This window comes from Meles meles, chromosome 13, assembly GCF_922984935.1.
Source record: "Meles meles chromosome 13, mMelMel3.1 paternal haplotype, whole genome shotgun sequence".
Taxonomy (NCBI): domain Eukaryota; kingdom Metazoa; phylum Chordata; class Mammalia; order Carnivora; family Mustelidae; genus Meles; species Meles meles.
In genome coordinates this window covers 49341698-49413786 of record NC_060078.1, presented here as the reverse complement: position 1 = coordinate 49413786, position 72089 = coordinate 49341698, and positions in this window count along the sequence as shown.

Here is a 72089-nt window from a genome sequence, read left to right as displayed (position 1 = left end):
AGAGCAATTAACCTAGATTCAGACACCTGAGTCCATGGAAGAAGACAGGCTCCAGTCCTGTCTGAAGTTGATTGAATTTCTCCTTCCACAGGATCCTTCCACGAAGAAGATCCTGCTCCCAATTCCTTAAAAGACTATTTCAGACCCTTTCCAGATCCTTAGCTTTAATCCTCCCACCTCACTCCTCTCTGAAGACCAAGGAGATAAAGCCAGGGCTTAGATGCCAGTGTTCCCCAGTACCCATTCTTAATCACCTTCAACCTAGGGACCCCACCATCCCTAAGCTGATGACTCTCAGAAGGATATCCTTAACTCGGACCCTCTCCTGAACTCTTAATCTGTGCCCTCACATATTCCAAAGGTACTTCAAGCTCACCTTGTCTCAGACCCAATATTTACCACGTCTGTAGCCTCTCATATCAAAGAAACATGCTCATCTTTCTGAATTCCGTAACTGTGTTGGTGGTGGGGATGCTTACTCAGCTCCTGATCCAGAATTCTAGGGATTGCCTTTGAATTCCCCCATATGCTTCTTTGGATGTAGAAGTGTCTGAATATTGCTCCATTCTCTCTCCTCCACACATTCAGTGTTTCTGCCACATCATCCCTCTCCTGAACTATTGCCATGACTTGGCTGTGGTTTCTTACTTATAATCTGCCCTTTGCTAGTCCACCTACCACATGGTCCCAAGAGTGAGTTTTCTACAAATGCAGAACTTATAAAATCCACTATGACATTCCATACTTACAAAGCAGACAAGATCTTTCAAAATTTGTTCACCACCTATCTCTCCTTCCATGTTCATCAACTCTCCCCATCTCCTCTCTCTCTATTTTAAGCCATAGCCACCCCTAATCATCCTTGCCACGAACCCTGTTGAGTGCCCACCTCAAACCCATTCCTATTCCCCCTCTTCCCTCCTAGAACCACATTGGATTACTGTTCTCCCCAGTTCCTTCAAGTTGCTTCCTTTTAACCCCTTTTATTTTTATTTATTTTTAAAAAAGATTATTTATTTTTATTTATTTGACAGAGAGAGAGAGAGAGTGAGAGAGCAAGTGCACAAATGGGGAGGAACAGGCAGAAGGAGAGGGAGAAGCAGGCTTCCTGCTGGGCAGGGAACCCAATGCAGGGATCATGACCTGAGCAGAAGGCAGATGCTTAACTGACTGAGCCACCTGAGCACCCTTCTTTAACCCTTTTTACTCATGATGTTCTCCTGTTCCATATTTGGTCCAGAGTGGACAGAGAGGCTAAATGGGAGGTGACTCTGGGGAGGGGTTTCACTCCCATTCTGTCTTATTGGATGTGAATAGTGAAGCCTGTGGCTCCATTGTCTCTGGTCACTATCTTGACACTAGACTGAGAAGCAGCCCTGGGGCGAAACTGACAAAACACAGAAAAGGCACATGGGTCCCTTATTGGAGGCATGAAGTCAGTGAATGACACCTCATTTGCAGGTTCCCTGAGGCTCTCTAATCACGTGAATATAGCAAGGGTTTCAAATAAATACTTGCAGTGCAAATCTGAAAGATGCTAATTTAAGCTTCCAAGCCTGTGTATACTCTGCCTAGATATATGATGAGCCTCTGACCCAGATGGCCTGGGACAGCCCAGGTTTATGTCTGTCAGTGAAGCAGTTAACAGCATCCGCTTTCACTCTCCAAGGTTCTGAGGTCTGAGCAACAGAGCGTATGTATGTTCTCCTGGAATGATTCTGCCTGGACATTCTCTGCCTGGAGAACTCGTACTCAGTCACCCACAGTTTCTGTTTATGCATTGCCCAGATGGGGAGCCTTATCCAACCTCCCTCTTTACTTCCCAGTTTGCCTGAAGCAGATCTCTCTACCTCTTTGTAACAATCCCTCCCACATGGACATGTCTGGTACTGCATACAATAATTTTCAGTAAATTTCCTGAATATAAAAATAATCTTTCCTGAAAATAAAAATAAGCAATTTCAGTGGTGAAAATTTATTTACCAGAATTATTTTTATTTCTAGTAGATTATGAGCTCAAGGTCTGATACCATGTGTGCTCAATGAATGATTGCTTAAAGACACAAATGTGTTTCTTGAGGTGTGTTATTTTTTTAAAGATTTTTTATTTATTTGACAGAGAGAGATCACAAGCAGGCAGAGAGGCAGGCAGAGAGAGAGGGAAGCAGGCTCCCGCTGAGCGGAGAGCCCGATGCGGGGCTCGATCCCAGGACCCTGGGATCATGACCTGAGCCGAAGGCAGCGGCTTAACCCACTGAGCCACCCAGGCGCCCGAGGTGTGTTATTTTAATGCTAGATAGGAACATCGGTAGACAGGCCACAAAGTGGCCTCATAATTATTTATGAGTGACATATCTTGACAGAGCCTTGGGCTCCTCATCCCAGGGTACAGACACACAGTGACCAACATAGAGCAGTCATTGTAAGGTGTCCCCTGACCACACTCTTAGCCTGCTGAGAAGCCTGCAGGGTCTGCCTAAAGGACTCAGCTCAGTGCTCTGGGTTTCCATCCAGCCCTGGGGAGCCAGGGAAGGATGACACTGACAATGTTCCTAAGGTCTCTCAACTGCTCAGCTGAGCTGGGTGGGGAGCACTCCCTGCTTCTGGAAATTGAGGGTCATTGCAATGGACAGGACCCATGGATCCTCACTTCCCATCTCAAAAGCCCTTTGTTGTTAGGCAGACTTCAGGTATCTTAGAAATGAACCATGTTTGTATTTTTTTCTGGTGGTCTTTGTCCTGTGCAGAGGAGGCAGCCTGGCTGCCACAGATAACTTCTCCATTGAAAAGGCTAGAGTATAAAGATGCAAAGTATTGTCTTCATTCAGCTTCTCTGGACAGTCTGCTAGGTCTGTGGTGTTCTGAGGAAGGTGCTGCGTAGCCATGTCCTTGGCTATCCTAAAAACCTTAACTTGTTAGGAATTCCTAGCATCCTGGAACTTCAAGGGGGTCAGGGAACCTGGGGAAAGAGTTTACTCCTTAACAAAGATCACTGGACCCATCGACAAGGGGAGTCATGCCTGCCTGATTAGCAGGGGTCTTAGGAAACACTTTGCAGTCAGGAATGAGTTTAAAATCAAGGAGACTGAGAAGGAGCCATCAAAGATACCCCACATTCTCAAGCCAGCCCTACCAGTGTGGGTAACGTTCCCACAGCCACCAAGAAGCATGTGTATGGCCCATGGCCAGGCTGCTCTGTGTCCAGGAGAGATGTTGTGCCCTCTCTGCTCCGTGCATGGCTCCCTATACCATTCTGAAGCCCAGACATGCAGATACAGGAGGTTTTACAGAAAACTATCATAACTGATACACATTGCCAGAATAAAGTGAACTCTGTAACAGGGGATTCAGGACACATTTCGGAACAATCTCCGCACCCCAGCCTGCTATCTCTGGGACACACGCTCACAGCAACTCAACATCACTGAGCATCACCAGGCACTCTCACAATTTCTGGTCTCTGTGTCTTTGCACATCCATTTACTTGGCCTACAATGTTTCTTAGTCTTTGTTATCCAGTAAATCTGTAAAAAATAACCTTGAAATCCCAGTCAAAACCACCTTTCCCTAAGAAACCTGTCTTTTGTGATCTTAGGATCTTTCTTTTTTTCTTTTTTCCCTTCTCCAAAAACTTTGGATATACCTTGACTTCAGATGTTAGGGTACTAGAGTAACTATTTGAGTGTGTGACTTTGTGTGTGTCCACTTGCCATCTGAGATCCCTTAGGGAGGAGGCACTGTCTTGTCCATGCTTCCAGAATGCTCTCCATTTCACAGTTGATGCTCTGAAACATTGAATGATTGCCTGACTGTGGGGACTATGAGGAGATAGCCATTTTTGGGACGATAAACTTTAGAACTATGAGAAATTGTCTTTTCTCCTGGTTTGGCAAATAACTTTCATTTCTCTAATGGAGAGCTTTAATTGGAAACTTGACTCTGTATTTGGAGGTAACAGGCCTTACTAAAAATGGATTAGAGCAGTTCATAAACTTTCCCCCTAAATGTTAACATATTGCAGGGCCTGCAAAGGTTACTTAGCTTGGCAAGAAAACTCACATTAAAGATCAAAATAACAATTTCCTGGATTCCTGTGCAGGCTTCTAACTTGTCCCAGTATTCTTGGGCCATGAGTAAACAGCTGTGACATAATCAGTAACTGCTGTAAATGGACAGAAATCCCAAGCTCTTTGCAGTTCTCTCGGAGAACTGAAGGAAGAAATAGGACAGAGTGGACATGAAGGAGTAATTACTGATAACAGCCAATTTTTAGAGTGCTCATTGTGAGCCAGCTTCTCTTCTAAGTGCTCTGCCTAAGTGATCTTTAGAACCCCTATGGGCTAGGTTCTGCCATGATTCCCACCTGGAAGTTGACTCACCTGAGACACAGAGTGCTTGGATGCCTTTTTCCAGGTCATATACCCGAGACCCTAACTGCATTTGATTTTAGAGTCAGTTCTTAGCCACTCCGTTAACACTCTACTTAATTAGAAACAAAAACCTGTTGAAATACTGTTATGCTGAAAAAAAAATAAATAAAATCAGGATAATTAGTAAAAACAAAAACAAAAAAAAAAAAACACAAAAAAAAAAACCTGTTGAGTTTCAGGTTCAGAGAGGTTGGTTGAGACAGACACAGAGTCATGTTCTGAAGGATCTCAGGTCCTTACTCCAGAACAGGGACTTGTGTGCCTAGGGGGCAGCAAAGCTGGGGTCTGGAAAAGGGCTGGACTAGGCTCTGACTGTCTTTGAGGGGCAAGCTGCCTTTGAGCATGTTGTTGCAGTCTTCAATATGTTGGTTTCCTCATCTGTAAAATGGGATTGTTTTGAAGTTTAATTGAGATATTTCATTACTGAGCTCAACTTGGAGTCTGGGCTCATGAAGAGATGGAAAAAAAGTGGGAGGAGGAGGAGGGAACGCAGCAGTGGTGGTAAGCATTTGCTAGGGCAGAAGATAAGTTTGTCCTCTAGAAATTATTCCCCTTTCTGTGGTCATAAGAATATTTAAAAAAAAAAAAAAGACTTCCAGAAAGGCCCTCAGCCATCTGTCTGTTCCTTTTTGCCTTTCTCTTCTTGGACCTGGTACCCAGTTGCCATTTCTCTTTTATCTCTTTTCCTCCTACTCGGCCTTGTCCATTCCCTGGATTGTGGGCTGGCCATTCAGCGGCAAGCATTGGCCTTTAGGTCTGTGTGTGGTTCCCAGCTTGGACTCAGGCACTCACCATTGCACAGCTGTCACTTGGGGCCTGGTTGAACAATTCCCTGCCAGCCTTGTCTGTTGGGCGGGGGGCAGAGAAGGACCAACTGGAGACCCTCACCTGAGAATGTCCTGCTTGTATGGCATATTGGGGCCAACATGTGAGGGTTTTCACTCATCAAGGTGGGGCCAGTGAAGCTAGGCTCCCCTTCTAAAAAAGTCATGAGGGTGTTTCCTCTTTGTGAGAAGGGACTGGTGACGATTTCAGACACATCACATTGACTTTAAAACCACATTGACTTTAAAATTTGTGGAGTTCAGGAAAAAAATCTCAGTGTTAATGGCACTCAAACACCAGTGGCTTGGGGTCTAGTGGTAGGCATGGCCCTGCAGTTTAGCAATCCCTTGCTCAGCCATGTTCACAGCCTGAGCCAAGGTGACTGAATTCCTCTTATAACCATAACACTCATTCATCATGTGTGTTTATAGTAACTGACACACTTCAAGGCCATTGACAAAAAGCAGCCCGCTGATGGCCGAGGGTCTCACTGGTCATGCAGTGGGAAAGGACATTGGCTGAGCCTTGAGATCTGGGTAATATGTGACTTATCTCAGGAATGCCTGACTTTGAAAAATATACACAGAGCGACCCACAATGGACCCTTAAAACTCTATTTGCTGGCCTTACGCATTCTCTGCCTCATTAAAAATGTTGGTTGTTTAAAATTGCTGAGGGATAATTAAACAGGCCTGCAGTTGATTTATGGGAGACAAATAGAGCAGTGAATGCACAGGAATATTGTGTTGTGAGAGAGGTAATTTATGAAGATGAATCTAAAACTGATGGGAGAAGCCCAACTCAAGGTTGGGGCAAGAAGTCATATATCCTGAGAGTCCTTTCAGTCCATGGAGGCCAAAACATCCAGGTGAGCATCACATCTTGATATCCTGGCCTACATTTTTAATGACAGCTTTTTAATCCTATCTCCAGGCCTGAAGAAATAATGAAATGAAAGACGTCACTCACACACACAAACACACGCAACCCCATATATATCACGTAACCGCAGAGGCTGAACTATATTTGGAATTTGATGTGGAATCAAAGGGAATGGTTGTGATAACAGACTCTGATGAGTGATTTTTTCTTTTCTTTTCTTTTTAAAGAAAATCATTGATTTTAGAGAGAGAGAGCGAGAGAGCACGTGCATTGGTGAGAGAGGCAGAGGGGGAGGGAGAGAGGACCTCAAGCAGACTCTGTGCCTAAGGCAGAGCCCGACACCTTGATCTCACATCCCCAAGATCACAGCCTGAGCCCAAACCAAAAGCTGGATGTCTAATCGACTGCACCACCCAGACAACGCCACTCTGTCTTTTCAACATGCTGCGTTTCCCAGCAGTGTGGCTAATACTCCCCATAAGGCTGTTTTTACAAGTTATAAATTGGAAGGTGTGGGTATGGTTCATAGAGTCTGAGCCTTCAGTCTGGGAGTTCTATGGGGTGGGGTGGGGAAGGTTTCCTTTATATCTCTTCTCACTGAAGCTCGTAGCTTGTAGTAAGAGAACAAACAAGATGCACAGAGGCTGATTTCCATCGGGGGAGATTGTCTTGGAAGGCAGAGGATATCTGAGATTTTTTAGGCACCTGAGTTTTTCACTTGAAGAGCTCACTGTTCTTCTAGGAACAGCCTCAGTCAGCAGGTGGGCATCTCGACAGGAGCCCTACCTTCCTGTGGGCTTCTGGCTACCATGGCAGCTTCTAGAAGCTGCCCTGAGGTCAGTGCTTTTGAAGTCATAGGCTTTGTGCTACCCTCTCTGTCTTCACCACTCTGGTTCCTCAGTGCTCAGTCAAGCCTGGGAAGCCCTTAAAAGGGCTGACTCTCTTGCCTCTGAAGACAACCCCCTCCATTCTGAGAGCTGGTCCTAGCCTGGCCAGCACTGCCCTGGATACAACCATGCAGTTCCATGTCACTTACTTCTCAGTGGCTTTTCTCTCACCAGCTCTGCCCTTAGCATGTTTCAGTTCACCCTGGAACCACTTGTAGGATTCAATACCCAACCTAACCTGTCTGAGGTCCAGCTCCACTTTCTCTGCCTATGTCAACCCAGATGGGCACCCCACGCTTCCCATAGCTTCCAAGGGAAAAAGAAAATTGAGCTCTAGGAAAAGCCACAGGTCAAAATAGTGCCCATTAAATAGTTTGTCTACTTGGTTCCTTTCTTGAAGGTCCTCCTAATAAAATCAGGGTGATCATAAAGAAAAGACCTGACCCCAGCTTCCTTTTCATTTTAGCTCTACCTTCCCTTCGTATGCTCACCAAGTCAGAAATGCCATCCTCCTTTGGCTCTGCCCAGCTTTCTGCTTCCATGTTTGTTTGAATATCCCCTTTTTGTTGGGAATGACCTTCCTGTTGTTCCCATGAAAACTCATGGAGCTCCAGCATTAAACTCTGCTGGTTTCCTTCTGTCAGAAACCACCTCAGAATCCGAGTGACTTCTTTCTGCTCAGAATCCAAGAGCCATCCACAAATCACCACTGAAAGCCTCTTTGTTCTAACAAAGGGAACATTTTGCCAACCTGGTTTGAGTTACTGTGTGAACTTGGAAATACAAAATGCTTAAAATACTCTTGGATGCAGAATTAAGTTGATTTAACATGTCCTTGTCCTCAGTTTGCTTGAATTGGTAAATTTATTACATGGAAAAAATCAGTATCAATGACTCTCTTTCCCCTCCCCAATAAACCCAAACCTGAATCTTAAAAAAATTGCAAATGTTTACCTTATTCCATTTTAATGTCTCTAGGACTTAACAGAGGCAATCACATTCTTGAGCCTTTAATGTTTCTGTCATATTTATCAGTAATTTAAACCTAAGCCCATTAACCAAGTAGAACTTGTTGTTTAGATTGGAAATGAGAGTGCCTCTGTTCTGTGAAATGCCAAGAAAACTCCCCATCCCCAACGGTGGTGTCTTGAATTTTTACAACCAGGTCTAGGAAAAGTTGGTTTCCTTTGTACGTAAATAAGAAAGCTGTCCTGCTGTACATGTGACTCAGAGACTGGCCTCGGCATTGCACTCTGGTCTGGGCATCGACCAGAATGTCATTGAGAAAATGACATTCTTTTCCATATAGGAGTCAAAGTCTTTGGAGGATTTGTGACAATACTACTAGAAGGCAGAACGTGAAGCTGAGTCAGCAGTATTAGTAAATAGAATCGAGTTGTCAATTCAGGGCAAACTGACCCTGTGAAGATTTCAGGGGCAGCAGAGCCATCAGACCTGAAGCCTCACACTGAGATAGGTTACTGATGTGCCATCTTGCTGAGTCTGGAGATGGACGAGTGTTGGGGGTGTGTGTGGGGGAAAGGATGCAGTGGGGGTGGGGGTATCTGTGGCTATGAAGATTTCAAGAAAAAAAAAAAAACCCACATTGTCATCTGAAAGAAGATAAATGAAAATTGTTGGAGTAATAGGCCTCCAGGGACTAATTACTTGTCTGCTATAATTCAGGGACTGCTCCAGTGACTTCCATTGACTCAACATGTCAAGTGTCAGTTCTGTGTTATGAAATAAAATACATGTTCTTTTAATGTAAACAGTACAGAAATGTTCTCGAATGTCCCAAGTCATTAGTCACATCGGACACATTCAGTGCCCTATGACTTGTCCCCACGGCTCTGTGCCTGGAGGTCACTTGGTGTGTAAAAAGAAAGCATAGAGGAATTAAGTGGTGCAACCACGTAATTAAACCCCACGTAGGCGCTTTGGTCACCTGGAGGCTGAGGAACATTCAAACAGCCGCTTGGGGAATCTCAGGCTTTAATAGCATGTGGGGTTGCACATTCAGAATCCCAGAGTGACCCCAAACAAAAGTCTCCCAAATGTCCCTATCTGCATTCTGCTTTGGTTTTTCGGTATCTTGTTGCAGGAGATCAGAGGGAGGAGACTGGCCAGTTGGTGCCCTGGTAGGGTTTGACTCAGCAGTGTGGGGTGGGGAGAGGAAAGGGTAAAATGCATGGGCTTCCCATCACACCCTCAGCTTCCTAGCCCTGAAGTATGCTGTGTGAGCTGCCTCAGTTTCTCAGGTGTCTTGTGCAGATCAAATACAAAATTTACTTAAAGCAGCCAAGAAGTTGCACCCAGAGAGCAAGCAGTAAATGCCAACATTGGTTAAATAGTCTTTTAGAGACAAATACATGCTGACATTTACTCTGTGCCAGGCTCTGCACCGAGGTGAAGTCCTCTTCACCTGCATTCAGGAGCACAGTCCCCTGTTCTGGCTGCTTCTTTTCTGTCTCCTGGTTCAAGATCTGACAAATAACAGAAACCTAGTGCCTGTTGGTTAAAATGAAGACAGGGTCTCTGTCTTCACACTTCATTCTTTTCATAGCTTGGAGACAAAATCTTATTAATCAGGGATCAACCAGGGAAAGAGAGACCACTCTAAGTATTTGTAACGGAGGGATCTGGTTACCCGGGTGACAAGATGGCTGTGAGGCAGAGCATGGACACATCGGAGGGACCTATGATCCTCTGATTTAGAGGAACCAAAGGGGCAGGTCCAAGCTCAAGGGGCATCTTAGGGAAACTGGGAGCTTGGCTAGCCTGGAAAGAGCTGGAGACCCAAGGAAGATTGCCAGGGACATCACCTAGGTGTGAGGAAATGGTGAAGGAGAAATACCCAGGCCTCTCCCTTCCTTGTACTCTCTCTACCAGTATCTCTCTGAGGGTGCATCCTGCCACACACCAACTGGCACAAGAGTCCAGGCCACACAGCCTAACAGGGTCAATGCCCCCTGAAGCTCCATCCCCATAAAGCAGAGAAGGAAAAGGTTTGGAATGGCTCTGAGGGTAGACAGGACCAGGGTCAGCTTGTCTTGCATTTGCACTCGACAGCCTAGGAATTAATTTCCTTAATGAACTTAGAAATCCCCACAAAATCTTTATGGATGGTGCATTCTCACCTCATTTACTGTGTGAGGAAGCTAAGGCTCAGAGGCTTCTAGTACATGGCACTAGGCCACCCAGTTTGTGCACGGCCTAGCGGGACTCAAAGTTAACTCTCCTAACCCACATCTCGCGACTCTCCTTCCTCCATGCCACCCTGAGAAGTTTACTTTTCTTCTTTTAAGCTCTAAGAAGTTCCTTTCACTCAGGAAAGTTTTGCATGTTATAGTGTTGTTCAAGTTCTCTGTTTCCTTGTTGATCTGCCTAGTTGTTCTATCCATTACTGAAAGCGGGATACAGAGTCCAACTCGGATGTTGAACTGTCTGTTTCTCCCTCCACTCCTATCAGCTTTGCTCCATGCAGTTTCGGTCTCTGTTGTTAGCTGCATACATGCTGATAATTGGTATGTCGTTCTGAGAGATTAATCTTTTTGTAATGATAAAATGTCTCTCCTTTTTTTTAAGGTAACATTTTGTGTCTTAAAATCTATTTTGTCTGATATCAATATAGTCACTCCAGCTTTCCTGTAGTTGCTATTTGTACAGTATATATTTTCTATCTTTTTACCTTCTGCCCATTCTTATCTTTGAATCTAAAGTATGTTTCTTCTAGACAGCATATAACTGTTTCATTTTTATCTAACTTGACAACCTGCCTTTTGACTGGTTTATTTAATCTGGTCATATTTAATATTATTGCTATCATTGGATTTATATCTGCCATTTTACTTTTTGATTTCTATATGCCTGTCTTTTTTGTTCCAGTGTTAGCATTTTAAAAGGGCATGTTACAAAGCTGTAGAGTGAGGTTTTAGGTGCAAAATTTAATAACAAAATATTATTTTGCTTTCCTTCCTTTGTGCAAGAATCTCCCTCAAGGTCTTCCTTATGAGGAAGACAAAAACCTCTTTTCCACCTTGCAGGTCCTAGTGAGCTGCTCTGGGGAGAGGTCTGGGGGCCTCTGGGAGAGTCACATGCCTCTAGTAGGGGGGATGACATGTGATTAGGGAAAACACCCACTGGCATCTCAGCCACCGCTCTCCCTGCCCTGCATCCCCTTTGAGACAACTCAAGTTTTCTCTCACTTGAGGTATGTTAAGAGGTTGGTACCTGAATGGCAAAAGAATTCTCCTGGACCTGACCATCATTATGCACAAGGCAGGAGGGAAGCTCTCTGTGGATCATGATCAGGCTAAAAGCACCTTCTCCTATAGCTACCAACACCGAGGCACCATTCCTTGAAAACTGCAGGCTTGTTGCAAATGATAACATGCAAGCCAGTATGGCAAAGTGGAAAACATCTTTATGATATTATCAAGTAAATAAAGCAAAGTACAGAGTTATACCCCTTGCTGAGAGCCCCACGTACAACAGAAAATACATGTGGATGGTTCTTTGGGGGCGGGGCAGGACACAAAGCTCTGAAAACATTTCTTCTTGTCATAGTTGAATGGCAATGTGTCCACTGGTTTACTCTCATTACATGTCCTTTATTGTTATAATATTTTTTGGTTTTTGGCTTAAAAAGCAATAAAAGCATGAAAAATTAATGAAGGACTGATAAAAAGGAGCAAGGGAGGGAAAGAGGTAGAGAGGGAGAGAAGACAAAGGAAAGGAGGTCAACCTTATTTGGGCTGCAGGCAAAAGATAATCTCTTCAAGTTTTAAGGCAGCTACAGTTGATGAGTAATGAAAGGAGATCTGAGCTCCATTTGTGTTTTAATATTTACTTAGTGTAGTAAAAAATTGGGGAAAAATAAAGTAAGGTATCAGGGGGAGTTCAAGACCTGAAATGGACCATCTGAAACATGATCTTAAAAAAAGATACTGTGATTCCAGTCCAAAGGCTTTAATTTCACACCAGGGAGTAGGAAACTTCATGGCCTGTAAAATATTTTTTACGTCTGGTTATTTGCCCTGGGGGAGGAAGCAGAAGGCCCATCTCTGCATCCCTGGCCTCCCTGAGCTGCTTCTGCCCGCTCCCGGCTCCTGTCCTGTGCTGCTGCTCTGACTCGCCCTGAGACTAGTCTACTAGGCCAGCTGCATCTGAGTCCCCACATCCAGGACCCCATTTCCCTCAGATGTCACCTCCAATGAGCCTTCCTGACCCCTGTATCCTATTTTTTAAAAGGCCCTCGAATGCCCCGCAGTTGTGTCCCAGAGCTCCAGGACTCAGTCTTCCTAGAAGAAACCGTGGCTCCCTAGGCTGCATCATGCATTCCTGTCGGGTGGATTTCTATTGTGTAACTTAGCTAAGCTGGGGCAGCATTTGTTAGAATTCTCTGCCTGGAAGTGCTTGGAGTGAGCAGGGGCCGCACTTGGCATGAGCCGTGGGAGGCTTCGATGAGGGAGCAGCCTGCCTGCTTAGAGGTCAGTGCGCTGCCCTCACCGGCCCACTGCCTCCCCCCTCCCCCAGTCTGAGTGGGGCAGCCGCCAGCACTCTCGCTGTCCTCCCGCATCTCCTGCCCCTCCGCTCCGAGTACAGATCAGAAGGGCTCCAGTTGATCCTTCTCGATCTGGTCCCAGTTGCCTTTGCTTCCCGCACTTCGTGTCCCTCATCCTTCTCCAGCTGCTGGTCCTGCACGCTCCAGGCTCCTGCATCAGAGGCAGGAGTGGCACCCTGGCAGGACTGCATCTGGCCAAGTCCCTGCAGTAAACATCCTCCATAGGTCCTGGTGCTTCTGACCAGCAGTGGAACCCTGACTGAGGCCCACCTGCAGGCTCCCCTTTCTCCCTTTTGGGCCGGGCCAGCGACTAGGTTGGATTCTTCTTTTCGAGTTCGGGTACTCCCAGAACACAGGCTAGTCTGGAGGCCTCATTATCTTCAAGCTGTTATCTCATTGCAGGGCCCCTGATGGGGCAAGTCAGGGCTGAACAAGGCCTGGCTAGTATCCCAGAGCTGGAAGAGGCTAGGTTTTTCTGGGGTTCCCTTTGCCAGGAGACTACTTCTCAGAGCAGGTGCTCAGGGATAGGACTCACTCTGATGGCTGTAATTTCTCTGATGCCTTCATCTGATCAGATGGCCTGGAGATGGGGTGCACCCTCAGGGAGAGACGGGGTGCACCCCCAGGTGCATGATGCAGCCTAGGGCTCTCAGGGCAGCTGTGGCTCTGTAGATGTGTGCTGCTTCCCTGCTAGGAAGCCCTCAAAAGGGATGCAGCCTCTTTTCTTCCTGTTGGCACAGGTGTCTTGGCCTCTCTGGTCTTTCTATGCCCCAGGTTCTTCCAGCTGGAGGACACACTGTGGCTGCTGACTTGATCTTTGGGCCCTGATTATTAGGATCCACTCATGCTCTGGGCCCTGTCACCTAACACTGGGGCAATACAGCCACCATGCTTCTGCCTCTGAACCTTTCCCACCTCGATGATTTTCTCTGTATAGGACCAGAATAATCTGTGGGGTGTCCAGTGAAAGACAGAGGCCAAACTCTCCCTCCCATTGGTCTCTTCTGTTAGAAATTTTCAGTTGGTTAAATGGTGGCACCATCTTGTCTTTCTCACAACAGAGTCCTATCCATGAGTAATAACCAAGTCAGTGGAATGTCCCATGGGGTGTCTTAGAGAACTGACCTTCAGGCTTACTTCTCTCTTATTCTTCCATAAAGTTCTCTGATCTGCATGGTGCCATGGTCACAATCACAGACCCATCAGAACATTAGCTCTCCAAATCATTGGAGACATTCTACTGCCCCCACCCCCCAGCATCTTCTTGTCAGTTTCAGAATGGCACTGGATGTCAGAGAAGGGGCACAGGCATATATGAGGAGATCCACCGACTAGTGACACACTCCTGGGTTCAGGAGCTCTCAGGGCTGAATTGTGGACTCACAGAACTCATATGCTGAAGTCCGATTCCCCAGTACCTCAGAATGAGGCTATATTTGGGGACAGGGTTTTTAGAGTGGTGACTAAGGCAAAAGGAAGACATTAGTGTGGGCCCTAAACCACTATGACTGGTGTCTTTATACAAAAAGGAGACAGGACAAAGACACACATACACAGAAGACTCTGAGGACAAAGGAAGAGATGGCCATTGCCGAGCCAAGGAGAAGAAACCTTAGAAGAAATCAACCTTGACAACTCTTGTTACAAGACGTTGAGCCTCCAGAACTGCGAGAAAGTAAATTTCTGTTGCTTAAGCTCCCCAGTTTGAGGAATTTTGTTTTGGCAGCGCTAACCAATGACCACAGGTGGTGACTTGACTTACCCTCTGTTTCCCCTCATGGCCCTCACACCTGACTTGGATGTATTTGGTTCGCACTCGCTCAGTGTTCATTCAGCAGAACAACACTGAAAGCACATGGTTAGCTTCCTTTTTTACGTTTCCTGTGTTTTTCCCGATGTTTCGAGCCTGCCAGGCTTTGGATTTGGAGGCCCTACCGTGGTGCCTGGCCTACGCTGGCTGCCTTGGTTTAGGGGGCACAGGTCAGGGGGCATTTTGACATGGAGGAGTGGGGACACAATTGAGAGGTGCAGGAGCCTGAGACCCAGGCCTGCAGGTCCTGCTCCAGGGGGGCCCATTTCCTGTCCCTCAGTGTCCCTGCATTCTGCTCCTGCGGCCTCTCTTCCGTGGCCTCCTCTTCCCTGGCCTCCACTTTGACTGAGGAATTCCAACGCACAGACACAGAGAGGGCCAAGTCACAGGTCTGAAGGCAACCATGCCTTGAATGTGGATGTCATGGGCTTGGGATCTCCCTTTGTCTTCCTTGTCTTAAGTCCTAGAGACAGTGAATTGTATTTGCCAGTCTTAAATATTATGACTCCGTGATGTGAGAAAACCCTGTGTGTTGGCCTGCTTTCAGTTTCGTCACATATATGGAATAGCAGGACAGTCTGCTTGGGAACCAAAAGTGTCTCTATTCACCACCACTGCCCGTCTGTTAAAGGGTTATTGTAGCAACAGTCATACCTTCGCTTTTGGTGGCTTACAGTTTCCTGACGACTTTTACAAGCTTTTTTGTTTTACTGCATTGTGTTATTGTCTCTGTTTCATACATGTAAAATTAATATGAAAGACCATATTCTCCCAATGATCAAGCAGCTATGCTGATTCCTAGTGCAGGACAAATGTCCCCTCGGCCAACTATTGTCTGTGTCACAGCATATTCTCAGTTGCCTCCTTATCTCTCTCTGTGCTGCTGCCCCAGCCCAAGGGACCCTGGACAAATCAGCCGAGGGCACTACTTGTACGTGAACTAGGGAGAAGATGGCTCCCCCAAATCTGTGAGATCAAAACAGTCCCTTTTCAGGGAAGCTTGTTTCTGATCTCCCCAGCTTTCCCAGTTCCCAGGGTCTGGGTCAATGAGGACCCCCCTGTCCTCCACCATCTGCAGACCTCAGGCAGCAAGAATATCGGCTGCTGTCTTTCCCAACCTGGCTCAGAAATGGTCATTTTTTCCCCAAGTCCAAGTCACACTAACTGGATAGTAGAGAGAAGTAGTCATTTTTTTTTGGAGAATTATGGTACCTTCTCCCACCTGTACCATTGAGAAATCACTGGCCTTCTATTCTGAGAAGGTTTGGTGATAATGTGTTGAATTCTAGCATCACTCAGAATCTACTTCTGTTCTGCTAGCTTCAGGACTCCTAGGTTCCTGAACAGCCCTTAGTGGCCAATACTCAGCTGTCTTAAGACTTCAGGTGTCATGGAGCATCTGAATTTTAGCTTATCTCAGTCCCCTTCTACATTGTAGAATTGTAGAATGTAGAATTAGGCTCCGCCTTCTTTCCCTTTTCTGCCTTCTGCAGGAAAATTTGCCATTTGTGCTGGCCTGGACTCCAGTCAGTGATGGGCCTGATGTTTCAAGCTCTGTTCCTGGGGTTCCACATCTGTAGTGAGCAGAATTCCCAAATTTCCACCCCTGGTATCTACACCCCGAGTAATTTCCTCCTCTTAAGCAATACTGAAAATAATGGATTTAACTGTTCTGATCAGCTTTCAAAGCTGCAAGTCAATTTACAGATGAAATTAAGGTCCCTTATCAGTTGACCTTGATAATCAAAAGAGAGATCACCGAAGCCCTTAAAAGGGACTGGGCCCTATCTGAAGAGAGATTCCAAACATGAGAAAGATTCTAGCACTGGCCTTGGGTAAGTAAGCCCCCATGTTGTAAGAGGGCTTAGTTGGCGGGCAGGAGCTGAGAGGAACCTCTAGTCAACAACTTCCAGCTGACAAGGAGTCTGGGCCCAGGGTCCTACAGTAGTAAAGAGCTGAATTTGGCCAATAACCATATTAGCTTAGAAGTGGATCCTGAGCTCTGGCAGGGAATGCATTTTGGCCAACACTTTGGATGCCAACCTGTGAGGGACACTGCCCAGACATCTGACATATAGAACTGTGAGATAATAAACACAAGTTGTTTTAAGCTGCTAAGTTAGTGGTGGTTTAGTATTCAGCAGTAGAAAACTACTGTAGTGCCCTACTTTTATCTCTACCCAGCATAGGGGGTTGGTTTTTATCATAGCTATTAGAGCTCCCTTGTTCTCTCTGCCACTGTTTGACTTCTTGATTGGCTTGCAACTTGGAATCCCTTTCTTCAGACACAACCTGAGCCCATGGTATACATGGTAAATCCTGGGCTCTGGGCTATAGTTCATCCTCCCCAGGGCCAACCCCTATGGATCCATGCACCTAAGTGAGTAGAAAGGAAGGAGAAGGTTTGGATCCCATGGTTTTCTCCAATGGGCTCCATTCCACATAGCTATGCTCCTAGTTCCCATCAGATCCTTTCCAGGAACTTACAGGAACAAAAAAACCCAGCCACTTGAGATCAGGAACTCTCTCCCAAGGTTTTCTTAAAGAAGGTTAAAAAAAAAGTTGCTATTTCTTCAAACCCAGACCACAGTAACTTGAGACTAGAGAGGAGTGAACATTTTTTTGGAATTATAGTGGCTTCTCCCATTTGCAGGTTTGAGAAATTATTGACCATCATTTCTTGGGAGACTTGGTGATTTATTTGAGAAATTCTTAGGAGGGATTGCAATGAGAGAAATCTCAACAAAGTTTCAAAGCTGCTGACCAGCCTATTTAAAAATATGCTATATATTCAGCAAGCACTTAGGGTAAACCACAGGAAAAATACAGGAGAGAATTAATTCCCCATCAAATACAGTTGGAAATGTAAAACACAAAAATGTATTAGTGAAGATGGAAGATGGAGCAAGACCCCTGCTTGATTTCTGTTTATCAATCAGTAATATTAGTTTTTTTTTTGTGTGTGTGTAATTGCAGACTCATAGGAAGTTGCAAAAAATGGTACACAGGGTGCTATGTCCCTTCACCCAACTTCCCCCAATGGTGACATTTTATATAACTATAGTATAATATTAAATACATAATTGACATGATACATGTTATAGGTTGAATTGTGTCTGCCCACCCCCCGCCCCCACCCCTCAATGTATGTTGGAGTCCTAACTTCCCAGTACCTTAGAATGAAACTTCTTTGGAAATATGGTTGGCTGATGTTATTAGTCAAGATGAAATCATACTCAAGTAGGATGAGCTCCTAATCTACTATGACTGGTGTCCTTACAAAAAGATGGTAATAATATAAAGACAAAGACATCAGGGGCTGTTTTATGTGATGATAGGTAGAGATTTGAGCTATGCCGCTGCAAACGAAGGAATACCAAGGATTGCCAGTCAACCACCAAAAGCTAAGATTCTGCCTTTTGTCTCCATGAATTTGACTACTGTATGTACTTCATATAAGTGGTATCATAGATTGTCTTTTTGTGACTGACTTATTTCATTTGGCATAATGTTTTAAGGTTCATCCATGTTTTAATATGTATCAGAATTTCCTTTCTTTTTAAAGCTGAATAATAGTCCATTGTATGCATATACTATATTTTGTTTTACCATTCCTCTGTTGGTGGACACTTTGGTTGCTTCCACTTTTTGGCTGTTGTGAATAATGTTGCTATCAACATGAGTATACATGTATCTCTCTGAGAACTTGCTTTTAGTTCTTTTGAGTACATGCCAAGAAATGGAGCTGCTTGATTATAGGTAATGCTATATTTAATTTTTATGTTTGACTTTTTGTGTTAGTCTAGCATTTTTTTATTTTTAAGAGGGAGTACTAGGGAGGAAATGGGACTACTCCACCCTGGCTGGAACTGGCAAGCTAAATCAATTTAAAAAATCTTTTTCTTCGAGTTAACAGATAAACCCACATTACAGCATAATTGGCAAGGATCTCTTGAAGTTTATGTCAAGATCATGAACACATATCTCCTTGGAATCCTTACTTCCTTCTGACTCTCAGGGAATTTTCCTAAAGAATAATTAGGTTTCAGGCCCTCTGGTCAACCATGGAATGTGAGTCCAGTGAGGCAAATTATTTCTACTTCTCCAATGTGATTTTTTTCTTTATTGGAACTGCTAGCATGTAAGTAACACATAGGTATTAAAATAAAGGTCATCATAATCCTCTTCAATTTCTAAGAAACTTTCTTTTGTTTAAATATACAGTGTTTTATTAGTTTCAGGTGTACAATATAGTGATTCAACAATTACATACATAACCCAGTGCTCATAAAAACAAGTGTACTCCTTAATCCCCATCACCTATTTAACCCAACCCCTCACTCCCTGCCCATCCTTTTTGGCAACCATCAGTTTGTTCTCTATAATTAAGAGTCTGTTTCTTAATTTGTTTTTCTCTCTTTTTCCCTTTGCTCATTTGTTTTGTTTCTTAAATTCTTCATATGAGTGAAATCATATAGTATTTGTCTTTCTCTGACTGACTTATTTTGCTTAGCATTATACTCTGTAGCTCCATCCATGTTATTATAAATGGCAAGATTCCATTCTTTTTTATGGCTGCGTAATATTTCACTATATGTACATATACATATACATGCCTATACTCTCTCTCTCTATATATATATATACACACCACATCTTCTTTATTCATTCATCAGTTAATCTATGGACTCTTGGGGTGCTTCCATAATTTGGCTATTATAAATAATGCTGCTATAAACATAGGGGTGCCCATATCCCTTTGAATTAGTGTTTTTGTATTCTTTGGGTAAATGAGATCATAGGGTAGTTCTCTTTCTAACTTTTTTAGGGATCTCCAAACTATTTTCCACAGTGACTGCACCTGTTTGCATTACCACCAATAGTGCAAGAAGGTTCTTTTTCTTTACATCCTTGTTGTTTCTTGTGTTGTTGGTTTTAGCCATTCTGACAGGTGTGACGTGGTATCTGATTGTAGTTTTGATTTACATTTCCCTGATGGTAAGTGATGATGAACACTTTTTCATGTTTCTATTTGCCATCTCTATGTCTTCTTTGGAGAAATATCTGTTCATGTCTTCTACCTGCTTTTAATTGGATTATTTGGTTTTTGGGTGTTGCGTTATAAGTTCCTTACAGATATGCCATGTGCAAATATCTTCTCACATTCTGTAGCTTGACTTTTAGTTTTGTTGATGGTTTCCTTTGCTGTGCAGAAGTTTTTTATTTTGATGTAGTCCCAATAGTTTATTTTTGCTTTTGTTTCTCTTGCCTCAGGAGACATACCTAGAAAAAGTTACTTCAGCCGATGTCAAAGAAGTTACTGCCTGTGTTCTCTTCTAGGATTTTTTGGTTCCTGGTCTCATATTTAAGTTTTTAATCCATTTTGAATTTATTTTTGTTTATGGTATAAGAAAGTGGTCCAGTTTCATTCTTCAGTTTAGCTTTCTCAGCACTATTTCCTCATTGGATATTCTTTCTTGCTTTGTCAAAGATTAATTGACCATATAACTGTGGGTTTATTTCCTGGTTTTCTCTTCTGTTCTATTGATCTATGTGTCTATTTTTGTGTCAGTACCATACCGTTCTGATCACTACAGCTTTGTAATATACCTTGAAGTCTGGAATTGTAATGTCTCCAGCTTTGCTTTTCTTTTTCAAGATTGCTTTGGCTATTGGGGGTCTTTTGTGACTCCATACAAATTTTAGGATTATATGTTCTAGTCTATGAAAATGTTGGTTTCCAAGAAACTTTCATTCCTGTTATCTCATTGATCCCTACAACATCACTGTGAAGGCAGCAATCAAAACCAAGTCGATTTATCTCTGTTTTATAGACAAGGAAATGGACTTGGAAAAGTAGATTTGAGATGAGAATTCTAAAACTTGTGTTGTTTGAGTCACTGCACTTGCTTAACATAATATCCATATCATTTGATTGAATTAATGATAGTAGGACCACTTCAGCTGAAATGATCAACCCCATCTTTATTGACAGAGTATATCGTGTTAATGGGCTGTACCTTATTTCCTAGCCTGAGGACTGTGAGAGAAGGTAGGGAGGGGGTGGAGGGACACGTTGGTGGATTGAGAACATCTGGTTTGCATTTGGCATTGGAAGGGATAATGACTCTGTTACGCAGTCCTGGAGTTTCTCTTTCTGATTAATCATCAGGGGCTGCAGTGGTATACTCTGGAGCAGGACATTAGTATTAATACAAACTGAGGCAAATTTCTTGTAAATTCTAGAAATTGGGGTCATCTATAGCAGAGGATTGTCTGTGCAGATGGTTTGGTGGTGCCACAACTCACATCAGGCTGGGGTTGACAAAGTCAAGGCAGCAGGAGTTTGGCTGAAGACATCACTGTACATGTTTGCTGATGGATACACTTAAGCCTCAGACATGTATGCTCTGCTTGAGGCTGGGGTGTCTGGTGGGCTGCTTAGCAAGTTTTATGATCCCATAAACCCTCTAAGTGGAAGGTCAGATGAAGACTCAGGGCTCCACACCACAGGGCACAATAAGGCTTGGTTAGGATGTCGTTCTCGTCCAGCATGCTGCTGACAGGTAGCCTAAGGGGTCTCATGGTCTGACATCCTTTCTCTGAAAAGCTTCCTTGCCTCCCTGGATGGCAAAGTCAAGTTCCCATGGAATGTGCCCCAGTTATCAAGCTGACGCCATGTGTAGGTTTTTATGCTAATGTCGGCGGTCTCACCTGTGTTATATGAACGACACTAAACCCATGCTTTGGGCAGACAAGTAAGAGGACAGGGTTGCTGTGCAGGGGGTTTCTTACCCAGCCCTCTGCCTCTCTAGAAGTGATTTACCTACATTTTTGTATATTGTTTCCAAGGCTACACGTGTGGTAGGTTTGTCTGCAATACGAGCTGGGTGTATGACTCCCTATCCCCTAATTTTTCTAGGCAGTAGAATAATTTAGTTCTATCTTTAATGACCATATTAAATGATCAGGTACGGGTTGATGTTTCTGGATTCTTTCCAGTTTCCTTGTAATAGGAAAGCAAAAGGAATTGACATTTAGATTTCTATGACAACCTTTAAACTTATCAGGAACATCTCTGGAAATTATGTGCTGTCTGTGAATGAAGAAAATGTACTTTCTATTTCTTCCATTTGTCATGTCTGTAGCCTCTAAAGTGCCTCAATCACACATTCTGCTGGAAGCACCTGCTGGGCAGAGTCTTGCTCTGGGAACAGGGGTCTTGGCCAGCAGCCCTGGAGCCTTCATGCACTGTCCAGGTTTGGTCCTGGGAATGGCACACGGACACTGGGTGGAAGGGCCAGCTTATTCCCTGGACGAGGTTCCGGGAACTCCACCTGCCTCCCCCAATCCCTACCCCCCACTGATCCTCCAATCTCAACAGGTCTCATCCTGTTCCACTTTTCCTTTCTTTTTCTACTCCCGAGGCTGGAATTTAGGAACATTCTACAGAGAGGATTCCCTGGGACCCTCACTCAAAGTCTTATTTTATTTCTTTTTTTTTTTTGGATTTTTGTATATGTCTAGCAAGTTTAGTAGACTAGAACGGAAGAAAGAGTCTGCATATTCATGGAATTTTTAAGAACAAAATATATCCAAAGTGATTAAAACGTTTTTTAAAAAGCATCAGAAATGGTAACTGCGGTAGGCCGAATAATGGCCCCCAAAGACGTCCATGCCCTAATCCTTGAAAACTGTGAATATGTTACTTTACATTGCAAGGGGGAATTAAGGCAGCAGATGGAATTACAGTAGCTAGGCAGTTGGCCCTGAGTATTCTGTATTACCTCCTTGGGCCGATGTAATCGCCAGGGTCCTTAAAAATGGGAGAGGGAGGGAGAAGGGTCAGTGTCAGGCTGATGCCCTATGAAAAGGCCTGGCCTGGCCTGTGCTGGCTGTGAAGATGGAGGGAGGGGCTATGGGCCAAGCCTCCAAAAACTGAAAAGGTGAGGAAATGGACCCTCCCCCCACCGCCCGCCCTGCCACCACTGCCCCGGAAACTCCAGAAGGAACCAGCCCTGCCAACAGCTTGATTTTGGTCTAGTAAGACTGATTTCAGACTTCCAGTCTCCAGAACTACAAGATAATAAATTGGCATTGTCCCTAACTCTGTGCTAATTTGACACAGCAGCAAGAGGAAACTAATACAATATCATACCCCCAAACCTAATTTCCCAAGTACTGGGACCTGTGAGGTTACTGCTGTAAATTACATAGGAATACCAGAACCTGAGATCACCTAGATGGGTGAGTGCTATGTGCAGGTCACTGCCATCCAGGCCTTTCTCATTCCATGCACTTGCTGTGTCTCTTGTCAAGGGCTGGAGGATGTTTCCTTTCTTCTTTCATGAAAATGTGGCAGAACTGGCCTAAACAGAACTTTCCGTTTCTAGGTAGGCCTGAAGAGGCCTGGCCATGACCCCTTTAGCTCTCTTGGAAGCAGCTGATCTGTTGAAAGTCTGAGTACCTTGCTAGAGAGTGAGGCCTGGCAAGTCCCCAGCCATTCCAGCTGCCTCAGTGAGTGCATCAAGTGGAAATGAAGCCATTGTGACCCTACAGCTCTCATCAAGTCCAACGACAGCCCGCGGAGCAGCAATAGCCTTGCACTGAGCGTGGGGCAGACGTCAGGGCAAATCATGCCAACCACACATTTCAGATAATTTTTGAGTTTCTTCCATGTGCCAAGTGCTGGTTGAGAGCATGCTTCTTGGCAAAAGAGCAAGTCTGGTGCCTGTCTGTGTCCCTTCCAGGTTACTGAAGCAAAGCATGACAAACTGGCAAACAGTGAAATGTGTGTTTTATCATAAAAGGGGAAACCGAAGACCAGAAAGCCCAAGTCATTTCCCGAGGCCACACAGCTAAGTATAAATGAGGACTCATACTGAGAGCTGGGCTCCAAGCCTGCTGGGTCAGGTCGGTTACTACTGCAAATCACATCTTTTATCCCATGATTATCTCAGATGTGTACCAAAGGCTGTCCAGAGTTCTGCTTGACCAAGGTTTAATGAAGTTAAAGTACACATTTTCCACATACTCTATTTTTCCATTCTTTAAGGCTCTGAATTTTGTTGGTGTAGCCTCACATAAAAGTCTAACTATTACAGAGATAAACCACAAAATTTGATTAGGTTTCAATGGGCGGAAAACCATGTAGTCCAAATAAATGTAGAAATGATTGGTTTTGGGACCAATGGATAAAATGCTCCCAGCTATAGCTGTACCCTTTCCACCTTCCTTAAAGGAATTTATAATACAGAAAAGAGGCTGATAAAGCAGAAATGTCAATTAAAACATGTTTTCACTTCTGGGAATCATTTTGATTAAAACATATAATTCAGCTATGCTTAATTACTATGTATAAAGCACTTTCTGAAATGTTTTCTATTCTTTGGGGTATGTTTTCCTTTTTTTTTTTTTTTTTTAAATGGAGGATCAGACTGTCCTTTTTTCGAAGCTCCCAGAATCCTTATTTGTGGCCTACCATTCAGTTTCCAACATTAAATATTCAATACAGGGAGGTAAGGAAGATCTGCCCCTCGACGTTCCTGGGTTTGGAATGTGCTGCTGGGAGCAGCAATGGAAATGCACGTGTTGGTTCATGTGATCTGAACTGCAACAGACATGTGTCATCTGAGATCGCAGCCCGTCTCTCCCATCATCTTTTATTTTATTTTTAGAAAGCTGCAACTGGGCTGCACTGTGCTGCATTAGGGTGGGTAGTTCTATTGAGCAGGATTTTCAAGGAACCAGCATCTGGGCGGGTTGGTAACGTTTTCCTCTTCACAGTTGCATCTAACTGGGCATATTCGTTTCCTATGCTGTTGTGACAAGTCACCGCAAACCTGGTGGCTTCCAACAATTCAGATGTATTATCCTTCATTTGGTAGGCAGAGGTCTGCAACGGATCTCACTGTGCTCTCATCAAGAATGGGCAGGGATGCTTCCTTTGGGAACTCCAGGGGAGGGATCTGTTTCCTTGCTTTTTCCAGCTTCCAGAGGCCACCCATTATCCTTGGTGAGTGGCTACTTCTTCCGTCCTCAGGGCCAGTGGGGCAGGGCCTTCGAACCTCTCTCTGACTCACCCTCCTGCCTCCCACTTTCACTTACAGAGAACTCTGAGATTATATTGCATGTCCTTCTGCAGAGTCTAGGATCTTCTCTCTACCTCACAGCCCCATCCTCAACCACAGCTGCAGAGTCCTTGGTGCTGAGTAAGGAAACACGTTCAAGGTGTGAGATTCGGAGGCAGATGTCGTCAGGGGCCATCATTCCATCTGCTGCCATGGACTTTTCATGGGTGGTTGCTGGGCTGCTTTTCTGATTCAGCCTGCACCGGCTTTCTCTCATGGACCTCCTCTATTGGGGGCTGAGGCCCCTATGTTCTGGTTGTCATCCTGGGTCACCCATTTCTTTCTTTCTTTCTTTTTTTTTTTTTTTAAGATTATTTATTTATTTATTTGGCAGGCAGAGATCACAAGTAGGCAGAGAGACAGGCAGAGAGAGAGGAAGGGGAGCATGCTCTCTGCTGAGCAGAAAGCCTGATTCGGGGCTCAATCCCAGGACCCTGGGATCATGACCTGAGCCGAAGGCAGAGGCTTTAACCCACTGAGCCACCCAGGGGCCCCTGGGTCACCCATTTCTGTTCGTGGCAGTGGCCTCCTGGGACCATAAGCGATGCCTTTGGGTGGTAGGAAGACCCAGCTCCAGGTTCCACGGTGCTTCTGTCATTTGATGCTTCTTCCCACAGGTGGGGCACTTTCTGAGGGCACTGCCTACTCTTGATGGTCCAGCTCTTATCAACTTTGCTGCTGGGGCACCTTGCTGTTCATCCCAGACTGCTGGGTTTTGCAATGATCCCTTTACCTTCAGAGGAGCGGTCTTCCAGGCCTGTTGGGAACACGGTCTGCCCTGACCCTTCCATGCCTTGGCTCCTCCTTAACAGTGGGTCTCTTGGGAGTCCCCACCTTCCTGCCAGGATCACTGTCTACTGGGTGCTCCTTGACCTCATGAGCTATGCTCTTGCACCCTTCCAGACCTCACCCTCCCAGAGGGGCTGGGCTCTCTGGTGGCCTTGTTGAAGCTGCTGACTGACATCCATCAGCACACTAAGTCTCAGCTGACTGAGACAGCCCAGCTTCCTCCAGGGTCCACCTGATGGGCACCTGGTCCAGGTTCCAGCCCCTCTGAACCTTGTTGCCTCTGAGCACTCACAGCTGAGGCAGCAAAAAACAAAACAGGTGTTTGCAATTCTCTGCTGGAGACATAATGTGATAGCATCACAAATACTAGTATCTATTATATTAGAAATCATTAAAGAATCATTTGAGATGGTTCTTCAAAAGTATCCCCCCCAAATAAAAAGATATTCCACATGGTGCAAAGAGTCAAACATAGAAGTAAAATGAAAACAATTGAGGGGAAGAGAGATGAATATTTATCAGATCCCAGGATGAATGTGGGCTTTGTGATTGTAATGTTTTGGAGAAAATTAATTTACTAGAAGGCCCCCTAGGAAGAGCATGGCAATGGTTTGGAAAAATGTCCTCTAAGCCTGGTGCACCTCCTCTCATGGGGGCCGAGGACCCTCTCTCCTGGCTGCCAGCCTGGGGACCATTTGGGAGGGAGGGGGACCCCAAGATGCTTAAGGAAGGTGAGGGTTTTGTAGAACTGCCTTCCAGAGAGCTGGAGGACGTCCCTAGTGACCTTATGTTCTGCTGAGAGCTGGTAGTCAATTTAGGGACAAATATAGGGCCCTGCACCATGGAGCAGAAGGAAGTTGAGGTTTTGGTGGTCTTAGGGGAGATGTGCTGGGGGATGGGTTTGAATTTTGTAAAAATTAAAAAGCTCTGAAGAAACAACAACAAAATGTACCACAAGTAAAAATAAAAGTAGGTAAGGAACTAAGCACAGTGTTTGCAGTGAAGATGACTGAAGTTTCATTGGCCTCTTCTTGCTGCTCCCTGCCTCCAAGAGAAACTGGTCAGCCAGGACCCTCTGGGAGGAGCCAGAGATGGGATGAACTGTGGAAATTAGGGGAAATGAGGGTGAAAAGGAGCAGAGGGAGCCACAGGAAGTCAGCTTGGGGGAAGGAGCAAGACAAGGTGGGGAGGAAGTGGCTTGGGTGCCCCAGGAGTCCCGGGTCCAGACTCAGAGGAGCAGCCCCAGGCTTCCAGGAGCTTCCAGGCTTTGGTCTCCCAGCTGCTCACCTCGTGGGTAGAGGGGGGCCTCTGCCCATGTGCAGCCTGGGCGACTGAGCCAGCAGTTTGGGCCCTTGGCCATCTATGCTTCCTGGGGTCAGGAAGCATATGACCCTGGGGTCAGGGTCTAGATGAACATTTTCATGGCCAGCACAGATGTGACAAGAAAGTCACAAAGAAAGGCATGCCAATGGCCAAGAGGTGTTTAATGTAGAGTGTCCTCCAGCCCACGGAGAAGGCAGACCTGGCAGGGGATGTGGAATAACCTCCCCAGCCTTTCTCAGCCATGGGCTTCCCATAGTATACTCTCTGGCCAGAAGAATAGAGAAGACCCCTGTGGTATTCAGGGCCTGAATTCATCCCCCAAAGAATCATGGATCTCTGCATCTCAGAGCATGAGTTTCTTTTTCTGCACCTCCACAGCCATCCAGACTGTGCTTGAATATCTCCCATGCCAGGCAACTCACCTGCGTTCGAGACATTTCTGGTTAGGATTTGGGCAGGGCAAGTCACGGCAGAGTCCATGGCCAGCTAGAAATGCAGAGCTTCAGGCCTGCTCTGCACCCATTGAGTGAGAATTTGCATCTTTCCAAGATCCCACAAACATTCTGTGGGAAGAACTCTGCCTTGGAGCTGGCTTCTGGGTACCTGTCTGACAACCAGCTCCCGACCCACAATTACCAGCTGGCCTCAGCTTTGCTTTGGGGGGGGGTCCCGCGAGATCCTGCTGCCCCCTTTTTTGCATGGCAGGTGCTAGCAGTATGGCCTGGGGTGGTGCTTCGGAGGCTGGGGGTGGCAGGTGGGAGGGGAGTCGTTCAGAGGCGAACCCACGTTTTGGGTGGCTGGAGGCAGGGAAGGAATGACAGGTTTGGGGGATGATGGGAAGGATTTTGTGCTTATGATCTAAGGTTTGTGATGAAGAGAGGCCCAGGTTGTCAAGGGCCTTGAATGGCAGAATGAGGACTCTATTCTGTGAACAACAGGGCTCTATTTTGTGACTTTCTTTCTGGAAGATGCCTTTAGAGATACTGCAGAGGGCATAAAACAGTCCTCCCTCCCCTATACCACGCTGTCAGGGGCCCTGAACCTGCTAGGCTCTCTGTCCTGTGAATTTTATTCTGGCAAATGCACTTCCTTCACACTGGAGTGTCCTTTCTGCTCCCTCCCCCTGTCTAACCCCCCATTGCTCAACCTTTAGCTCAGTTCAGTCAAGGAGCACCTCCCCACCTCCCCAGACTCCTGGGACTGCCTGGTACTTGAAAATGTGGTCAGTGTGACTGAGAACCAAATTTCTAAGCTGTTAAGTATAAACTACATGGCAGATTTAGCATAATTTTTGTATCAATTCCATGTTGAAATAATATTTTGGATATGTTCAGTTAAATAAAATATACTATTAAATTAATTTAATCTTTTAAAACTTTTAAAAATGTGGCCACAAGAAAATTCAAGATTACATATGTGGCTCACATCATATTTCTATTGGACAGCACTGCCCCAGACGGGTTAGCTGCCCCTCCTGTGTGCTCCCAAACTGCCCTGTCCTTATTCCAGGTATAGCATACCACCCAGTAATTGCTGAGCCCTTGACCATCTCCTCCCAACAGGTCCGTTTCTTGAAGGGATGTGCTGGGTCCAGGCCAGCAGAATCCCTGGCACCTAATCACAGCAGCACACAGAGAGAAAATGCTCAAAAATGATTGAAGGGGGGGGGGGGAGGATTGAGGGAAGAAGGGAGAGAGAGAGAGAGAGAGGAAAAGAGGGAAAGTGAGAGAAGAAGGGAAGGAGGAGAGAAAGAAGGAGGAGGAAACATGGATCCCAGGGTAGGAGTGACACAGCTCTGGAGGCCCAGGAGGCTCTGAGTGGGCAGCGAAGGGAGCCCTTCCCCATGCCCAGGCGTGCCAAGTTCTTACTGCCCTGGCTCTAGAGAAGGAATGCGATGAAGACAACGATTCAGCTAGAACTAGAGTAGGTTTCATGAAATCACTTTTTAATGCAGAGGTGAGCTAAGCAGAGTTAGATCTCCACTCATGCATACCCCCAGAACTTTCTCTAGAGGGGAAATGCTTTATCTCCTAACATAACGCAAAAATAGTCTTTAGACTCTATTATTTCAGGGGAAAGTACCTTCTCCCTCATCTTTCTGTCCATATGATGAAAGCCTAATGGGTTTTAGGATTTATCTACCTGGCAGGCCTTTTTAAATTTCTTGGCCCATGGGCCATAAAACAACCTGGGTCTACTTAAGCACAGTGAGTCTGGTTCGCGGGAAGGTGGTGCTCAGATGCGGTCTTTCCCTGCAGTTGTGCCTGGGAGGAAGCTCATCACATTGACAGCTCTTGCTCTGGACTGAGCGTTCCATGTGGTGTAATGAAAGTCATACCCAGAATATGCAGGTAAGATGGATTGGGTGAGTTAAAGAAGTCTATGCTGTGGGTAAGACATCAAATAAAACTGTTGCTATTGTTCTCTTTAGCATGGTGAAACCAGTCCTTCTATGATTTATGTAAAATGCATGTTCTAAAATGAGAAGACAAGATATATTTCAAACATACCCAAACCCAAATTGAATGATTCCTCTTCACTCTTCCTCTGCTATTTACAAATTATCTAATTCCACACATGGACTCTGGTTATCATTATTTAAGGAAAAAAATTCAACTTTGCCAGTTATTCCCTAGATGTGAGAGTTATTTGACATCTTCACTTTGCAGTTTCAGTATTTCTATGATGGACAGTGGTATTATTTCACGGAGTTTTGGCACATATTAAAGCAAATGAAATCTTAAGAAATGTTTTGTAACAGCATACACTCTAAATTATAGCTGTCTCCATTTTTGGTCTCTCACCCCTAATGAGAAGGATTTTCATTAAGTTACAACATTGGTGAGTGTTGCAAGATGAGTAGGAGTTAGGAGGAATTTGGGGAGGGTAGGAGATCCAATCAAAGTGTTATATACTCAAAGCATGGAGACATCATGCTACAGGGTGAAGTACTGGGGAAGTCTGAGTCGGAAAGATGGGAAAGCAATGGTGGGTAGAACCCTGGAATGCTTGGGGCAAGAGAAAAGGGTGGGTGAAGCTGGGAATCTTCTGAAAGCAAGAGAAGGGAGTGGTGTCTGATGTTAATTTATTTCAAAATGTCCTTTGGAATTAGCCACTAACATGTCTTTGGTGGTGTTCATGAGAACTGCTTTGGAGGTATTTTGATGTGGGAAGGATGACTACAATAAGTTAAGGAGTGAGAGAGGTGAGAACCTTGCCTGTCCTTTCAGAAGCTGGATGGTGAAGGGTGGCAAAACAGAGACTAGGTAGAGAGAAGATCGAGGGCTTTTTTCCCCTTTTAAGATGGATGTGGTTTGAACACATTCATATACAGCTGGGAACATCCCACCAGAGAGATGTTGAGAACACAACAAAGTGAAAGGAGATCTCTGAACAAAGCCCTTCAGCAGCCACCTCATGGGTGGGGAAAGGGGTCAGGAGGCTCTGCCTTGCTGTGTATCCATAAAACAAGGAGAAGCATTTATGCTCGAAAGAGGGAATGATAGAGTGCTAACTTATTCCTTAATTAAGTTCTGGGTTGGAAGAGGGGAGGGCAGGAGTTGAGAGAGTTCCTGCCCCATGTCTATCAGTTTTCCCGGAAACAGACTCTGAGAGGGAGTTGTGGGTGCTTTCAGGAACAATTTCTTGAGGGTGAGCAACATAGGAAAAGAGGGAGACATTGAAGTGGTGCACCTGCAACAGTTCTTGTTCATTTTTCCATTGTAGACAACCTTCAGGGTTATCCTACCAGGAGCTCTGGTGCTGAAGTGATGCTTCAGAATGGTCCTGCCTTGAGCAAGGAAGCTGAGCTTTTGTAACCCCATGTCAATCAGTCACTGGATTTAGGCCATTCTCAGGTGTTTTGGATGAGGGAAATTCCTAGAGAGGGACTCATTTGAGAGCCATCAGCTGCCAACACTCCTGGCAGCTGGAGCAAAGAGGAGCTCTGTCCTGAAAGGTGGTGGGTAGGTCGGGGGGTGGGCGGCGGGGCATCTGGATTGCAGATCACAGCCTTTACTACCCCCTTCGTTTTTGCTGTGAACTAGTTAGTCATGGGAGTAATGAGGAAGAAGGTGGGCCTTTGGGACTAAGTTAAGTTGTAAAGGTTATAACAAGTTTTGTTTTGAATAAAAAAACATTCCAAAGACCAAAAGAAAGGCAGCAGGGGTGAAGTGTTATGAAGGCAAAGTCGGAGACTAAGAATTTCATTGGCCTCAGTCTTCAAGGTTGTGTGAGTTCACACGCAGAGCTCAGCATCTCAGATGTAGTTGTAATGAAAAGTCTAGATATGGGCTCTTTTAATGTCAGGAGGTCCAAAATAGTTGAGTATATTTGCAAAAGAACTTTAAGGAATGACTTAGGAGACCCAGCTGAAACCAAGAGGGAGATGGTAACTAGTGCAATCATGATACATTTTCAAACTGTTAGGATCTTCAGTTTTGTCCAAGTTCTCTTCTCCCTCTACACTTTTCCTAGGTAATTTTAAGTATCATCTATTTAAATTTATTTTGTTATTAAATTTGACCTCCACATTTATATCTTGTGATTGAAGAGTACCTCAAAATAATTCTTCTTGTATGGGACTTCTGATATAAAATCTCTCAGTGTTTAACTAAATTGTGTTTATTCTACTTACATTATTTTTTAAAAAAGATTTTATTTATTTATTTGACAGACAGAGATTACAAGTAGGCAGAGAGGCAGGCGGCGGGGGGGGGGGGGGGGGCGGGGGGGAAGCAGGCTCCCCACTGAGCAGAGAGCAGATGTGGGGCTCAATTCCATGAGAGTGCCTATCATAAAAAGGATACTTCAGAAAAAGTATGCTCCAATGGCAAAGATAGGAAAGAAGGGTTGTGGTAGGCAGTGTGGTAGTGCGGAGGGACAGATCAAAATGGTCAGAGGACATTTGACCAGTATCAAACCAGGGAGTTGGCCTATACCACAGGCAGAGACCAAGAGCGCTGAGAATGTAAGATATGGGGTTATTGGCCTTGACACTCCACAGATGAGTGGACCTGGATTGCTATGAAAGAGACCAAAGTAAAGTTACCTTGAGCAAGTGGGCTGTGGGTCCCTCAGCTCCAAAGGCACTGACCTCACACTGGACACTGCACCAGTCCCAGGTGAGTGAGAAAGGATTACTTCCATTACTCTCTTACCTCATGTTAAAAGTAGCAGCTACAGCAGACCCAGGGGCCTTCTGGAGATGAAATGTGACTGCAAGGGTGTTTTTCCTTGTGTGGGAAACAACTCAGAGGGACTCTGGCTATTAATGAGCTGGCAAATTTGCCTTCTGCAATAAAATAGAAGATTAAATCCCTGTCAGAGTGTGGTTGGGACTAAAAATTGAGATGATGTATATGAATGTGCTTTAAAGAATACATTACAGGGGCGCCTGGGTGGCTCAGTGGATTAAGCCCCTGCCTTCGGCTCAGGTCATGATCTCAGGGTCCTGGGATCGAGCCCCGCATCGGGCTCTCTGCTCTGCAGGGAACCTGCTTCCTCCTCTCTCTCTGCCTGCCTCTCTGCCTACTTGTGATCTCTCTCTCTGTCAAATAAATAAATAAAATCTTAAAAAAAAGAATACATTACAAAAGTGATCAAAATATCACCTTCTAATTTAAAAATCATACTTTATACATCAACTGATAAAATTTTGTATCATTTTGAGGACAAAAGAGCCTTAGAAATACTGAATTCTATAATTTTTTTAAAAGTAAAGTTTTTATTGAGAAAATATATACATAGAAAACTGAAAATACAAAAAAAATACAAAAGGAATAAGAAGGTAAATCCTGTCTCTTCAGAGTGTTCATCTTCTAGGGTTCAGCTTTCTTCATGACATTCTTTATGACATTCAAGGTCATAGTATAACTTCTATGTATTAACCTTATTTTGTGTGTGTGTGTGTGTGTGTGTGTGTGTGTTTCTTTCTTTAAAATTTTGGGATGCAGTTTCATCTAATAGACCAAAATATACCCTAAATCTAGTGTATGGTGTTATTCTATTCTCACACCCGATCACATTCCCTCTCCCCCTTTAAAAAACAATTTCTTCTTTCTTTTTTCAACCAACTTCTTATTTTATCAATTTCTTTTAAAAAATCTTTTTAAATTTTCACTTTTACAGTCATATTCCATCCCTTCATTGTATCTACCCTTATTTTCTTCCTTTAAATTTTTGGGAGGCTGTTTCTTCTAAGAGACCAAAATACACCCAAAATCTAGTGTGTAGCTCTGTTCTACTCACCAGCCTGATCATACTCTTTTTTTTGTTCCTTTTCTCCCTGGTTTCGGGTCTCTTCTGATTTGTTTAGTATATATTTTTCTGGGGTCATTGTTACCTTTTTAGTTTTTTTTTCTCTCATTCATCTCTTCTTCGCTGGACAAAATGACAAAATGGAAAAATTCGCCTCAAAAAAAAAAAAAAAAAGAACAAGAGGCAGTACTGACTGCCAGGGACCTAATCAATACAGACATTAATAAGGTGTTAGAACTAGAATTCAGAATGATGATTATAATATGACCTGTGCTTGAAAAAAGCATAGAAGATACTAGAGAATCCCTCTCTAGAGAAAATAAAATCTAACCAAGTCAAAATCAAAAGGGCTGTTAATGAGGTGCAATAAAAAAATGGAGGCTCTAACTGCTAGAATAAATGAGGCAGAAGAGAGAATTAGTGACATAGAAGACCAAATGATGGAGAATAAAGAAGCTGAGACAAAGACAGATGAACAACTACTGGATCATGAGGGGAGAATTTGAGAGATAAGCAATATCATAGATGAAACAATATTAGAATAATTGGGATCCCAGAAGAAGAAAAAGAGAGAGAGGCACAAGGTATATTGGGGAAAATTATAGAGGAGAACATCCCTAATTTGGGGAAGGAAACAGTCATGAAAATCCATAAAGCACAGAGAAATCCCCTCAAAATTAATAAAAATGGGATAAAACCCCCCACATCTAGTAGTAAAACTTGTCTCAGAGACAAAGAAGAAATCCCGAAAGCAGCTTGGGACAAGAGGTCTATAATCTACAATGGTAGACACATTACATTGGCAGCAGACCTATCCATAGAGACCTGGCAGCCCAGAAACGGCATGATATATTCAGGGCAATAAATGAGAAAAATATGCAGCCAAGGATACTATCTAGCTAGGATGTCACTGAAAATAGAAGGAGAGATAAAAAGCTTCCAGGACAGACAAAAACTAAAAGAATTTGCGATCATAAACCAGCCCTACAGGAAATATTGAAAGGGGTTCTCTAAGCAAAGAGAGAGCCTAAAAGTAACATAGACAAGAAAGGAACAGAGACAATATACAGCAATAGTCACCTTAAGGCAATACAATGGCACTAAATTCATATCTTTCAATAGTTACCCTGAATGTAAATGGGCTAAATGCCCCAATTAAAAGACACAGGGTATCTATCAGATTGGATAAAAAAACAAGACCCATCGATATGCTATCTGCCAAAGACTCATTTTAGACCCAAAGACACCTCCAGATTTAAAGTGAGGAAGTGGAAAACCATTTACCATGCTAATGGTAATGGACATCAAAAGAAAGCTGGGGTGGCAATCCTTATATCAGACAAATTAGATTTTAAACTAAAGACTATAATAAGAGATGAGGAAAGACACTATATCATACTTAAATGGTCTATCCAACAAGAAGATCTAACAATTTTAAATATCTATGCCACTAACATGGGAGCAGCCAATTATATAAGCCAAATAATAAGTACAATAATAGTAGGGGACATTTACACCCCCCTTGCTGAAATGGACAGATCATCTAAGCAAGAGATCAACAAGGAGATAAAGGCTTTAAAAATAACACACTGGGGGTACCTGGGTTGCTCAGTGGGTTAAGCTTCTATCTTCAGCTCAGGTCATGATCTCAGGGTCCTGGGATCGAGCCCCACATTGTGCTCTCTGCTCCACAGGGAGCCTGCTTCCCTCTCTCTCTCTGCCCATCTCTCTGCCTACTTGTGATCTCTGTCTGTCAAATAAATAAATAAAATCTTTAAAAAAAAAACACACTGGACCAGATGGAATTCACAGATATATTCAGAACATTCCATCACAAAGCAGCAGAATATACATTCTTCTCTAGTGCACATGGAACATTCTGCAGAATAGATCACATACTGTGTCAAAAATAAGGTCTCAACTGGTACCAAAAGATTGTGATCATTCCCTGCATACCTTTGGATCCCAATGTTTTGAAACTAGAAATCAATTAAAAGAGGAAAGTTGGAAAGAACTCAAATACATGGAGGCTAAAGAGCATCCTATAAAAGAATGATGGGTCAACCGGAAATTAAAGAAGAATTGAAAAATTTCATGGAAACAAATGAAAATGAAAATATGACTGTTCAAAATCTTTGGGATGCAACAAAGGTGGCCCTAAGAGGAAAGTATATAGCAATACAAGCCTTTCTCAAAAAACAAGAAAGGTCTCAAACACACAACCTAACCCTACACCTAAAGGAGCTGGAGAAAGAACAGCAAAGAAAACTAAACCCAGCTGGAGAACAGAAATCATAAAGATCAGAGCAGAAATCAATGAAATAGAAACCAAATGAACAGTAGAACAGATCAACAAAACTAGGAGTTGGTTCTTTGAAAGAATTAATAAGATTAATAAACCCCTGGCCAGACTTATCCAAAAGAAAAGAGAAAGGACCCAAGTTAATAAAATCATGAATGAAAGAGGAGAGATCACAACCAACACCGAAGAAATACAATTATAAGAATATATTATGAGCGGGGCACCTGGGTGGCTCAGTGGGTTAAAGCCTCTGCCTTCGGCTCAGGTCATGATCCCAGGGTTCTGGGATTGAGCCCCACATCGGGCTCTCTGCTCTGCAGGGAGCCTGCTTCCTCCTCTCTCTCTGCCTGCCTCTCTGCCTAGTTGTGATTTCTCTCTGTCAAATAAATAAAATATTTTAAAAAAAGAATATATTATGAGCAACTATGTGCCAGCAAGTTTGACAATCTGGAAGAAATGGATGCATTCCTAGAGACATATAAACTACCAAAACTGCACCAGGAAGAAATAGAAAACCTGAACACACCCATAACCAGTAAGGAGATTGAAGCAGTCCTCAAAAATCTCCGAAAAACAAGAGTCCAGGGCCAGATGGCTTCCCAGGGGAATTCCACCAAACATTTAAAGAAGAATTAATACCTATTCTTCTGAAACTGTTCCAAAAAAATAGAAATGGAAGGAAAACTTCCAAACTCATATTATGAGGCCAGCATTATCTTGATCCCAAAACCAGACAAAGAACCCATCAAAAAGGAGAATTTCATACCAATATCCCTGATAAACACAGATGTAAAAATTCTCACCAAAATACTAGCCAATAGGATCCAACAATACATTAAAAGGATTATTCACCTCAACCAAGTGGGATTTATTCCAGGGCTGCAAGGTTGGTTCAATATCCACAAATCAATCAATGTGATATAACACATTAATAAAAGAAAGAACAAGAACCATCTGATCCTCTCAATAGATGCAGAAAAAGCATTTGACAAAGTACAGCATCCTTTCTTGATTAAAATTCTTCACAGTGTAGGGATAGAGGGTACATACTTCAATATCATCAAAGCCATCTATGAAAAACCCACAGCAAATATCATTCTCAATGGGGAAAACTGAGAGCTTTTCTCCTAAGGTCAGGAACATGGCAGGGATGTCCACTATCACCATTGCTATTGAACATAGTACTAGAAGCCCTAGTCTCAGCAATCAGACAACAAAAAGAAACAAAAGGCATCCGAGTTAGCAAAGAAGTCAAACTCTTACTCTTTGTAGATGATAGGATACTTTATGTGGAAAACCCAAAATACTCCACCCCAAAACTACTAGAACTTATACAGGAATTCAGTAAAGTGTCAGGATATAAAATCAATGCACAGAAATCAGTTGCATTTCTTTTTTTTTTTTTTCTTTTATTTATTTATTTTTATTTTTTTATTTACAGCATAACAGTGTTCATTGTTTTGGCATCACACCCAGTGCTCCATGCAGTACGTGCCCTCCCTATTACCCACCACCTGGTTCCTCAACTTCCCACCCCACCCCCCCCACCCCCCCCCACCCCCGCCGCCCCTTCATAACCCTCTGGTTGTTTTCAGAGTCCATAGTCTCTCATGGTTCATCTCCCCTTCCAGTTTCCCTCAACTCCCTCTCCTCTCCATCTCCCCATGTCCCCCATGTTATTTGTTATGCTCCACAAATAAGTGAGACCATATGATACTTGACTCTCTCTGCTTGACTTATTTCGCTCAGCATAATTTCTTCCAGTCCCATCCATGTTGCTACAAAAGTTGGGTATTCGTCCTTTCTGATGGAGGCATAATACTCCATTGTGTATATGGACCACATCTTCCTTATCCATTCATCCGTTGAAGGGCATCTTGGTTCTTTCCACAGTTTGGCGACCGTAGCCATTGCTGCAATAAACATTGGGGTACAAATGGCCCTTCTTTTCATTACATCTGTATCTTTGGGGTAAATACCCAGCAGTGCAATTGCAGGGTCATAGGGAAGCTCTATTTTTAATTTCTTCAGGAATCTCCACACTGTTCTCCAAAGTGGCTGCACTAACTTGCATTCCCACCAACAGTGTAAGAGGGTTCCCCTTTCTCCACATCCTCTCCAACACACGTTGTTTCCTGTCTTGCTAATTTTGGCCATTCTAACTGGTGTTAGGTGGTATCTCAATGTTGTTTTAATTTGAATCTCCCTGATGGCTAGTGATGATGAACTTTTTTTCATATGTCTGATAGCCATTTGTATGTCTTCGTTGGAGAAGTGTCTGTTCATATCTTCTGTCCATTTTTTGATATGATTATCTGTTTTGTGTGTGTTGAGTTTGAGAAGTTCTTTATAGATCCTGGATATCAACCTTTTGCATTTCTATACACCAATAACAAGACAGAAAAAATAGAAATTAAGGAGTCGATCCCATTTGCAATTGCACCCAAGACTATAAGATACCTAGGAATAAATTTAACCAAAGAGGCAAAACATCCGTACTCAGAAAACTATAGAATACCCATGAAAGAAATTGAGGAAGGCACAAAGACATGAAAAAAACTTCCATTCTCATGGATTGGAAGAACAAATATTGTGAAAACATCTATGCTACCTAGAGCAATCTACACATTTAATGCAACTCCTATCAAAATACCATCAACTTTTTCCAAAGAAATGGAATAAATAATCCTAAAATTTTCACGGAACCAGAAAAGACCAAATAGCCAGAGGAATGTTGAAAAAGCAAAGCAAAGCTGGTGGCATCATGATTCCAGACTTCAAGCTCTAGTACAAAGCTGTAATCATTAAATAGTATGGTACTGGCACAAAAACAGACACATAGATCAATGGAACAGAATAGAGAGACCAGAAATGGACCCTCAACTCTATGGTCAAGTAGTCTTCAACAAGGCAGGAAAGAATGCTCAATGGAAAAAAGACAGTCTCTTCAACAAATGGTGTTGGGAAAATTGGACAGCCACATGCAGAAGAATGAAACTGGACCATTTCCTTACACCACACACAAAAATAGACTCAAAATGGATGAAAAATCTCAATGTGAGACAGGAATCCATCAAAATCCTTGAGGAGAACACAGGCAACAACCTCTTTAACCTCAGCTGCAGCAAATTCTTCCTAGGAACATGGCCAAAGGCAACGGACAAAAAGGAACTATTGGGACTTCATAAAGATAAAAAGCTTTTGTACAGCAAAGGAAACAGTCAACAAAACCAAAAGACAACTAACAGAATGGGGGAAGATATTTGCAAATGACATATCAGATAAAGGGCTAGTATCCAAAATCTATAAAGAACTTCTCAAACTCAACACCCAAAGAACAAAGAATCCAATCAAGATATGGGCAGAAGAGCCTTTTTGCGCACCTGAGTGGCTCAATGGGTTAAACCCCTGTCTTCGGCTCAGGTCATGATCTCTGGGATCGAGCCTGGCATCTGGCTTTCTGCTCAGCAGGGAGCCTGCTTCCCTCTCTCTGTCTGCCTGCTTCTCTGCCTACTTGTGATCTCTCTGTTGAATAAATAAATAAAATCTTAAAAAAAAAAGAAATGGGCAGAACACATGAACAGACATTTCTGCAAAGAAGACATACAAGTGGCCAACAGACACATGACATCAGGGAAATGCAAATCAAAACCTCAATGAGATACTGCCTTACACCAGTCAGAATGGCTAAAATTACGTCAGGAAATGACTGATGTTGGTGAGGTTGCAGAGAAAGGGGAATCCTCCTACATTGTTGGTGGGAATGCAAGCTGGTGCAGCCACTCTGGGAAACAGTATGAAGGTTCATCAAAAAGTTGAAAATAGAGCTACCCTATGACCCAGCAATTGCACTACTGGGTATTTGCCCCAAAGATACAAATGAAGGGGCATGTACACCTCAATATTTATATACCTCAATGCCCATAATAGCCAAACTATGGGAAGAGCCCAGATGTCCATCAACAGATGAATTGATAAAGAAGATGTGATACATACATACACACACACACACAGACACACACACACACACTCACAGGAATATTATGTGGCCATCAAAAAACGTGAAATCTTGCTGTTTGCAATGACATGAATGGAAGTACAGGGTATTATGCTAACTGAAATAAGTCAATCAGAGAAAGACAATTATCATATGATATCACTGATACGAGGAATTTGAGAATAAGACAGAGGATCATAGGGGAAGGAAGGGAAAAATGAAAGCAGATGAAACCAGAGACTCTTTTTTTTTCAGTATTTAAATTTATTTATTTTTTCAGCGTAACAGTATTCATTGTTTTTGCACAACACCCAGTGCTCCATGCAATACGTGCCCTCCCTATTACCCACCACCTGTTCCCCCAACCTCCCACCCCCGACCCTTCAAAACCCTCAGGTTGTTTTTCAGAGTCCATAGTCTACCATAAGAGACTCTTAATCTCAGGAAACAAACTGCAGGTTCCTGGAGTGGAGGGGGGTGGGATGATGGGTGGCTGGGTGATGGACATTGGGGAGGGTATGTGCTATGGTGAGTGCTGTGAATTGTGTAAGACTGATGAATCACGGACCTGTACCCTTGAAGCAAAAATACATTATATGTTAATTTAAAAAAAAACCCTGTGTGACCCCATTTATATGACATTCTAGAACAGAAAAAATTAATCTATGGAGATTGGAAGTGAAGATAAGTGATTACCTGGAGCAGTCTGGGATTGACTGCAAAGGAGCATGAGAAACTGGGGTACAAGAAATGTTGTTTTCTGGGATGAAAGCTACGTGGTGTATATGTTTGTCAAATTCATCAGAATAAATACTTAAGATTTGTGCCAGAGAGAGAGAGAGAGAAAGAGGGAGAGAGAACCATCCTTCTGAGAGACTTCTCAACTCCATGGTGAGATCCAGAATCTCTACTTTGCCTCTGTGTCCATAAACTGGGACAAACTAGAGGCACTTACAACAGTCCTTTCCCTTCCCTGGCATAATCTCGATGGTACACAAAGCTTGGGCTTCCCTCGAGGTGGGTCTTCACATCAGCCATCTTTGCTCTTTTCTGGAACCCAGGAGGAGAACAAGAGACATTCCGGAGACCCACAGCAGACAGACACATTTAAAAAGAGCTTAAAGTTTATAGCAAGATCTCCATTTCGTTCTGGGCTATATTAACTCAGATAGTTCTACTAAGCTCTCTTATCTAGTTGGGTCATGTTATATCTGGAGGCTAATCTGTGATGAAGGCCTATGACTAACTAGTTTCAGGATGATCTGTAGATTTACTCAGACAAAGTTTCCTTAATTGATGAGTTCATCAGTACTTCTGGGTGGAGAAGAGCTAGCCCTGGGCCTAGTGCTTCTGTCATGGTTTGGGTGATATGTCTATTCCTCAGTGATTGTACTTGGAGTGCATAGCAATGCCCCTTCCTTACTAATGAACCAGAATCAGCACAGTTGGATGAGGCTCAATCCTAGAATTTTCCCACATCCAGAATTCAAAGAATGGTGCTTTGCCCCAGTCAGCATGGAACAGGCCTAGTCATCCTGGGACAACTTGAAGTCTTCTGTGGGCTTGCAGTAGAAATGTTCTTGCCATGTTGTAGTGAGACCCAGCAGCAGGTCACATATACCAAGGCTTCTTATTGGCTGGGCTTTTTGACCAGCAGGTTCTCAGTATCCTGGCCAAGCCTTGGTGGCTGAGACCATAAGGAGACACTTCATCTCTTCAAGCTTGACTTCTCATTTTACAGATAACTGAGACCACCTGGGGCCATCTGCAAATGCATAATCCCAGAAATTCTCCTCCTTTCCCCTGAAGAAAGGTTGACATGCCACTCTTCTGCCTTTTTGTGGCTTTTGGTCACTCACATATTGACCAAATACATTCTTATTTTCCAGACTTTAATGTAAATCCTATAATCTGATTTCAGCCCTCCTGTGCAAAGTGTCTATGATTTTCTGCAGAAAAACTCACATTTAATTACCTACACTCTTACAGAACTACAATAAACTTTTTCTCCATATACATTGATTCTTTTTAAACTAAACATAATAAATATTGCAAAAAGTTTGGTTTGGCAAAAAAAAAAAAAATAGCGCTATAGATTTAATACAACTTCACACTTTGAGCTGCCTCCTTCCTTTGCTTATATTGTTTCCCGTATGTAAATAGCCTCACAAAGTCTCATTTATCACAGTTACTGCTCCTCTGGGGAGCTCCTATTTCCTACCACCTTAGCCTCCTACTTGTACAAAAACATTGAAACAGGGACCTGAACCCCCACACGGAACAACTCATTGAAAGAAGAACTATCAATCACATGTGTAAATAATCTATTGGTAATCAGGGTTGTTTATGCAAGGGAATCTCTATGAGGGAAAGGATAAAAAATTTGCATAAAATAGCATCCTAAGAAACTCCACGTGCTCAGGTCTATCTCTATGTGAGTGATGACTGGAATTCTTGGAAGTGCTTTCTGGCTCTGGAGCAAAACCAGGTGGTAGTAACTGCTTCACCATGTGGCACTGAGGGCAGAGTCTTGGGGACCAGCATGAATTAATCACAGGCTTTTAGGATGTCATCACTTTCCCCAGGTCTGGCTTTGGCGAATTCCAAAGCAAACACCGGGAGAGAAAAACCATTTTGGTTTCAGCGATTTCTTTTTAAAATGCCATCATTGCAATTGCAGGTTCCCTTTGATGTCAGGAGTCTCGAGTCTTTGTACAACAGGAATCCCTTGCACCTGGCAGATGCGTTCAGTGTCTTACATAAAAGGGGCAGTGCGGGACAGACCTGTCTGAGATAAAGTCTCAACGAGTGAGGCAGCCAGCAAATGCGTGGGGCCTCCACTGTTGAGAAGCTGGCTCAAGATTTCTCCTTGGTAGGCATTTTGTTTCAAACATTCCCCAACTAAAGGTCCATTTATGTTCTTTGGTCAGCCTTTAAAAGGGACATACTTCTGGGCGCCTGCGTGACTTAGTTAAGCGTCTGCTTCTGGCAGGTCATAATCTCAGAGTCCTGGGATCGAGTCCTTGAGCTCTCTCTCACACAAAAATAAACAAATAAATATAGAAAAAGAAAAAAGAGAGAGAGAGAGAGACATACTTCCTACCAACATGGTAATGGTCTGGTGTTGAGATCCCTACTTGCTGAACTTGGGTTTGCAAGTTTGACTGTTGCTCTTCAACATGTTCCTCTAGGAAGATATGCTCAGGTAAACTAGTCTGTAGACAAACCAAGCAAATGACAGACAGATAATTTACCCCAATGTAATAGAACTTAACAGAACTTGTATTACATTAAAATTATAAAGAATAGATATGCCAAGTATTTTTTGAAAATTGCTTCAGACTTTATCAAGTACTAGAATCTTAGTTTTCAGAGACTTACATGTTTAGTTTTAGCTATTTTGTTCATATGTAACATACTTCTTTCAATAAAGTCTCTGATGCAGTTTAAAAAAGCACATCCCATATAAGATGATAAAATACATGTGATAGGAGGTGTCCAGGTTCTGAATGAAATGTGGTGTATATATACACAATGGAACATTACTCAGCCATAAAAAAGAATGAAATCTTTCCATTTGCAATGGCATGGGTGGAACCAGAAGGTATTATACTAAGCGAAATAAATCAGAGAAAGACAATTAGCATATGCTTTCATTCACATGTGGATTTAAGAAACAAAACAAATGAACATGGGGGAAAAAGAGAGAGAAGCAAACCAAGAAACAGACTCTTACCTATGGAGAACAAACTAATGGTTACTGGAGGGGAGGAAGGAAGGGGGAAAGGTTTAAGTGGAGATGGGGATTAAGGAGGACACCTGTTGTGATGAACACTGGGTCTTGTAGGTAACTGATGCATTACTAAATTCTACCCCTGAAACTAATATTACACTGTACATTAGCTAATTGGAATTTAAATAAAATCTTTGAAACTACAAAGAAAAAAAAAAACAGTTGCTACCTATGTCTATATAAATTTCTTTCTTTTTCCACTGGAATTCCCAGGAAATAAAGAAGGTGCAAATCCTCTAGCACTAAAAACAAGGAGTCTGATCACTGGGCCCAGTAACGGAACTTTTATATGCACAGTAGCTCACATCTAAACCCCTGAAACAACACACTGACTGGAGAGGAAGGAGGAAGAAGACTGTTTGCAGTCCTCCCCATCAGTGCACTTCTGCCCCAGAGACCTGGTCCCAAGGGGTCAAGCAGAATGCCTGGGCAACAACCCCAAGCAAGAGGATTTGCTTTCTGAGATGTTTAGGTCTTTCCTTACACAACACTTCCCCTGCTCTAGCCACCCAGTTGCCTTCACCTTGCCCCATTATTAATGAGGCTGCTCCTTGGGTGGAAATGTTTATATGGTGATTCACTGGATTGTGGGATTGAACTCAACGGTAGAGATGATGGAGACAAGTGGGAGCAGTAGAACACCTCCCTCCAGGGACTGCCACTGTGCATGGGTTTTCTTTAGCAGATGAAATGGAGCACACCCTGCGTTTATGCAGTACTCTGGGCAATCTCAGCTCATCCTGGTTCAACAGAGATATAAAAGGTAGAATCCTGGTAGCCAGGAGATTTTCCGCCCAAGGTGGCACACAACAACCTGTCACTCAACTTAAGATCTTGCAGGTGATAAAATGAGGATTAAATACTCCCCACACCGCTGGCAAAGAATCCTGAGTTATCTTCTTGTTTGATTATAACTCTAATGAAATCATGAGAAGACATTGGGATTAAAAGAGAGAAATGATTTTCCTATATGATTTGCCAACAACAGAAGAAAAAAAAATATATATATATTCTCTCTATATATTCTTACCAAAAAAAGATTTTTGTCATTTATTTATTTGATAGAGAGAGCTCGAGGGAGCTGGGGAAGGGCAAAGGGAGGGGAGGAGGGAATCTCAAGCAAACTGCGCTGAGCTTGGAGTCTGATGCAGGGCTCGATCTCACAACCCTGATATTATGACCTGAGCTGAAATCAAGAGTCAGGCATTTAACAAACTGAGCCACACATGCACTCCTATATATTTTCTCTATATATTCTAATGATATACATTCTATATAAACATTCTCTCTTTCTCTCTCTATATTCTATACACTGAATAAAATACATAAGAAATTATGAACCATATGAGATACAGATAAACATATGGAAGAAGTTAAGGTTAAAACTGAGATAAAAAATTGAACTAAACATAAAAGTAATGTAAAGATGCCAAAGACTCTTATAGAATTAGAATCTGTACCATAAACAGTGAAGAAAAAAGTTGGCAAAAGGACAAAAAAAATGACCTAGAGGCCAAACTACATAAGCTTTCTAGGAAAGTAGAATGAATGTACACAGTAGAATACGAGAGAGAAGATAACAAATACCAAGAAAGGAAAATCCCATTTCTGACTCATCAGCATTCTGTGGAATAAAAACTAGAAAAAATGGAGCAGAAAAAAATCGTCACGTGGAAGAAAACTTTTCTGAGGTTATAAAGAAAATATGGACCTTTTGAATACAATGAATTCTCTTGTGAATGGAAATCTGCATGCATATATATATACTGCCCAAATGTTTTAATTTCAGTGATGAAGAATAATGATCTAAAATCATTATTTTTAATGATTTCAAAGGCGCCTTGCGGGCGCCTGGGTGGCTCAGTGGTTTAAGCCGCTGCCTTCGGCTCAGGTCATGATCTCAGGGTCCTGGGATCGAGTCCCATGTCCGGCTCTCTGCTCTGAAGGGAGCCTGCTTCCCTCACTCTCTCTGCCTGCCTCTCTGCCTACTTGTGATCTCTCTCTGTCAAATAAATAAATAAAATCTTTAAAAAAAAAATCACCCTTGCAGGAAGAAAGGAAAATTACAAAGGGAAATATTTGAAAAAATCTTGCAGAGATTTCAGAGCATTGATTCCAACACTGAACGTTTAAAGACAATGCAGGAATTCCTTTGGGTTTTCTTGGGGAAGGATATAGAGGTTCAAAATTTCTATATTCAGCCTGTAGGAAGGTATCAAAAAATCCTGCTTGGTTGTCCAAGACCGTGTGCTTTTCTTGGAAAACTTACTGGAGTTTTCCAGTAAGTTTTCTAGTAAAAACTTTACTAGAGTAAAAAATAAATCAAAGGCAACTATTTAGGAATGGGGAAATCATACTACAAAAGTCCTATGGTTAATAGCATTGCCTGATACACACTTAGATATAGATACTAAATAGTTTTATAAATAGTCAACTTGTTTGTGAAGTAAAAAATATTAAATTAGAAGTTACTTGACATTTAAATAGTAAGTTAATAGAAAATAATCATACTGGCATAAGCAAAGGGATGAAAGTGTATAAAAATTCCTCATCTAACAAGGGAGTAAAAGATTATTAAATTTTCTTGAATTCAACAGAGAAAACAAAAGATGTATTTTTGGAAAATCTTAAAGGAGACCAGAAGTAAATTTGAAACAGGATATATGCCTCCAAGTCATTGGGAAAAGATAAGAAAGGAAATGTTCTTAGAAAAAGCACAAAGGAGACAGTAAAAACATACCAAAGGAGAAAGCATAAAATAAGATGACAGAATTAAGAACAAAAATACAAATTATATATATATATATATATATATATATATATATATATAAAATCACTCAGGTTAAGAAAAATAATTCAATTATAGTCAACATAAAAGAAAACACTTAAAAAGATACAGAAACAACTCAAGTGAAAGCTAGACAGATACCCTAATCCTTTTCTCTTGCAAAAAATTAATCAGTATGAAGCAAGTTATTGACAAAATGTGCAATCAGTAAGAGAAATGATAGGAAAAGCCTTCTAAGTAGTAAATAAGACACCATGAGAAATAAAGCAAAACTTCCTAGAAAGCTTGTAGGTGAGGTACAGATTTATATAAATCCCCTCTTAGGGTGCATCCAAATGAATGAAAAAGACTGCAGGACAGAGAAATAATCTTGGTTATTGATGAAACAACCAGACAGAAGAATATATGTAAAAAGCAATAAAGTATAGATCAAATTAGAAGCAGATATTAAGGGAAGGTGAAATCTCTCCAAATCCAGAGGAAGATTGAGCTCCAGGAAGTTATAAGCGATGGCTGGAACCCCTGCAAACATTTCTCAGCCTGGAGAGGGGCTACTGGGTATGGATGGCTTAGGGTTCATTTCCACAACATAAAAGAATCCAGAGAGGCAAAGCTGAAGAGGAAGGTGTGTGGTCTTGCCTTTTAAATTTTCTCCAATTGGGAGGAGTGACTGGAAGGGCAGAGGAACAGAGAAGAAGAAAAGTGGGAACATGACTTGGGAGTCAGCTTTGCACTTGCTGAGCCAAGTCCAATGAGCAGAAATCACTGAGTTCTGACCACCTCCCCCCCAAGCAAGATGTTTGCACTTTGTATTAGTTGGCCTCTTGCCCAGGTAACCTGCTTGTTCAAGAGGAAAATGGCCGAAATTGGAAGGGAGAATTTCCCTCATGACACTCACATACACCATCAGCTTGCAGGAGGAACAAACTGGTGAAGCAGAGAATAGAGCGTGCTGAATGGGAAAGGCTCAGAGGTCGTGTATAGAAAGTATTAATGCTTGATTCCAGGGTCTCTGATTGTCAGCGTCTTCACCTATTCCTGCTGGGTTGGTTGGTTTGTTTGTTTTTTTAAAATAGAATCATCATGTCACTGCTACAAAAATTCCAGAAGGAACCACCTAAAAGCCGTACTGCATCTTGGTCCCTCCAAAAGGGCTAAAAGGCAGAATCTAGGGAGAGTGGGAGTTCAGGAAAACAAAAAGAGAGCCTCCAATGATCTAGAATTTTCAAAGATGGTGGGTTCTTCTTGGGAGGAACTGAGGTTCCTGTGGCCAGAGGTTTCTAAGCAGAGGCTGGGCTACCATTGGATGGGGATTCCATGGCACCTGAGCTTACTTTTTGCTATGACTCGGAGGAAGGGATACAGGAGGTGAATGTGGGAAAAGCACCTTAGACACCTCCGCCTGCAGCTTGGACAACTTCCCATGTGCTGTCCCAGAGCTCTGCAATGCTGTTTCCACCACTGGCTGTGAGGACCCATGCTCTAGCCTTCCCCAGATGTTGCCGGAAGAAGCAAGCCTGCGCTGCCCACAGCGCACGGGTGGTCCCACCTTTCCTGGCTCTGGAAGTCTACTGTCCAAGGTAAATTAGCATCTGCTGAACCTTGAATAGCAGGGCAGGACCCCGAAATGCCTTTGCCACCAACTTCCTCCATCAGCATTTAGGGCTAATAGGAAAGAGACTGTTTATTTTCTTTTGTTTTTACATTTCTGGGTTAGCTTTATTGCTCTGGAAAAGTAAGACAAATGGTCCCACAGTTATGGAGAGTGACGTGCGAAGACTGAAGTGTGCCAAGTTTATGAACGGGAAATTGAAGCCAGCAGTGCTTCTCAGTGACCCGGATGCTCCCAGCCCACAAGGTCTCTCTGTATCTGAATCCCCTCAGTTTTCTCTTCTGTCCCATGAAAGCACATGGGAAGAGCAGAGCTGTTTTATCAAGAAGCCATTCTTCCCTTGTTTGTTGATGTTACATCATAACCATCATGGTGGCCATCTGCACGTCCTTTTTATATTTTAGCACTCATCAGAGGCCGGTCCTATCCTCGCTGCAGTATCTCCTCCTACCTCCTCCCACTGCGGATTCTCTGGCATAGGCATGCATTGGCTGATTTCCTGCTGGTATGGTGCCCTGGCCAGCACCTGTTCTGAATAGATGGTACCCATGCCATTAGTGTCATTAGGTATTCTGAATGCCTCTCCTGCTCGGCACCAACCCTCACTGCCTTTCCTCTTTCCCTTTATACAGCCATTGTTCCCCACCAGCAGCCCATCACCATATCATGAAATGCTTCCCACGGTTGAATTGACAATGCTTCATGAAATGCTTCCCACAGTTGAATTTGACAATACCCTGGACCTGAGGGTACCCTGCTCCTGATACTTCCCCCTTGCCTTCCAAACTTTTTGGTCATTCACAGGCTGGCCTCAACCTCCCTTTTCTAGTCTCAGTTCCTGTGAGACCCATTCAATGTGACCTATTGCTTTAAGCAAACTGGAGTATTCCCAGTTCGTCCACGGCCTACCACTTACCATTCTCTTCCTGGTCAGTGCCTTGAGGTAGCTGTCTTGACTTCTGTACTAACCTGAATTCCGCGGGGGAAGGAAGAACATCTGATTCATTCCCAAATCCCCAACCCACTGTGGAGGCCTGAATACACTGGTTTTTCTTCCTGACCTTTCTCCCCATAATTTCCTCTGACCATTTGCAAAGCCAGTGTCTCCCAAATGTGACCTGTTGCATAGACCTCTCCGAAACAGCAGACCTATTGTCTTCCTAAGCATCTCCTGTCAGATGACCCAAAGGCAATCAAGCTTAACATCTGCAGGACATACACCGAACATCTCCTTGTTCAGTCCCTACCTTGTGTGTGTTTTGATTCGCCTACATTCCTTACCCAAGTGGAAGGCATTGAAGCCAACATGCACATCTCCTCATCCACCCAGTCTTCTCCTTTCCTCCCATTTCCCACCAGTCACCACATCCCGACAGTCTCCTTCTTGACATCCTTTGTATTTCCCATTCCTCCTCAACTCTGAGTCACATAATCCAAGTGGTCTTTTATTTTATTTTATTTCTAAAGATTTTGTTTATTTATTTGACAGACAGAGATCATAAGTAGGCAGAGATGCAGGCAGAGAGAGAAAGAGAAGCAGGCTCCCTGCCCAGCAGAGAGCCCGATGTGGGGCTCAATCCTGGGACCCCGGGATCATGACCCCAGCCGAAAGCAGAGGATTTAACCCACTGAGCCACCCAGGCGCCCCAATCCAAATGGTCTTTTAATTTACTCGAATTATTCTACTTCTTAAAATGCTTTGGAGACTTCCAGTTGCATGAAACTCCTCTTTTCAAACTGAGTTTGAGTACCCTAACCAAAACGGCTTTGGCATCTTACACACTAGCAAGGAATTCTTTCCCAGCTGTGCATATTTCTGTGGATTGAGGAAAGCAGCTTCCAGCAAAGACAACCCCCTGCTTAAACAGCCCCTCCGTGGTGACTGTTCATGCTACATTTAATTCTGGTGGCCTTGCCTCTCCTTGGGTTACAGCATTAGGGCTACATTCAGGGTTATACCTTAAGGCGATCATTTTCTGGTTGTATTGCCTGGGATCCGCCACCAGAGGGCCCCTGCCCAGGGCTTCCTGGGGGACCCATTCTTGCCATCACCTTTGATGAACATTCAGACCTGCCACTGGGGGTCCTCTCCCTCCTGCCCCTGTCGCAACTCGTTTTGGATGTTATTGGCTTCTTGGATATGATAAAACTCCTTAATGAGACCTCTTTCATCTTTCTTGAGAAGACTGCATGCTCTCTGAGTTTGGTGATTTTCTATTCCTAGAACCTAACACTGACCTAGCCTACCTAGAGTGGGTGCTGACTACCTGCCAGTTGGTTGGATGGATGAAGAGATCACTGCAGAGCACATTTTGAAAGCCCCAGAGAACCTGGCTCTCTTCTCAAGTTCTTTCTCAGGGAAAGAGAGAGCCACTCGAAGCCACAGTGCTTTCCCTTCTTGCTATAGCTCTGCCTTCAGGGAAGGGATGGAACAAATATCCATGAAGGGCACCAGGCCGTGAAGTCAGCTCTCGCTACCCTTGGCCTGTGTGATGTGGGAATGCATGTGGTTCCTCCCACCTAAGGGAGCTGCTCTTACCTAAAATCCAATAGGACGTCTGCCCTTCCTTTCACTAAGTATACTCTCTTGAGAAAGACTTATTCACTCAATTGCCTTGACCAACCCCCCACCATGACTACCCCACTCTCCCAGACTCTAGACTTTTCTCTGTCATGTGGTTTCCAGGATTAATAATTTGTTTTTTCCAGGGCCAACAGCCCTCCCATGATACCAGCATTATAAGTCTTTGTGAAGTCCTTGAGTGACTCCAGGACTGGAGTTTACGCAGATAATCAGAGGTAATCAATTGCTGTGAGAAATGAAACAAGTAAAAAAGCATTCGTTACAGAGAATAACTAATTCTTCCTGAGAGAAAGGAGTGCAGGGAACCTCTTCATCAAAAGGGTGGTATTTGAACACAAAAGTAGATGGGTAGCCAGAGAAAGCAGCAAAGAAGATGAAGAAGTCCTTCTAAATAGAAGGGAGAAAGAGTGCACAAAGGAACAAAAGTATCCCTAGCCTTCCTTCAATTCCAAATTATAAAGTAGGTTTGTTTACAAGCATTAATTCTTTTTCTCTTTCCAGAGATAATTTTATACCTTGATGTAAAACTATTTAAAGGCCTTTTATTTATTAGAATTAAAAAGTCTAGGGGTACCTGGGTGGCTCAGTGGGTTAGGCCTCTGCCTTTGGCTCAGCTCATGATCTCAGGGTCCTGGGATCGAGCCCCGCATCAAGCTGTCTGCTCAGTGGGGAGCCTGCTTCCCCCTTTCTCCCTGTTTGCCTCTCTGCCTACTTGTGATCTCTCTGTCAAATAAAGAAATTTTAAAAAATCTTAAAAAAAAAGTCTAGAAGAAAAAGTTAAGAAGAGTAAGGCCGGTGTTACCTCAGACAATTCAGAACCACTTAAATCACCATCTGGAAAAGAACCACTTAAATCACCATCTGGAAAAGCCCATCCCCAGATAGATCTTCCTGTGGCCCCCTTCTCTTTCCTTCTTTTCCAACACAGCTTCCTCTATCATTCAGACCCACGTGTACACTTGCTGCGGGTGGTGGCGATGGTCAGCCTGCCAGCCGGCTGGATAGTGACTCAAGGTTGGCAGTGGCTCGTAATGGGGACATGGCCTCTGACTTGGAATTCCCCAAGTGGGGAATGATGTGGGGTGACATCATGCACATTCTGTGTTGTGTTGCGTTTTGAGTGTGTGAGTGTGAACTTTCTTCATGTACAGGAAGCAAAGGAAGGAAAGTGAATTTGAGAGAACAATGGCAATCTTGAAAAACGGGTCAGACTTTAAACAAAAGTATGCCAGCTTGTTCACTATTTCTACTTATTTGGAAAGAAGGCGGTCAAGCTGTCTTGGTGGCCTCTCTCGGATGGAGCAGTGGCCCAGCCCTCACATGGAGCTCTGTGGTGAAGTTTGCTGAAATGAGCCCCTTGGAACTCACAGGCCGATGCACTACAAGGAAGCTGGAGAAAGCACTCTGCTTTTAAGGGGCTTGTGTGATTAGGGCTTGTGGGATTCTCAATAATCTCAGTCTCAGTCACTTTATCAGTTCGTCATGGAGCATTTTGTTTCACATATGAGAAAATGCACAGAAAGCTGTTTGTTGCCTAAACTCGCAGCACCAGTGAGCGGGGGACAGAACCTCACCTAGGGTCATTTGGGGCCAAATGCCATGATAGAGAGAGGACAAAGAAGAAGAGAAAGGAGCTGGGGGGAAGGACCAGTGAGCACTGGCTTGGGGTCAAAACCTGAGATCCTCCCCTCTTGTGGTATTGACATGTTTGACAAGCAGAAGTTGATCCTCCCATAAGGGAACTTGCGAAGCTGAAGAGAGTAATAGTAGTCACATGATAGATGTGTTAGGGTTTGCAGCAGTAATGAATCAACAGGAGAAGAAAATAGTTAGGTTGGGAGAAGTGAAATAGCTTCCCTCACATCCAACCTCAACAAATTTGTTTTTGATTCAGCCTTGCACTCTTGAGTCCAACTACTACATCACGTCAGAATGTTCCTGTCTTGCACTGGTAATCTAATCATCTTCAAAACCCTGAGGGAGATGGAGCATCGTTTGCTCCCCCTCACCTTCGGCCCTCATGAAGTACAGTCTTTTGGAAAGCTGTCTTTGGCTCCTTGAATTTCAGCACCGAGCACCCTTGGCGTGGTTGAGAAAGGATGCACGTTCTCCTCTGTCCTGCGCAGGCCCAGCGCCAGGCAGCCACCTCTCAGCCTCAAGTTTTTCATCTTGGTAGGGTGAGCTGGACCCTTAACCTCTTTGACAAATCGTGACGGGCATGTGAACAGAAAGGCGGTCCCCTGGAAGCTGAAAATAATGTTCTTGGCTGCTGTTTCTTTCTCTTTCTATTTTAGTCCTCAGGGACATGGCTTTTTGTGTGTGTGAGTGTGTTTTGTTTTTTTTCTTTTTTTACTTCTAGAGATTTAGAAGTTTTGAGGTTTTATTGGGAAAAGAAGAATTCTGTGTGGTTTTCAAAGGCCAGTCACTTTGAGTTACTCAAACCCTCATTTATCCAAATACAAAAACTGAAGGACCACTTAGCAAACGAGGCCCCTTGTGATAAAGCTTTTGGCAAAGATTTTATATCTGTTCTTTGCACTGTCCATGTTTTTACCTAACAAGTCCAATAGCCATCCTTCCCAGTTGGCCTGGCCCCTGCTAGCTTGTCTTCATAGGTGTGCATTTTATGCCCAAATGTGTAGACATATGTGCTCATGAGTGTGTGTGTGTGTGTGTGTGTGTGTGTGCATGGGGTCACAGAGAGGGAGGAAAGGCTCTGGCTGTTTACTAAGCCTGTAGCAAATGAGGTTCAGGGATAATTAAGAGAAGTCTCCCTTGGCAGAAAAGTGCCTTTTTGGGTCTGCTTCTCATTTTGGACAATTGGAAAAGGCAATCACTCAAGTTTTATTGATGCCAAAGAGTTTTTCACAGTCATCAATATGGGGCTACAAAAATGAAGTTGTTGACATCTTATTTCTGGGGATTTTTCTTTCAGATAATTGTGAGCCCTCAAGCATCATATATTCTGAAATAAGGCAGTTCCTCCCCAGAACGGAGCCCTTCCAATGCACTGTGTGCAATTGGTCTTAAAACCATTCTGCCAGATCCCAGGTCCATCACATCCGTACCTATCAAGCCATACAGATTTCTCCTTCAGCTCAAAGGCTGAACTCTCTGATTTTGATTTTATGCAGAGGAGCTTGAGATAAAGTTCAAAATGTCTGTGAATGCTTTTAGCCAGTTATTAACTTTATGCATACTTTGGGGATATGAACGCCTGGGTTGTTGGAAGTACTTTGGCCTGTTCCCTCAAGCCCTTTTTCTATTGGGCCTTCTGGAGGATTATGTTTTCTCTCTTGGAGTGAACGAGGCTGTGAGCACGAGTGAGGCACTCCTGCAGGTCCCTCGGCACTCAGATACGCTCGAAAATTCCCAGCAAGTGCTCACCTGCCCTAACGGGGCTGGAGAAGTCCCCCTTCTTCCCTGTTTGCAGAGCGGAAGAAGCTGGCCTGGTGCTTTTGGTGGCAGCCTTCGGGCTCTGGTGTAAAAGCCCAGGCCGTGTGCCAAGGACAGCCAAGGTGAGATTGGGAAGTCGGCTCAGCTAGCCGAGAGCTGCCATCTGTGAGCACCGGCGGACGTGGGCTCAGCACATGGTGGTGGCTGAGCAGGGCCTTGGCTCCTGGCCCCCATGGGGGAAGCAAGACTGATTTCACGAAGCGGGTACGGTTTCCCTGAGGCCACTCTCCCTGGGGGTTGGACCCAGGACCAGGTGCACAGGAAGCTGAGTCACGAGTGTCTGCCATGCTTGCTCTCAGCCTAGAGGAACACGGGGAAGCTCATTAGAACTGAGAAAAGTCTGCACCATAAAAGTACAGGTATTTACTACCCCAGGAAGGAAATGGAGTGACCAATACAATAACATTAGCCACTGAGCAAGTCTATTAAAGTCACACTTTTAGCTACATCTTGTTTAAAATGAAAAGAGCGAGATGAAATAATGGTGTAAACCTAAGGGAATTGTCAGGCCGAGGTGATGATCTCACCTGCTTTCTATGGTTACTAGAACTGAAGCCAACTTCAGAAACTGGCCTCCCTTTGCCAAATGACCCTCCTCAGCCATTGTATTTATAAGCAGATACTCTTACCAACATCCCCTGGAATCTGGGTGCACACCGAGCACATATCTTCGTCTCCTTTTCATGGAGAGGGAGCTGAAAGTTAAGCAAGATTCCCATGGCCACAAAAAATTGTTCACAAGATCTGGAAAATTTGCTCAAACCAGCTCCTCTATCACCCACCTAAATATGTGTGTCTCTCTGCAGATGTGTGTAATTTTGCACTCAGTTGCCTTGGTGGCAAAGTCAGAAATCTCGAAGCATCTCTGTGGCCCGGATCCCAGAGCTCCAGCTAGAGCGGAGACATCCAGCATGGTGGCTGGGCTGGGAGCTGGGGGAGGCTGGGTGGTCCGGCTCAATCCTGCTGAATGTTTAAGGGCTGACTTCACACGAGGGGCTGCCCTGACCCATTAGGGTAAAGAAACTCCTCCCATGAACCACTGATCAGAAAGGACATTTTAAAAGAAACCATTTGTGAACGGCTCATAGGACACATGCTTGTTCTGCTTGCTCATAGGTCTGGATTTGTGAAGTGCAAAATACCCCAAAAGAACTTTAATATTCCTGCAAGACCTCAGACTGTTCATGAGAGGGCTGTTCTCTGCCTCTCTCCTATCCTTCTGATATCGTTGATAGTTAGGAATACCTCACTCCATGCAAAAAAAGTCGAGGTGTATAAATTAACACGTTGATTACTGACGGTCAACAAAGATTTTAATTTTTATATGAGTTTGCCTCAAATGACAGGACTGTGGGGCATGAGCCGGCTCCAAAGCAGCCATCTTTAGAGTTTCTGGGCAGTGGCCTATTGCAACAACCCTGCCTGGCAGGCTTGCTCCGTAGGGCACAATACTGACCCAGTTAAATCCTCTTTCTTTCGAATTTTGAAACTGAGACACGCAGAGGGATGCAGACATTGGACTAGTGCATGCCAGATGACTCACGGAGAGGCAGTATAGGAACAGAAGCCCACAGACAGCCGAGCCAGGTCGAGTTGCAAAAAAAGAAGATACAGAGACAGAGAAAAGCCAGATTGCCCCGTTAGGGACACAGGGACAGGGCACAAGAGACATCTGCCACAGAGGAGTGAATGATGCTTCACTGCTGCGGGGACTGTGTTTTGGATGTTTTTAGTTGGTGATACTGACTTTTTCTCCTCTCCTCTCTACTGCCCCATGAAGGATTAGCTGACATTGCCCAGGAAACAGGACACCCTCTCCACTCCTCATGGCTTAGGAGATTCGGACCGTCACAGTGAGATTTCCTTAAGTGAGCTGTTGGGTGGAAATGAAATCACGAGCTTGCACAGGATTAGACAAAATCAACAGTGATGATCTGTGAGATGTGAGGGAAGCAGGAACAGAAAAGGTAAACCCTGGTGTCCAGCCTCTGTGCGGCCGTGGCCACCGAGGACTGGGCGTGGACTGTAGGTGGAGAAGCAGGTCTGAATGTGTGGAAACCTCACATTCTACCTCAGTGTGAAAACAACATGAACCTGAAGTCCCTTTGAAAACTTCTGTTCCTCTTCTAACTCCTTATTTTCTTCCCTTTTCCTCTTCTTCCTTCCTGTCTGTGTGGAGACACATGCATATAACGTTTTATCAGATTCCCGGGTGTTTTCACTTCAAGCCTCCTGGTCATCCCTCTGAGGAATTGTGTGTTATCACATTTCTGACTCAGGGTGAGATGTTCAATATAATTAGTTGGCGACTCAGTGGAGTGGAAAAAGTTCTGCCAGAAATGTTCTGAGTTCAGGGTGAGTGCCTGAGTCATTTCTCCACAAGCTCAAGGGCAGGAGATCACAGAAATTAGTAACTGGCATCTTTTCTGCTGTCAGTCTCCCTTCGAAGGTCAATAGTGAGAAGGTGTGCCTGGGGAACAGAGTTTCATAAAACGATACCAATAACTACCCCACATAATGTTACTAAGCGCATTGTTTTAAGCACTTACGTGTGTTAATCCAGTGGTTTGCACAACAAGCCTGTGAAGGGATACTTTTCCTGTTTCCTGGATGCGGAAACTGAGGCACAAGGAAGTTAAGGGACTTGCCCGAAGACACAGGATGAGCAAGGGATATGCCGGGCCCTGTGGTTCCGTGTCTGCGCTCTCGTGTTCCTGCCACACCCCTCGGCTTCACCATGCATGTCTGCATCTTTCTACAGTCTTCATCCGTGACCCTATGTGTGGCTCACTCCAAAGTTCCCTCCATTCTATAGTCAATTTGACTTGCCGACTGTGAAACCAATACCTTAAACGGCCTTCAAGTTTTTAGTGGGAAAATTTAAAAAGGGCCTTCCTATAGACTTAGCCAAGGAGAAGAATCTGCCTAGAGAAGCAGCTTGCCTGGGCTTGGAATATCAGGAGGTTGCCCCATCCTCTCTCTTGTTTTCCCTGCTGCCCCTTCCCATGACTTCGGGGAACATGTGCTTTGGAGCTCTGCTGATGGTAAAGGGAGGGCACCAAGGCTGAACCAAGCACCATCCAAGACCACTCTGCCTTCAAAGACACATTCAACTCTGTTCTGGACACATTTAGTTTTCAGTGCATTTTATTAAAACCTACTTGCAAATCATGAATTAAGGTACGGGAAGTCATTCTGGACAAAGTGGGGTGTGTTGTCTGGCAGAGTGAGGGAATGGCTGAACTTGACCATATAATCACCTAGGAAGGTAGTCATGGGTAGTGCTGCCATACCCCTTCCGGGTACACAGGTTTGCTAGCTGACACGGGGCTGCTGCAGGGGCATAAGCCTTGTGCCCAGGAGTGCTTAGAATGCAGGTGTAGGGAGGAGGTGTGGAATCACACCTTAGTCTTCATCAAGACCTTCCACTTGGACAAGATTCAAGCTGAACCCAACCTCAACCTGCAGCCCGCTGCATCTTTAAGATGGGGATAATGGAAAGGCACTTAGTGCCTTACAACATGACAGGGACTAATCACTTTGGCTGTCCGTGAGAGAGCTGTTCCTGAGTGATGACAGTGCCTCGGGCACGTTGGCACGAGCGAGTGAATGCAGATCGGGTGTGTGACCCGTTATGGTCCTTCTTTCATTCTTCTGCTCCAGACACCAGTCTGCTGAGTGTGGACTGAGATCAAATCTGTCTTAAAACTCTCAGGTGTTGGGGCGCCTGGGTGGCTCAGTGGGTATCTTCTGCCTTCAGCTCAGGTCATGATCCCAGGGTCTTGGGATCGAGCCTTGCATCCGGCTCTCTGCTCACTGGGGAGCCTGCTTCCCCGTCTCTCTCTGCCTGCCTCTCTGCCTACTTGTGATCTCTCTCTGTCAAATAAATAAAATTAAAAAAAAATTTTAAAACCCTTAGGTGTCAATCTAGAACCTGCTACCTTTGCCAGCACAGGTGAGGTGTCCTTGGTCCCTGCAAGCTGCTGTAGGGGCAGGAGGCCCTTGGCACCCTTCAAATCAGTTCCAGATCCTTCTCTAAGCTTTTTGCACTTTGGGAGAGTTAATCTCTTGCTGGTTCTTCTTATTGCCTGAATGCCCAGGATTTGGTGCCTGGAATTGTTTCTGATCCATCAGCCTTGAGTTTAGGCACTGGCATTTTGTTTTCATAATAGAGCACCCGTACAGCTCAACTGTGCTTTAAGACTGACCAACCGGCCAACCAACCAACCAACCTTTTATTATCTTTTATAGCTTATTTTTCCCCTTCAAGACATCTTTTGCTTCTAAACTCTACCAATTAAGTTTAAAGCCCCCATCCCAGATTTGTACGCCCTCCCTCCTAGTACATACTTACTAGGAAGGAAGCATGTGATGGTTTAGCTTTTCCAGGAAGCAGGGGGTTCCCAGCAGAGATGGAAGCCTGTCCTGGGTCCTTTGCTTCTAAATTATCCCAGCTACATTGCTCCATCTGTGGACAAAATTATCCCAAAGGCACGTCTTCCCAACATCAGAGCCTGACTCACTCAATATGGGGAATGATGATAGAATGGAGTTCGTGGGTCTGTTCTCTTGTCCTCAAGATGCTGCATCTGGCATCCCAACTTCTCTACTCTCTGAATACCCCCAGGTGAATTCTTCCTACACAGCCCCTGCTTCCCCACCAGGCACTTGACCCTCCTAATCTCTATCTCTGTCAGTTTCAAGCTGGCTCCCTACTCAGAATGAGGTCTCTCTGCCTCTCTAAGGCCATCTGTTCTGTATATCCAGGCTGTGCCCTGGGACCTCTACACCCTGCCCACCCTTACGGTGACTGGTCACCACGTGGTGTTTACTGGCAGACCAAGAAAATGAAAAAGTAGAGTACGAATCATTTTTGTAGTTTCTGTGCATGTTCTTCATCTCCTTACTTTAGCACATGGTCTCACCAGAACCCTTGGGTCTCTCTGTGGCTGTCCCTACTCTCTCATCCTCCTGGAGAAGACTCCATGGTCCTGAATGACTCAGGATTTAGTGAAGATAGTTGCCCCTTCCCTAGGAACAAAGCTGAGGCAAGGCCATGCCATTTAGACAAGACTTTGCCGGAGTCAGGGCTAATGTAAGGAAGACAAATATGAACTACGGCATGGATCTGGGTGATGGGGCCGCATTTTTAGATGCTAGAGGACCCCTGCATTTAAGCTTCTGTTTTCCTCTAGATAATGAGCTCTGTTTCTGCACTTTCCAGCCAGAAGCCCATCTGTGGTAATTGCCCCTCCCAAGTCCAGAAAGCAGAGTGAGCTTGGTGAGATGTGGAGGTCCCTTATCTGTCTGCCTTAGTAGAGAGAGGAAGTTCTTAGTTCCTTTCTGATAAATTCTTTCTCCTAATTCCTGACGTCAGGAATGCCTGCAGGGGCCCCCCAACCCCTTTAGGGGAAATCTCAAGTAACCACCTGGCCTTTCAGGCCTTCCCTCTAATAACCACATTAAAACTTAATACAATAGGCTCAACATTTATGGCCCAAACACTGGCATCCACAGGCCCTGGTCCACATCACATAGGACAGAAGAGTAACGAGGCGTGGCCTGGTCAGAACAATATCTGTGCAGCCAAACCAGCGGGTCTCACACTTTATCAGCTTGAGAGGACAAAGGTGGCCACATTTACATTTGTATCCCATAAACACTGGATTCCCTTACAATGGCACACTCCCCTCTCCTCCCGCCCTCAGCAGCAAGACTTCCAGTGGTGCTCTGGGACTCTTCTGCAGAGACGTTCCCAGGACTTCCAAATGGGAACATACCCTTGACTTTGGTGTCAGGCCAGGCTGTCCTCACAGCTTGTCTGCTGTCGGTGTTGGGGACACAGACCTACCCATGGAATGAATTTATCTTAAACCTCCAGCCACTGCTGTTTTCAGTAAATACACAGTAAGGACACTGTGCCTTCTCCTAAGGACCCAAGGGCGGGATATCTGGTGGGGCAGGCTCACTGTCCTCAGTGTCCCCTGATGCTTGGATGCTGGTCCACTTTGGATCAGTCAGTAAGGAGTGTCTCAAAGGCAGTATGCCTAAATTCTGAAAGATTATTGTTCTTCTTCTTCTTCTTTTTTTTTTTTTAAATCAAAAGACATGTACTTTCCACTTGGGCTCACATGTACTGCCAATGTGTTGTGTCTAGATGGGGTCCAATGTAAGCTGGACATTTGACATGGTTCTCGAATGTCCATGCCTTGGTCCTCATTCATAATGTAATTCCTTTATCTTTTCTTGACTTTAGTTGGACATCTTGATCTATCACCCACATTTTTGTATTTTTGAACCTCAGTAAAGGGGGTGAAGGGCTCATTTTCCCAGATCTTTCTCTCTCATCTCATCTCTGCCCCCATCCCCATGGAAGTACTTAACATCCTAAGGAAAGGATCACAGCCTAATTCCACTGGCAAATCCACATAAGCCTTGACCTGCAAGTATGGCCAGAACACTCTGTTCTGAACTGGACTCTTGACCAGGCCATTGCCTCAGTTTCCCCAATGACTAAGATAAAGGAATAGAATCCTATTTTAGGTTTGATTTGCACAGTGAGCATGGCTGGAAGCCAATTCTGCCAGCTGACCATTTGAAGAGGAGAGATGTCTGGGAGCATAGCAATCTCATCAAAGGAAGAAGTAAAAGGTAAAAGTGTGATGGGTTTTTAATAAGTGAGGAAAACCCCTGGAGAAGAGTGGTGAGCTCTCCTGGCATATCCCCATGTAGGCAGATCCTCACGACAGCCTGTCACTCTTCTCTGCTTACTAAGCAGTCTGATATCATTTCTGACATGGTCTGGTTATACTTCCCTCCTTTTCTGTGCAGGTCGAATCAAATCCCCAATCATATTCGAGATAGATCCAAAGTAGGATAACCAACCGGGAGTATGTGACTTTGCTTGTGGAAGAAAATTCCTAAGAAGGTGGGCCCTCCCAGAATGGCAGTGTGATCCCTTCATGCATGCTCAGAGACTCGTCCTGGGCCAAGCTGGGACTTCACCTTCACTGCCTTCTGTCTGGGGAGGACTTCAGGTGGTTGTTTGGGTCCTAGCGCTTTGAGAGTCTTAGATGTCTTTGGTAGTTCCCATAGTGAAGTGGTTACCTCAAGCTGGAGTGATAGGTCCAGTCCGCTTTCTCTCAAGGTACGGTGGCCCATTTTTTTTTTTAAACCTCTGTTCTCCACAGCTTGTCTGTATCTATTTTAATTTGTTCTGGGGTTTAACTTCAGTCCTTTTAAACCTCCTCTGGGTAATTGTATATTCTAACTGTGAGTCGCTAATAAATAGCATAGGAAATGAGGAGGAATCAAAACAAAAATCTTGATAGAAGCATTTCTTAGTCATCAAATCTTGGAGCATTAGGGAAATACAAATGAGATTTCTTTTCAACTTTCAACTAGCCAGGGGGTATATTTGAAGACTTCAAAATCTTTTAAAAAATAAATTATGGTCCCCCTCCCCCATGAAGCAGGATTGAGAACATAATGGGCTGAGGAATTTCCAGAGTAGTCACAGGCCCTCTCAGGGGACTTATGGACAGTGGGTTTTAAAAACGTGTCTTTGAAGTAATTTTTCACGGACGTTTCAGTTCCAGCGGGTAGACTGCACATGGGTCAAAATAAGCATTCTAACTTAAAAACAACAAAAAGGAGACAGGACTGAGTTTTGCCCTGAGCTAAAGAGGAGGTCTTGCTCTGGGACAGCAGCAGCTGCGAACACACAGCGGAGCAGAAGTCAGGTCTAACAGGGACTTTCCCAGAGAACACTCTAAGCTTCACCAGAAAAAAAAATATATCCATATCCTCACGCATTTTTCTCTCTTCTCTACAGCCCTCACCCTCTCTTCTCCCATCCACCAGGCCCCGCAAGTCTGTGGCAGGCGAAATGTCAAGAACTCCCATGTAGAATGCAGTGCATAGAGGGAAAGCCACTTGCCAGACTCTCTTCCTCTGCAGAAAGCTGTGTCCCCATCGTGGGCTGAATTGTGTATCCCAGTTCTCATGTTAAAGACCTGTCCCTGGTACCTCCGAATGTGACTGTATTGGGAGAAAGGGCATTAAGGAGGTGATTATGGTTGAATGGGGTCATGAGGGTGAGCCCTGATTCCAGAGGACTGGTGTCCTTTTAAGAAGAGGAACAGCCACCAGGGATGCGAAAGCACAGAGGAAAGGCCAGGTGAAGACAGCACGAGAAGACACTGCTGGCAAGCCAAGGAGTAGCTCTCGGGAGAAACCAAACTTGTGGATGGTTTGATCTCGGATTTCCAGCCTCTAGAACCGTGAGGGACGGATGTCTGGTTAAGGCCCTCCCAGCCTGTGTACTTTGTTGGGGCAGCCCTAGCTGACTGAAATATAAGGCTGCTCTCTCCTCCCAGCCTGGCTGTTCCTCACACCCAGAGCCACAGGAGGGGCCTGGGATGCAGGGCAACACAAGGGGGAAGGGCAGGGGAGCCCCTAGCCAACACTCCCCTCAGAATCTTTTCTGTCTACAGTGGGTGCCTGGACAGAGCGAGGAACAAGCCTGTCTTTGCTAGGAATATAAAGGCCTCAGGGGTGCCAGGAACGCTCAGCCTGAGGGGTCCTATGGCTGGGAACAGACTAAGGTTAATTAATATTTGTCCTGTGGATCCAAGGAGAGGGAAATCTTTTGTGTCCACGAGAGGTGCGGCGTAGTAGAAGGGAAAAGCTTAACCCTGAATTCCACCCCGAGACCTGTCACTTTCCTAGTCCACACTCACCTGGCTCCAGGTTCCCTGCATACAGAGCTTAGGTTACTGGTAGGTCAGCCCTTCTCACGCTGAAATGTGATGTGACTCACACAAGCTTTGTGCTAAAATGTAGATCTGATTGAGTAAGTCTGGGTGGGGCCCATGAACGTGCATTTCCAACCAGCTCCCAGGAGACACTGATGCTGCTAGGGGTTCACATCTGAATAGCAAGATGGCATCTCCAGGCTCATTCTAAGCAGCCTCTCGGCCCCTCATCTTACCCTCTGCTTAACAAGCCTGTATAGTTCCTGGTTGGTCCCGATGTTGGGACAGCAGGAGACTGAGGCAAGCAAGAAGAGTATGGATGAGGCCAGACCCATCAGATCTGGACCAAGAGGCTCCTCACTACTCTGAGACCTCAGATGAGAGCCTTAACCACCTAGAGACTCAGTTTTGTTTTCTACAAAATGGGTCAGTAGACCTACCTCATGGGGTTTGTGTGAGTGTTGATGAGATAACACATATAAAATGCCTAGAACAGAACCAGGAGCATTAGAAATGGTCAACAAATGTTGGTCCCCTCCTTCTCTTACTTAAACCCAAGAATCTCACAATCTGTGGGGAAGTCCTGATTTGGTGGAGAAATTTCAACGAACACTTTATATTTCATAAGATAGGACTAAAATTATTTTTAGTGTTTTGCTAACTTTAGACAGAAAAGGAAAAAATGAATTATTCAGGAGTCAAATGAGGATTTGATGGTCAGAGACTTTTGGGGCAGAGGTTGGGGGTCTTACCCCAGTATAGGACAGGAGATGGGGTATTGGACTGTACTGGGGGGGGGGTGGCTAGAACTGAGGCCCCTGCATGAAGTCTAGAGCCTCAAAGAGCTGTCCCTTTCCATTTAGTAGAAACTAACATATTCAAGAATTCTGTAAAAAAAAATTGCTGTTTAGAAAAGAGGAGAGAGGAAAATCATCTATGAAAAATTGAAATGCCAGGTCTATGTACACACAGATGTGCAATCCAAATTTGTACTACCAGCCTGGAGTGGGAATTCCAAGTAGAGAAATAAAATAATTGTTCAGGACCATTAAAGTCCTACATATTTAGCAGAGGCAAATGTGAAATTATTGCTGTAGGGAAACTTTTACAACCCAAGGGTCAAGGGAGTCCCACAGAAAAAAAAACAACCTCACTGAAGATGAGCTGACAATGAGAATTGAAAACCAACCACCCAAGAAAATGAACCACAATGAGACAGAGTCCACAGATGAAATAGAACTAACACCTTCAAAACTGAAAACAGTACATTCATCTGAAAAGAACAATGGTATAAGTATATTTCAAAGTATTGAAGAGCTAAGGGAGTGAATGAAAACCACAATAAAAAGATTAGTCAGTGTGGAAAGTGGTGAAGAAGTTCCTCAAGTGAAAAACATCATTCTTGAACATAAGGACCCAGTGGGCAGGATAAAACACAGATTACGTACACAGCTGAAGAATTAGTAAATTGGAAGGCAGTTCTGAGGAAATTAAATAGAGTACAGCACAGGAAGGAAAATATATAGAAAGATCAGCTAAGAGACATGGTGGCAGGGAGGGGAGACTGAACAGATTCCTTGAAATGCAAGTTTTAGGAGAAAATAAAGTAAATGAAGTACCAGCAATACTTGAAAGATAATGACTGAGAATCTTTCAGATTTCAAGAAAAATACACATTTTCATTTATAGGAAGCACAGGAGTTCTGAGAAGAATATATAAACACAGAACAATACTAGATTAATTAAGACTGGAAAATATGAAAGAGATAGAAATTCTCCCCTCAAAGATAATATACTGATGATAGATTCTTTACTGCAACAATTAATGCCAAAACAAGAGAATAATGACATTTTCAGGAAAGCAGGGACTATGGAAGTTTCTCTCTTAGAAAGTCATCAATAAGTTCACTACTAAAAGACAGGCTATAATAAGGTGGATATTAAACTCAAGCTAGGAGTCCATTGCCAGGAATAATAGAGACTAAAAAAAAATGGTGGCAAAAATACTGGGAAATCTGAAAGACCTTTGACTGGGAAAAAAAAAAAAAAAACTTTTGGAAGGCTTAAGGACAAGGCACAACTAAAATACTAAAAAACAGTAACACGTTAGATGAAGAGTAGAATCAGAAATGATGATGATGTGTTTCAATATCACCTTGTTCAAGAGGTAAGTAAAAGTAGTGACCAATTTTATATTAATTAACTTAAGTATATAAAATTTTGAGATGACTACAAACATGGAAATAGAATGCAAACTTCAAAACCATTAGAAGGAAAAACAAGAAAACTTAATCCATTTGACAGAAGATAGGAATAAGAAGTAAGGAAACAGTGAATAAAAGAACCTGGTAAAGAGGGGCGCGTGGGTGGCTCAGTTGGTTAGGTGTCTGACTTCGGCTCAGGTCGTGATCTCAGGGTCCTGGGATCGAGCCCCACATCGGGCTCTCGGCTCAGCAGGGAGCCTGCTTCCACCTCTCTATCTGCCTGCCTCTCTGCCTACTGGTGATCTCTCTCTCTCTCTCTTTGCCTGCTTCTCTGCCTACTTGTGATCTCTGTCTGTCAAATAAATAAATAAGAACCTGGTAAAGAAAAAAACACCGATTAAGATGGTAACAATAAATACAAACAGGAGTAATTGCAATATAAACTCTATAATTTGCATTATAAATTGAGGGATTTTTATGTTTGATTGTAACAAAGAAATAAAACAAGACTTAACCCTAAACTTCCATCTAGAATAAGATGGCAAATGGCATTTGTCTTTCTCTGACTTATTTCACTCAGCATTATACCCTCTAGGTCCATCTATGTTGTTGCAAATGGCAAGATTTTATTCTTTTTTTATGGCTGAGTAATATTTCCAAGTAATATTCATTTTTATGTGTGTGTGTATATATATCACGTCTTCTTTATCCATTTATCTGTTGTCACTGAGGTTGCTTCCATATCTTGGCTATTGTATATAATGCTGTAATAAACATAAGTGTGCATATATCTTTTCAGATTAATGTTTTCATTTTCTTTGGGTAAACTGCCGGTAGTGGAATTATTGGATCATATGGCAGTTCTATTTTTAATTTTTTGAGGAACCTCCATAATGTTTTCCAGACTGGCTGCGCCAGTTTGCATTCCCACCAACAGTACAGGAGGGTCACCAACATTTGTTATTTCTTGTGTTTTTGCTTTTAGCCATTCTGGAAGGTCTATAGTGATATCTTATTATGGTTTTGATTTGCATTTCCCTGATGATAAGTGATGTTGAGCATCTTTTCATGTGTCTCTTGGCCATCTGGGTGTCTTCTTTGGAAAAATGTCTATTCAGATCCTCTGCCCATTTTTAATTGGATTATTTGCTTTTTTGGTGTTGAGTTGTAAAAATTCTTTATATATTTTGCATATTAACTCCTTATTGGATATGTCATTTGCAAATATCTTCTCCCATTTTGTAGATGCCCTGTTTGTTTTGTTAATGATTTCCTTCGTTGTGCAAAAGCTTTTTATTTTGGTGTAGTGTCAATAGTTTAATTTTGCTTTTATTTCCCTTGGCAGAGGAGACATATCTAGAAAAATATTTCTATGGTTGATGCCTGTGTTTTATTCTAGAAATTTCATTTCAGCTCTCACATTTAGGTCTTTAATTCATTTCAGTTTGTTTTTTATTTCCCTCATGTGGAATTTAAGAAACAAAACAAATGCACAAAGGAAAAAAGAGAAAGACAAAAGACAGATTCTTAAATCTGGAGGAGAAACCGGTAGTTGCCAGAGAAGGTGGGGGATGGGGGAATTAGATAAAGGGGATTAAGAGCACACTCGTCTTGATGCGCAACGAGAAATGTATAGAATTATTGAATTAATATATTGCACACCTGAAACCAATATAACACTTTAAGGTAATTAACTTGAATAAAAAAATAAAGTGGCAAAGAAAAAAAATTAAAAGAAAAAGATGGAAAAATATACCATGGAAATACTAACCAACAAAAAGTGATCATAGCGGGATGCCTGGGTGGCTCAGTGGGTTAAGCCGCTGCCTTCGGCTCAGGTCATGATCTCGGGGTCCTGGGATCGAGTACCACATCGGGCTCTCTGCTCAGCAGGGAGCCTGCTTCCCTCTCTCTCTCTCTCTCTGCCTGCCTCTCTATCTACTTGTGATCTCTCTCTGTCAAATAAATAAAATAAAATCTTAAAAAAAAAGTGATCATAGCAATATTAATATTAAATAAAAGGTAAAGCATTTTAGAAATTAAGCCATTTATTACTTAATAATAAAATCTGTAGTTTTCAGCAAGATATAATTCTTCCTAGCTTGAATGTCAATAACACCATAGTCTCAAAATCTGTAAGTGGAACCTCATACAATTATAATCAGAAAAAATAAATTTATAGCCACAGGGTGAGAAACTAATGAGTCAACCAGCAAAGCAATAAATAGTAAGGATTAATAAAATCAGAAAAGTTTTTAATAAGTTTGATCTAGTAGATATTTATATAAAATCAGCATCTAACAATGAAAGAATACATGTCATTTTTAAAAATTGTGAGCGTGCTTTTTTTTTGAAAATCTAGTTTTATTTATTTTTTTGATGATGTTTATTTATTTGACAGAGATCACAAGTAGGCAGAAAGGCAGACAGAGAGAGAAGGGGAAGCAGGCTCCCCACTGAGCAGAGAGTCTGATACGGGGCTCGATCCCAGGACCTTGAGATCATAACCTGAGCCGAAGGCAGATGCTTTAACCCACTGAGCCACCCAGGTGCCCCAAAAATCTAGTTTTAAAGTCATCACTTATAAGTGCCATTAATTACAGTAGGAGAAATGATGACTCAACCTGTCCTGGGAGTAAAGTCTCTCCACTTATTTGGGGGAAAGGATGTGGACCACAGCACATGTGATGGGACCATCATAAATGGGATAAATATATGAGTTAAGACAACAAGAGTTACATAGTCAGAGTCAAAATCATCTGTGTTTGAATCCTAGGGTCACTGTTTATTAGCTCTGTGATTTTGGGAAAGTCACTTAGACTCTCTGAGTCTCATCTTTTCTCATCTGTGTAATGGGTCTAATAACAGCACCCCAAACCAAAACTTAGTGCTTCAGTGAGGCTCAAATAAGATACTGTATTTTAAGTGTCCAGTTTCATGACTGTCTGCTCCTAAGTGTGTAATAAATTAACTGTTTTCATATTTATTGTTGTTACTCTAATGTCCTTTACTTCTGTCCAAATCCTTGAATATGTTATATTATTATATACTGAAAAATACTGTTTTCTGTTTATCAACTGTCTTCTTTCAAGAACTTGGACTCTGAGTTAAATATTTGTGTCCTGAACATCTTTTTGTTTTGAGGTATTTCTTGATGTGTTATGGCACAATTAGTGTACCATTATTTACATAAGAGAAGTGAAGATCCTCAGAAAAAAGGTAGATTCTGTTATTTGGGGGGGATTATGTTAGCAAAACAATGACTTTTCAAAAATTTATAATAAGGACTCCGCACATTGGCAAGCAGATGTTGAAATTGTTACAGAGGCCAATAGTAACCATGAAGTGTTCTTAATCATAATTCAGAGTTTGGAGACACTTCCATCTTATCACAAACACAGCACTGCAGGGCAATTAGAACTAAGGGACGAATTTTTTGGAAAAGTTTCTTCCCATCTTAACACCAAAGTCCTCATGCAAAACCTGGCTTTGAGACCTATGTCCTCCAGATGGATAAAAATTCATTCGATACCAACTGTGGAGATTGCTTCTGAAATGTATCAATTTTGCCTTTCAGGAGCCAGAGTAACAGTGACCTGATGTTTTTGTTCCAATGCTGCTGGGATCTCAGTCTGGAAGGTCTGCTTTCAAAGCATATCCTGGTGGGACAGATTTTCCTGGAGTCCCCACATTCACTAGCATGAAGCTGTGGGGTTCTTGCCAGGACTGAGAGCTGATTAGAAGACTTGGACCAGAAGGAAAGGGACCTGTCTGTGCCTCTGGGGGAGCTGGTGTCCAAATGTCTGTTACCAGTATAAATAAGGTTTCATTCAGAACGGTCCTGTGCCAAATGTCTTAAACGCCAGGGGTGGTGAGCAAGGCAGCGGTCTCTGCTACCTTAAGAGTTTGGGAAGCATTTCAGGGCTTAAGGCAGGGAGTGGTACCACCTAGGGCTCCCCTGTGGGGCCTCTAGCTCTCTTCAAAGATATGCATTCCCCACTCCTGGAGTCCTTTAATCATTGGTCAGTTTCTGGTTCCGAAGGGTGCCACTTCTCAAAATTTCCTTTGTAAAATCTGGTGGTGGTGTTTCCGTTTGCAATCTCATACCCTTTGTTAATTTCAAAAACTTCAACCATGACATCTTGTTACATGTGAATTGGGGCAATAGTTTCCAGTTTTTTCTTTTTTTAGATTATATTTATTTATTTGACAGAGATCACAAGTAGAGAGAGAGAGAAGGGGAAGCAGGCTCCCCGCTGAGCACAGAGCCCGATATGGGGCTTGATCTCAGGACCCTGAGATCATGACCTGAGCCGAAGGCAGAGGCTTAACCCACTGAGCCACCCAGGCGCCCCACCAGTTTTTTCTTTTATTAAAATGATAGAAATGTCTAATCAGAAAGGCATGGAAATACTGGTCTAATCTTTTTGCTGCTTGGCTGAGTTATTCATTCTAGGAGAATTCTGGCCTTACTAACCCTAAGTTTCCTTGCCTCACAAATTGCAGTAGAAAAGCAGAGTTTCAGGTTTTGAGGCAAAATCCATCATTTGGCAGCCTGGCTTCCAAAAGAAAGTTCCAAATAATTCTCCTTCCAGACTCAGACATTCCAGGTCCTGTCACAGCTTAAAACGTGCCTTTTCTGTTTGGTCAGTCTGAATTAAATTACTCTGGGCATTTTTGAATTTCATGAACAGGAAAAAAATAAACTTTTTCAACTTGAAAAATAAATGGAAGCCATTCTTTTTGGCGGCAGATAACTCCAAAAGATGTGACCTTTCAGAGTTCATACTGCCCAAGTGGGTTGTTTCCTTGGAGGACTAGAATCTGCATGAGTTCAATCAAGTAATGTCAGTGAGAAAATGTTAAGTGATGGAGGAAGAAAAAATATTTGTAAGACAAGTAAACTTTGGAGACAATTATTCTCCTCGATTTCCTGTAACTCGCTCAATGCCCGAGTTTCAATGTTGTTCAGAATGTTTTATGTCATTTTAATAACCAAAGTAGTTTCACTGAATAAATATAATGATTTGATTTAGAAACAGTGATTATGGTGGCTGGAAAAATAAGTTTCCTCCGAAAATGGGATAATTTTATAGTTGCTGGGGAAGATGGATTTGTGTCGAATATTGTGTAAATAAATCCAAATGGCACTTTTCCCCTGGGTGGATTTTTTTGGTAATCAACCTACCAGCTTCTGGAAATGGACCATTATGCAGATTTATAAAATACAACTAGATCTTTTCACCTTGGGATGTTTATCATTCTTTTCCTTGGAAATAGAACCCTGAAATGAAAATCTCAGTGGCAATGCTCCATGAAGAGTAAGGCCATAAATGCTTCACTTGGCAAAAGAGAATAAAAAAAAGCTGAGAGCTACTCAGAGAAATATTAACTCAATTTTGCGGCTGAGATATTAGGGATTCTCTTAAGGACTATATTTTACTGATCCTTTATTATAGTGTTGCTATGGGCATTCATACTTTTATTGCTCTTCCCGGGCTCATTGGTAAGTGTAGGAGTTTTCATGAGGAGCAAAGATTGCTGCTTCTCTGCCTCTGATGGGCACTTCCCTCCCCTGGGTGAGACAGACAAGCACACTGGTAGCCAAGGCACAGAGCTGAGGCACGTCATGGACCCCAAAGGGACTACTACTGGCCAAAATTTTAAAAAGTCATCTTGGAAGCTTATAAAACACTCTCACATTCTCCAAATATTTATTGAGTGCCTGCTATAAGCTAGTCCCTCTACATTCATCATTTCATTTTAATTTGGAATGTTTCACCCAACATCGTAAAGTGAAACTCCACAAAGATTAATACCAAAAATGGTTTCATGATAGTTCTTATCTTTGCTGGCACCATGCATGAGAAATCCACACAAAGCAAGAGATCAGATGTCAAAGGTCCAGGAGACACCAAGAAAAACACTGCGGCGGAGGAGGGGGAGAAGAAAAGAAAAGAAAACCTAAGAGGAACAATTTTGAAAAACAAACAACATAAGCCCAAAGCGCAGCACAGGACCCTTGGGCCCAAGAAACTGTTTTGCAACTTAAAGGAAAAGCAAAGCAGAGCATCTTGAGAAAACCCCACATTTCTGAGGCTGAACCACAGCTGGAATGCAGGGAACAATTTTCATCCCCTGGAAAGGCTGCAACAGGGGACCAGGGTTCTGTCCTCAAGGGCCAGGTGAGAAGACCCCAGGCTCCACAACCGGTGATATAGAGAGCCCTCTAAGGAAGCCAGGAGAACACCAGAGACTCCATCTGCCATCATCAGAAAAGCAAGAACAAAACTGGAAACCAGACCCCCAAACCAAAGTTTTAAGTCAACAAGTCAACAGAGTTTGATCCAGGATAGTCCTGGGCAAACACAGCTGTAGGGATTTGCTGAGTACCTAGAAGGAAGGGAAACACTGTCTGATGCCACTCTGAACCCACTCGGGCCACCACTGTCTTCTGGGAGCTTCTGTTTTTGTCATTATGTTTAATATTCAAGAGTGTTACCTTATGTGCATTCCTGAATACTATATATTTTGACACTTGACTCTGTTAATGTTTTAATATCTCTTTCCCAGGTTCCTGTCCCCCAGAACTTGATCAGCCTTGAAGTTCCTTGTCTCAAACCAAAAAAGAAGAGTGACGAACTGTGCTTTGCGAATCATTTTTTTTTTTGTCACTATCACCCCCCCCCCCAATATGGCTGTAGCTATAATGAGGGGGCCCATGGCGTGCTGGATTTGTTGGCATTACTATTAATCTAGAAACTCCGAAGGAAGCTGAGTGAACCCCTTGCCCGCTCCAACTTTTATTGAAGTGTCTATAAATTCCTCAGTGATGAACTGAAATCTTCCCAGGCTCTGAATTACTGCAAATCCTTCCCCAGCCTCCCTGGCCTCCCCCTGTTTAGCACAGGGACTCCACGCCGCCCACACCTGGTGCCTGGGGCTCCCGGGACGAAATGAAATCGGCGCCCAGAGGCGGAGGCACCCTGTGGAGGCACTGCCCCTGGGGAGTAATAATTTCACCCCCTGTACTTATCATCTCGGATCCACAGACCATCTGATTTAGATCCCAGATTCTCACTAGTCAGCCCAGCAGAACGCTCTGCTTCACAGCGGAGGAAACAAAATCCCCCTCCATCCTCGCGCATTTGTCTGTTCAGAAAAAGGGCACGCGTAGTTTGGCCCATCTGAGGGCTCAGCTCTGTTTCGGGGTCCTCTGCGCACAAGGCTTCTGCTCCCGCATGCCTCCCTGCTTCAGCTCCTTTGGGTCTTTACTGAAATGCCCCCTTCTCAGGGAGCGTTTCCCCGGTGACCTCCAAAACTCCACACGTGCTCCCACCCTGAACTCGCCTTATCCCTCTTCACTGCTTTAATTGTCCGTTTAGTACTTGTTACTATGCAATTTGCAGTGAAAAAAATCTTTGACTCATGTATCTTTTTCATTGTTTAACTCCCCCCACCCCACCCCACTCCCCACGCGGTAGGGTTCTGGTTAATGGGTAACAATGTACAAGAAATGTCTGGGCAAGGCAGGGTAGGGTGGGGGCTCGCATGCATACCCTTTGCTCAAGGCATAAGTACCCCCCACCCCAAGTCTCCCGGCTCTGTCCCCATGGCCCATTGCAAGGTTGGTTGGTTAACAACAGGCTTGCAAAAATCCTGAGTATTTCACAATGTGCTCTTGTAGACTGCTTTGA